Here is a 62,436-nt window from a genome sequence, read left to right as displayed (position 1 = left end):
GAACTGAACCTGAAGGAACACAGGCTACTAAGTTTTTTTTTATGTCGCACGGACGATAGACGATAGCTAATTCTATATAAATAAAAATAATATTTGCAATGGGTTGAGCTTTTTCATTTAACATTCTAAACAAAACTGTATATTTTCAGTTTACATTTTCTGACAAGAAACTGGAAACGGAGTAAAGGTAAAGGGTAAGGAATAAAACAACAAGGCTATTTATTATCATATAATATCAGACAAAAGGAAATAATGAAGAGAAAAAGAAATTACTTAATTTTAGATAGTAAATTAGCGCGAAATTGTGTATTTTGAAATAGCGCTTTTATAAGACTTCTTAGTTCGTCAGTAGTAAAATGCTTGGCAAGAGGTCCAGCACCATCGTCCCAATGCAGGTCAATATCTCTTAGAGATCCTCCCAGAACGAACACGAGTTCTTGGAGTTTTATCCACGACTTAACGTAAACATTTACGTCTGTTCCATCCTGGAATAAAATCTAGTTATATAAAGAAATAACGACTAAAAGAACCTTCTTAATATATTTTACTTTTTAAAACTATTTAAAAATTTTATAATTTTTTTACACTGAGACTTACTGGAAACAATTGTGGTACTTTCTGCACAACAAGGGTGTACATTTCATTTAGCTGCGCCGCCATTTCCATAGAGATGTCCTCGACAGTACACACACGGTGGATCAACTCGTCAATAAACATATTTATCAGTGTTGCCATCAACCTAAAACATTAAAGAAATTAATTAAAACTATTATGTTCTTGTGAAACTATAACATCTCAAGAAAATTACTTATATTGCTATGACTGTTACCTGATGAAGACATTACTAGGAAAAACTCCAATCCATACATTTTTAAGGAGATGCAATTGCCTCAGACATTGTCTGATGGCCGCTTCGGCGTTATCATCGAGCACATCTTTCACTACAATGCAGTTCAAATCTGTAAATATATAATGATCATTAAAAGATAAATTTACTAATTAATTAATGCACATTAGATGCAGTGGTGACAGATTATAAAAGAGTCAATTATTATGTAGATCTCAAGATTCACAACATAATATGTAATTAAATCAAAAACATCTAACAATAAATATGATCATAAATAAATTAATACAGTAATTTTTAATTAAATTTTTGCGTAATTCTTCGTATCCAATCTTACCGGAAGTGCGTATATTATCGAGTATCTGTTTCCTTTGCTGCTGCATGTGCACGGCGAGGTGCCGGAAACCGAGCTCGCGCAACTTGGGCACCAGGTCCACAAACCCTATAGCATAGCCCACCTCACGACCCTCCATCAAGGTCAGCCACTTGTCACCAAATGTCTGCAGATTGTGCGCCAAGTACATACAGTTGTTGTGGAACAATGCTAAAAGAAAAAAAGTACACTTTTTGGTAATTCTCTAATTCATTCTTAACTAATTTCAAATTTAACAATTTTATGAAATCTTTTATTATTTTTAAGCTTTTACAGTTAAAGTAATTTCAGTAGATACTTACCAACATACTGTGGGATATTCTGTAGGAAATTTTCATGGTGGTACGGAACAACTGCATCATAAAGTTCAAATATTAACCGCGCAGTGTTGTACAACTTCTTGCTGACAACATCTGAGCATTGCACCGCCTGCTCCATCACAACATACACCAGATCCAGTAACTCCTGAGCTGATTTCGATATCATGCACCTTGGGAAGTAGAAAAGACTTTTCGGAATAGTCTGATGAAGTACATCTAATCCTTGCTCAATCATCTCATCTTCACTATTTTCAACATCTTTTGAATTCACTGGAATATTCTCAACTCCTATAGACATTGATGCACTTAAATCTTTAATCATAATAGATCTAGCTTTCTCTAAGAAGTGTTGGCTCGACTTAGCAGCAAATAAAACATCAATATTATTAATATAGTTCAGTATTGTGAAATCTTCATCATGGGAAAATTTCACCATATATAAAAAACGTTGGAAATCTTCTATTTCACCAGTAATCTTACCGTATATTTGTAGATCATTTATATTATTTGGTATAGTATCAATTAAACAATCTTTGACTAGAATATCTCTGAATTCTTCGCTTATTAACCTGCCTACCATAGTAATAATAGGTTCACCTACGCTATTAATAACAATATTCAATCTGTTGCTTAGATAATGAAACAGCAATCGTAAGTTTGTGATAACATCGTAATACGGTGGTTTGTAGTTGTCTCTGTAGGTTATTGTAACCGTCATCAGTTGATCTGGTTCAGCAAACACAGTACAATCATAATGAATTATAGGTATTAATATTTCAGACAGAATAAACTGTGCAAGTTGTGTGACTTTGTCTAGCAGTTTACCACATCTATCTAATCCTTTTAAAACATCCAAAGTAGATAGTGTTTTATCTAATGTAAGATTAAGTTTAATTATAGTTGATTCAGGACCTGGTTCACTAGAATATACAATCATTCTGTCCCACTCCTCAAACATGTCATGAATTAAATTGTCTAGAATCAAATGGGCTGTATTTTTTGTACTTTCAAACAGAAGTAGGTCTTGCACACCTTCTGCTGGCTCTTCAATGTACTTTAAGAGATCCGACACGGCCTCTACAGCCTTGACAAAACTCTGGAATTCTCTACCAACATCAAACTCTTTGACAAAATTTCCTATTTGCAGTACATCATTCAGTATATTCAAAGAAAAGTTGACGCATTCCAATTCTTTACCAATGATGTCATGGTTTTCCATTGAATTCTTAATCTCTTTTAGAGTTTCTTCTTCTATCTGGTTTTTACATCCTTCCATTTCCAACATAAGGGACTTGCTTTCAATTATGAGTTCTTTACCTTCACGTAAAATTGATGCAACATCAAAATCACTGTTTTGTAGGAATGTTTTCATTTCAGCTTTGACTTGTTCTATTTCTTTATTTATCAGAGGTATCTTATCAGATGGTTTCCATTTAGATTCGTCAACATCAATTATGCGTGTATGTAAAATGCTATTTATGTCATAATCTGCCATTTTAATATTTTTTTCTATATTTATCTTTTTTAATTGATGTATCTGATCTGTGATCTCTTTTTGGTGACTTACTATAAGATCTATAAGAACTTCTGTGACTGCTTCGTGAGCTGTAGTATTTATTTGAGCTGACAGTATGCCTCAGGGTATTAACAAGGAAACGTTTATTGGACTTTTGTGGTGCGCTCTTTACCCATCCAGAAGGTCCCACTATTTCTGCTCGAGCTGCTCCTTGTACTGCCTCTCGAAGTAATTCTTCTACGGCTAATCTGAAACACAAAAGGAACTACTCACACAATTGCCTTAAGTATTAAGTAATCAAGAACAGTCAGGACTAATCAATTTCAAACATTAAAAACTATAAATAAGAGTAATTTAAGTAGGATCGTGGAAAGAACTAATATCTTTTGTTTACGTAGATCTTACGGTAACTGATAGTATTTTATTGTATTTTTACGGAAAGTATTTAACAGTTTAAAATTGTTTAGTAATAAAAAAGACATACTTTTCAAGAGCTTCGTCATCTAGTGGTTGGTTTTCGGGTTGTTTGGTAGCATCTTCTTTATCTGTCATAGTTTGCGTAATGTAAAATTATGTTTTATTTTTCTGAACTCTTATTTCTCTCAATGCAATCATTTGCTATTTCACAATTTCTTTGTATCCATATTCGACATATTTAATTATCAAATCAAAATTCCAATTCAATAAATGTCAAACAATGTCGATCGAAGTCGTGATAAATACGTTCCGATATCTTCTCTTGCATCTTACAACAATTACTGGCAGTTAATGGTTATGTTGAGGAATTAATATAATTACAGATATTAAACTGAAATACTTATTGTCTTAGGATACTCAAAAGTCGACTGATACAAACGATATTTATCTTTTCTAGCATTTATCGACGTAACAAAAATACAATAAAAACCAGTCACGTATTTTAATGTTTTTTGGAGTAATGTCTGGCAACTGGCAACCCAAAGTCGCACAATTTGACGCGTGGAGTGAAACGTCAGCCACGTCCGAATTCCTTTCAACGTAACATTTCACTTTTTGACGACAAATTACTTTTTATTTCTCGGAGTAAATAAGAAACTCGAAGGTAAGATGCTAATATTTGCCTCAAATTTATTTCATAATTTATCTAACAAGCTTTACGCACAGTTATTAATAGAATTGTTTTATATTTTCATTCAATAAACTGCAATTACTATAGTACACTATTTACCTGGGATATTTTTATTTTTCAGAAATTATGGCTGCGAAATTACTATCACTGATTCTGGTAATTGCTGCGGCTGTGACAGCCGACGAAGAAGCAGCAGTAGCAAGATTACTTGTCTCCAAACAAGTGTTAAATAAATATTTAGTAGAAAATATGGATATTCTCGTGAAGTACACATTATACAACGTAGGCACAGCACCCGCAGTGGATGTGAAGCTGGTTGACAATGGTTTCCATCCTGAGGTGTTCGAGGTTGTTGGTGGGCAGCTCACCGCCGAAATCGACAGGATACCTCCACAGACCAATGTATCACACGTTGTTACAGTCAGATCAAACAGATTTGGTTACTTCAACTTCACTGCCGCAGAAGTTACATACAGAGCTAGTGAAGATTCCACTGATGTAAGTACAGATAGTTTAAATGTGATTAAAAGATACTTATCACTTTTTTATTCACTAATGTTATTGTAATGGTTGTATTAATAAGTTGGTTAAATCTAAAAACATTTGCAGTTAATCTAGTTTAATAAAAACTCACTCAGAATCTAGTTTATCATAATATTGTGCTCTACATTCTTAACCTAAACTCCTTTAATTCAACTTATTTCTAATTTTGTGATGCTGATGAACTGACCACTAAAATAATGTTTTTACACAATAATTGGTATGGAACCAAAACCATTGAAAGACAAAACTAATATTTTTAGTGTATATAACTCTTTAATCTTACTATTATTATAAATGCGAAAGATGTTTGGATGGATTTTTGTTTGATGGTGTTGTGGGCGACAGCTATTATTTATAAATCTAGTAAAATTAACAGAAGAAAATAAATTGCTATAAAAAATTATGTATTAATTTTCAGGTGCAATACTCCATCAGCAGCTCCCCGGGAGAGGGTGCTATTGTTGCATTCAAAGATTATGACCGCAAGTTCTCCTCGCACATTCTGGACTGGGCGGCATTCGCTGTAATGACTCTGCCATCTCTGGCCATCCCGTTCGGTCTGTGGTTCTCCTCAAAGAGCAAATACGAAAAACTCGCCAAACCTAAGAAAACACATTAAATATTATTATTGTAAGAATAGTCTAGGTAATGATTGCTAATGTTGTGGATCAAGTGGAATGGTCTTTGTCAAAAAAAAAACTAATTTATTTTTTTAAGTGTGTGTTACACAAAATACTCTTTTACAGCCAGCTAAGATGTTTATGGATTTTATTTTAAATTGAATGGCTAAGTTTGCATAACATTAGTAGTGATTAATAAATTCAGTTGTTGTACTGTGTCTTTGTTGTAAAATAATTTAATGAACAATAAAAGAATTAAGTGATTTGTAAAAAGTTTATTCCTTTAACTCCTAGTCTGTTGAAGTCACAGTTATGCAATAGCTAAAGAGGTAATAGCAAAGAGTGAGATCAAGCTGAATTTGTTGTATTCTACTTGAGTCTACTGCTGGCTTCAATACCATTGGTCTCCCATTCGAAATTCGACCTTAATTCATATTCAAAAAAAATCATTTTTAAATAAAAAACTTTATATACTCCTTCTCCACATTAAATTTAAACTGTTTCAAATTTCACGTTCATGCGCCATTTCCTTAAAAAGGGGGTATAAAGTTTTCGCTTCACGCATTAATATATGTTCGTAAAACGCCATCTAGCGATGATGAGCGAACATTAAGACTATTATTTATTCACAGGCGCTTCTAACTTTTAACATATTCTTGGTAAGTTTAACACTGTGTAGTCGTTTCGCCAAAAGATTGTATGACAAAGGTTACAATTTTTAATGTCACAAGTACTAAGTACTTCATATATATATTTATAAACGTGATTAAAACATTGTATGTAGACCCTACATATAGTTTATCTTTAATTGGAAAACATGATACGTGTCTTGCATGAAGTTTGTTTAGCGTCTATATTTATGTGTATGTTCATTATTACACTACATATCGACGCTGGAAAGCATAAACGCTGTAACCTTTGAAATCGCGAATATGTTTTTCACACGTTAATAATTTCAACCATAATCAAAAGATAATGATTTTATTATAGGTTAGCACAAACTACACAACATTGCTAAATACAGCATGCTTGTAGGCGTATCAGCTCACGAGTTATCATTTTTTGGCTCTCCTGTAAAGTTCATACTTTCGGGGTTACAGCGTTTACGCTTTCTAGCGTCGATATCATCTTATATCTTTCTTATAAAAACAAAATTTCAATTGATATATCAAAGAAATCAATGACAACTTTTTAAACTTACGTAAGTTTTTTCATGCAGTGTACCACTCGCCACGGACAATGTAGCAATAGCACCAAGACCGTAGTTACTTCTGTCATTCCTCTTACTGCATTTGTTTTAAAAGCATAAGTAAACTCACGTATAAAAGTGTATCCAAGGTATATTTAACACCTGAGAATAATACTTATACCGTGTATTGTGCGTGGTAACAACTGCTCCATTTAAATACAGTCGCAATCTCCATGTTTATATTAATTTGCACTCCGTTTCACGTTCCGTTCAGTTCTCGCTGGTGTAAACGTCACGCGATATATTATTTATTGATACAGACTGTTGTATATGTATATTGTTTTACATATTACACAGTCAACCAGGACAACGACAAAATAATTTATTGTTGTTGATTTTGATATAAATAATTTTAACAAATCACGTTAATCACACAGAAATAACAGTTGTGTCATTTTCTTTATTAAATTATTTAATCATCCTTAAAATATAGTCGCTTACTTGTTTTCAATTCGTTCATTTGAATATGATAATAAAACGGGTTCGAAGTCATAAACATCGTTGCCTTGTATATAAAATTACTTCGCTGTTTCGTCTTATCTCTGTGTAGCATAATCGAATTTAAATCCAAGATTTAGCCAAAACGATAACAATCGTTAAACAAAATTAATATTGATCATGTGAATATTCAATGTGTAAAATAATATTCAACGAAACGGAAACAGGTTAAAGCTGTCCGTTAGGCGACTAGAGTATCAAATTGGTTTTCTATCCTAATTCCAAGAGGCCTCTAAAGTTTCAATAGTTAATAAAATTAAGCTGACAGTACATTTTAGCTTAACTACCGATTCTTAGATGAGTAGGTATTTCTAAAATAGCGCGTAGGTAAAGCGCTGGTTATACTGAATAGTATAAATAATCGTGACTAAATTTTATGACCAACATTAACATTGACAAGAAATTATTATCTCAGTTTTTTTGAAGGGAATTATGATATGTTTGTGTAACCCTAACCATCCCCATAGATTTTCGTCTATCGAAACATCTTGTAAATCTATGCTTAGGGTTAGAACTCATAATGACGAGGATGCGGAAACGATGGTCTGTAATCTGTATCGATCTTAATGGTTGCTTGTTTAACAATAGTTGGAAGTTTTTATTCATTTACTAAAGATGAAAGATCTGAGTTATCATTCCTACATTTAAGTGTCTTGTTCGGTGTGTCTCGGCCTTTAGAAAATGACTCATAGGCATTGAACAAAAATAATATATGACTCAAGTTCCATAAATTACAAAATGTCTGATTTTTGTTCAAATATAAAGCCATTCACTTTTATTTTTTAAAATATAAGAAAACTCATTTTGATGTAAAAGAATGAGCAAATACTATAAGTAATATCGAGACATAACCGATACAAAAACTTTGAAGTCTCTATGAACAGAAGCTTAAATATGGCTGTTTAATTAAATGCTGCTATATATAAAATAAAGATTCTAAAGAGATTAGACGTAGTTGCATCGACCCGATGCGACATTGAACGGCTATGTAAGGTCGTAGATGACGCTAACCTGATGTGCGTAAATACATTGCCTGTCTCAGTATTGTTCAAAATGGAAGTCATTAATTATCACCTATTAGGAGTGTTTTTTGCCTGAAATACATGTTGCTAATATACTTAGTAAATAGAAAAAATATATATTCAGTATATTTTTTATTTCAATAGCGATACCGATGGCGATCAGCCCAAATATGGACGAGTAATAAATTACAATCTCATTTTATAATGTCTTAATTTAGTTTAATTCTACACATGTTTTCCACGATAACATGGGACTTCGTCACTGAACATTCTGTTTGATTCGCCACAAGTGATTTTGAGTAAAAATTTAACAGGAATCAGAGTATATTCATAATCATAAGAACATAATCAAAATGCTTTAAAATATCGCTATTTATTTAAGTGCTTATTTTATACATTGTTATCGATAAATATTTAGTTTTCGTGTCTGTATTATTTAGTCATTGCCCGTTTTATCTAATACGATAAGCATTTTGCAGTGAAAGGTAGAGGCGGCAAACACTCCGCATATATTTCATTGCATCACTTAGCCCAGACAAAGCGTTACATGATTCATAACAAATGCAAAGCGTGAAAATTCTCTACTGCTTTACACCAGTATGAAGAAATTATTATAGAAATCAATAATGAATTAAATAAAATGAGAACATTATCCAAAATTTTTGCCAATCCCTTTGCGAAGGTCAAGAAATAAAAATAAACAAGGATTTTAAATTTATTGCCACAGAGTAAAATAATTTGTAATTTCTCTTAAAAATAAATGTTAGTTGGTTGTTGTGAAATTAAAACTTCTTTAGTCGGTCATGGTCACTTCACTCCGACTAGCATTGACTACGATACTGTTGGAATTCGTTATGGAAACCATTTTGTTTTAGGTTTGGGTTATTGTTGCAAAAGTAAATCTAATAAAGTATTTACCTAAGTTTTCATTAAAAACAGATTAAATTAAGAAACATGGAAACGCACAAGTTTAGCCGCATAAAAGCCCTTTTGCCCGTTGCGTTTTAAAGTAATGGGCAAGAGGGCTTGCATGCGTAATTTTGATGTCTATATCTTGCTCACATTAATAAAATTAGTGTCGCTATGTAACATCGAAAAGAGAATTAGAAATAAGAAATTTAAGACACACAATCAAAAAATGCGGCTTTATCCGGACGCCTGGCAACGCTAGCTATAACTAATTTAGTTTAATTATTTAGTTAAATGTAAGTCATGTATAATGTTATTTAACTTTAATCGACAAATAGTCATGATCGATTAGCACCATTACAAGAAATCGTTAGTATAACACGCAATGAAGTTAATATTACTAATTACATTTTGCAATTACATTGTTCGATTTCTTCTTCATTAAAGATAAGGTTGTTTTTGTTTATTATCTTACCTTATAATTTCGCTAATGCAAAAATATATGCTTAATTTTTCCTATATAATATTGTAGGATTTTATGCGATAATTAAAATAATATTATTTAGTAAGCAGATTCAAACTACAGTCGAACCCGGATAAGCGAGAGTAATTGTCATGTTCCGACGGACGACCTCCATGCTGCTGGATGCTGTTAAACTTTCATTCTCGATGGTTATGTTAGGTTAGACATGAAAATAAAAGGCAATGTGCAAATTCGTACGTCATATAATTGATAAAAATTATCGCAGAATTAAAACGTACATCGAGTCAGTGATAACAAAGTAATTGGACCGTAAATATATACACAGGCGAAAGGACAAATGTTGATTCAATACAATATCTATACACAAAAAATACATTACAACAATTCATAATATAATTAAAAAGGTACATAAGTTATATAAAAATAAAAATTAAGCAACAAATCACAGACAAACGGCAAACGTACTTGTGAAAAGAAAGTGCATATTATATTGCGTAACAATTCTATAAAGTTATTGCATGTTTTTACTTGCATTTATCCATAATAATTGCAAAAAAGATACCTTAAGATACCTAAAACCTGCAGAATTTTCAAATATATCAAATCTAATGAATAAAATCCATAGACAAAATTTATATTGTCTTTATCTAAAATTTGTATTCTAAAATAAAGTAATTTTTTATAAGGAAACGCAATGACGTCATCAAAACGTGATTTTTAACTGTTGTTCAATTTTAAATTGTTGCTAAAAATATACCAATTTTAATGAAATTACAGCGACCAAAAAACTTGTACAAAAACATATTGTAATTTCTCTCATTTTTCTTGGATAAACTGTGATAATGATATATTTTCATACAGTTTTTTTTTTTGCATATTATAAGGTGGTAAACGGCCACCTCAGAATACAGAAAAATATTCCCCCTTCATGTGTCCTTACATAAATCCCTTTTCATTTCCTATCCTTTCCTATAAGAAAAGGGTGGGTAGGGGAACTAATATTAGGCCTCCAGTAAACACACCCATCAGATGAAACACAATAATGAAACAGGTATGGAAATTCACAGGAAATAAGATACTTTGTGTACACTACATTAAGGTACTATTTGTTCAAGCAAAATCAATGTCATATCAAACATAAAGCAAGTTTGTAATAAGCTATAGTAGCTATATTACTCACATGTAAAAAGGGCAAATAAGTAATAATAAATTAAAACATAAGTTTCTATATTAAGTAAAATCTAGAAACATAACAATTGTGTTGTAAACTTTAGATTTTAATTTGTAAATAAAATTAAATTTCAATTAAATTTAAACTAGGTATTGCTGACTTTTGTTTTAATTAATTATTCACTGTAAAATTTTTTTTTTTGCACTTTTTTAATTTGTTTTTAAGAAAACATAATTTAAGTACCTTGTGTTATGATTTATTTTTAATAAACTAACTTGATCTCTGGTCATATTCTTTGTTCCACTCCATATTTAAACAGGTGCTTACAAGATATAGTGAAAGAACATGTATTGAAAATTTTGGTTGTATTAATAATGTTGAAATTGATATGATAATATAGAACTAATTTAAAGAATAGATGTGTTTTAAGAGATGATTTTTAATGCACAGTTAAATGGCTAAATTACATCTAATATAAAAATATTACATTTTTTATTTACATAGTACACATCACAATAATACTCATTTTCAATCAATATCAAGGTGTTAATAATAATCTGATTGTGTCAATATTATTATTTTGTTGTGATAAATGATATCTTTGTTATTATTAATTTTGCTAAACTAAAAAATTATATGTTTATAGGGTTGGGGTTATAAGTAGGATTAATAACAGGTGAATTAGCGCCGTAATCAGGGGTAGAGGGCGTCGATACCGGGGTAGAGTCGACCGGTTTCAATAGAACGGGAGCCACGTACTCCTGGAATCGCACACTTGTCTCAGCCTGCAGCGGCGCCGGCGGCGTGCAACTCGGAAATGGACTGAGCAGCAGGAAAGTACCGAACGCGACAATCGATGCCATAATTAGAATTATAGTGCGCGCCTCGAAGCCCGAACGCAGGCCCGCCCACGCCGCCATGTTCACGAGTAACAGTAACACGGATACTCGCACCATCCTCACGGCCGCAGCGTGGATTCGCCCGCCCCCGACCCCGCTCATGTCGCTTGGCCCGTAAGCAAAGTACAAGTTGTGCTTGTCGCCTATGTGCTTCAACAGCAGGTATATCAGGCCAAAGGGGGAAATCAGTGGACAAGCGAGACTGTACACTATTGTGATAGATATAATAGCCAAACTCCATGCATAATGTACACCGAATGGAAACTCGTAAAGGATAGCTTTTTTAACATAACTCTTTTCAGCTTTCGACTTTGACTGCAAGAGATACCAAACATATAAGAACAATTCAGGGAAGCGAATCAATTCAAGTGCAGTACCAATAAAGCCAGACGTAATGACGTAATTAACGAAAAAGGCGCCTTTGTCGGGTAGAAATACGCAATCCCATCGCATTGTATCGTTCTCGTGGTGTAATGTCCACGCAACAAAAGCTTCAGCACTGGCCAATCCTAGAGATGGCAATATCAAAGTCATGAGTAACAAGAATGATACGGTTTTTGTCATTATCGAGTAGTTCTGTTGAGATTTGGTCCAGTGCGAGAGGAATTTATCGGTAAAGCCTACAATCGCTGGCATCACTGCAGCCATGGTCCACAGCAACAGGGTCGGAAGAAATTCAAATATAATACTGCTAATTCTATTCAAAGAGTCAGGTTTAACAACCAATGTGTTAAATAGATTGACTATAATAGCTGGTGTTGTTAGGAAAAATAGAACAATGAAGAGGGCAAAATTGACAATTATAGCTTTAACATACCAAACACTGGGTTGTACGCTCAGGTTCTCCCACACAATGTCAGAAGGGTTTGTAGCATGTGTGAGCACCCAGCCACGGTGCAAATTAAAGTTGTTAATAACATGTTCAGCCAGCTGGTATGATGGTAGCGTCAGGAATGCAATGCCAAGTGGATCATTAAGAACCATAGCACGGCACCTTTTAGCTTCATCCTTGAGACGCTTTTCTTCATTTGTGTAATACTCCAATGCATCAACCTCGGGACCGCATAGTTCCTTCCGCACAGTTATTCTTTTCCCAGTCTTTTTGTAATATGTATCAGTGTAAATGAGAGCTTCTGTAACCATTTCCTTCTTCTCTTGAACTTCATTAAGCTTATTGATGTTGTATGCCAGACGTAAGTCAACTATTTGAATATGTGGAAAGTTGTGCGTGAAATATGCTCTGATAGTCGCCTCATTTCTATCACCTTTGGATATATTAGTTATCATAACAGTTCCAGTCATAGAGGTAGGTACGGGTTTGCGTCCAGTGCATCTTCTCATAATTAGCACTGAAATTGGCAGAAAACAAATACTAATCAATGTATGTGCCCAAAGCCATAAGGACCTTCCATTTAAATTAGTCAAAGTTGTTCTACTGAATGTATTTGCATCAACTTGTAAGTTTGTTCCCTGAAAGTTAATGGGCAATATGATCCCAATAGACACAATTGTAACAATAAACATTAGTGTTATTGCATGTCGCTGGAATGAAAGGTAGTGAACCGCGTCCGGGCCGCATTTCGCAAGAACCTGCTCGCGCGTGAGGCGGAAGACGGCCGGTAGCCACGCAAAGAATCCTTCGTCGATGGTTGAAGCCTCGTCCTGACTTCGCCGCCTTTCGACGAGCGAATCGCCGTCGGCGCCACGGTAGAATAAATTAGTCCAACGATTTCTTGAACGCTGGACTAGTGCCATACGGCCATAGTTCCAAGCCGTACGTCGCAGTATTGTGAACAAAGCGATGAGACACGTCCAAGATATCACGTTAAGGATTAACGTTTGTGGTATCCCGTTGTAAGCCCCGGTAATAATAACATTCTGGGACGTATTTACTAACATACAACCCTCGTCCGCCGGAGTTGAGGAGTTGCTGGACGAAAATGTGTAAATTATTCCGTTAACAGTATTCATTGTTGATCTTGCAAATAGACGTATATCACGAAAATATAAAGCATTCACATGTTTAATAGGTCACTGATAATCAATTGTTTTAATTTTCAATAAAACATTTATTTCTACACTTTTTCACCACAGTAAACGGTTAACTTTACAATTGATACAATTTTTTTCCAATTACAGCTATGTTTTAAGAAGCAATAAGTCAAAATGTAAATTTCTAGTGACTTTTCGTTCCATTCACCCATTCACGTCACGTCACACGTCACCTGTCAAACATCGGCTAGTGTTGTGCGCGCACTATTCACTGCGAATATTCGTAATCAAAAGTGACTCACTTGCAATAACTCTTCATTAATTTCAGTCAGATGGACCTATGACCTGACATGCACTGCATGCATGCGGCGCAGCAAAGTTAACAATGGCCTAATCACCCCTAACATGGGGTAGTTTCTTTGGCCCTCAGTGGGGCGTATACGCCCTCACTATAGTGGTAGTAGTATCGCTACAGTGAGCGGATGTTAGTGATGATGATGAATTTCAGTCAAAAGAAAAGAAATTTACTCAATTTTTATATAGTTTTAGATAGTTATAGATTTCCAGTAATTGTAAGAATTCGATTACTAAACAAGTCAAAATCACTAATACTAAAACAACAATCCCTAACCCAGAGTGCAGCTTGGCAGAGTTCATGGACCAATTTTTACTGAAACATCTTTAGTAAATAAAATAAAAAGGGGTCTACTGATACAACATTTCAACGATGTTCGATATGTAATCGAAATAATAATGTAATCGAAATTTGACAAAAGTTTTTAAGGGTACGTTGTTGAGTTATGGTGTTGTGTCAAATGTGTTCTATAAATTTTTACATTAAATTGCCCTACATCAGTTTGGTCAATAAGATGTTAAAGAAGTTTCACGTCGAAAAAGATTTGTAGAACTAGAATTTAGTACAAATAAATGAAATCGACATCTTCTTCGAATCGATGAAAAAAGAATAAGGTACATCGTTGTATATTGATGAGTATTTCATTCTTAGTTCAATCCACATTTCATTCATTTCTTGAGATGACAACACAAAATATTTTTCGTTTAACGCAAAAAAAATTGTCATTTTTAAGTAATTTTTTCAGTTAAAGTAAGTTTTATTGTTACTTTTTAGAATTAGGTTTATGTACGCTAAGATAATAATAAAAGATTTATACAGGTATTTTAAACTAATTTAGGAATTTTTATTCTTCTCATTTACCATAAAACATCAAAAATAAGATAACTATATACATTTAATATGAGGTGGAGAGAGACAGATGTAATTTGTTATGTTACACTCGTTCTGGCGAGAAGAGAGATAGGAAACTGCAGGTCGGTGAATTTCAATTTCATTCAATGAACTGAAATTTGAAGAAGCAAGTTCGACTTGGTTCGACCTTTCTTTATTATTTGTTATTTTAATTATTATATGTAGTTATTTTATTAAATGTCAAAATTATGAATTTAATTTGAATGAGACATGGAGTTTGATTGGAATAATTATTTAGAGACGAATAAAAGCATTGCTGTTCCCGAAGAGCTATTTTCCCATGTAAGTGCGAGTTTAACAATTTTATAACTTTATTAATTACTTTTATTAACTTAACTTGAAGATAACCGTTTAGAACAAGTTAAATGGAGAATGTTGGAATATATAAATGTTAAAAATATGTTTAAACTAGTAATGTAATGATATCTTTTGTTAGTCTAAAAAATATTCTTAACATAACGATATGGATGCTCTATTTTTAGATTGCGACAAAATTTTCAAGGTTTTAAGTAATTGAAATATGATTGCGCTTCTTATTGTTAATATGTTTTATGTCTACCATATGGTGTCATATTTTGATTTCTTTTGCCACATAATCATCAGTTAATGAGTAATTCGTTCTGATTTCTCCCATCTTTAATTTTTAAAGGTAAACATTAAAACCTAATAAATGCAGAAGTACTAATTTTATATTTTAGTAAAGTTTATTTTCATCATAACTTTTTAAAGTTGCATAACTTTACCAATCAAATTTAGCCTAGATTTTTTTTTAATTTTTCTCAACATGAAATATTTATTTTAAATTATTTTAGCTTTTGCTTAAGTCAGGATAACAATATTTTTATTTTAACTTAGGTTAATACTTCAAAAATAAAGAAACCCTTTAAAAAAATCTCTAAATTAATAACATTTAATTAATAACCCTTTAGAAAAAAATCTCTAAATTAATAATAATTAATTAATAAAATGGTGTAAGTAAAATTATACCTGTACACATATATTTAAAAATCAATGTATAACAATTTTTTTCAACCTACATACATAGATTAATTATTACCCTGTACCTTTAAAATTTATTTTTAACATAAATTATGTATTCACAAAGACTTTTACATTGATATTGAAATCTCAATCAAATTACAATTGTTAGAAAGTTAATTTTCTTCTGAAAGAAATATTTTGGACCTATAATTAAAAACCTATTTTAGTTATCACCAATTAAAGTGATTAATTTTCCTGATTTTAATTTAATTGTTTAATATTTCCTAAGGTAATTTAACAAGCTAAAATAATCCACACAATACAAAACAACTTTATGACATGACTGTTTTAAGTTCAGAGATACAATAGCTTTTTTGCAAATAAAACAATTAAAAATGCTTATATTGTGATAGCAAATAACAAGATAGGTTATTGTAGTAGCCTGTACTAGTTGCCAGTAACTTTGTGTGGATTAAAAAAAAATCTAGTAATAGCCTATGTCTGTATAAGAATTTTTTCTTTCAAATCAATTCAGTTGTTTCGGTGCCTATTTAGTGCAAGCAATTTTTCCTCTAACATAAAAAACTAACATTAAAAATAACCCTGTCACATAACCCACATTCACATTTAATAATAATAAAGTATTAACATATTTAGAAATTTTATTTAATAATAATGTAGAAACTTTAACATGTGGCATAAATTACTTGTTTGTTTAAATTTTAAAATTCAAGGTTTTTAAAAAAATGTGTGGATCCAAGTTCATACCGAATGAGAATGACTCTTTTTTTTTATTATATTGTTTAAAATTCAATGTAGATTACTTAATTGAGAATCTTATATAATGTTAAATCTACTATTGTGTATATGAATTGTGCAGAATTTTGTTTTGATGTTAAATATTTAGTAAAATACCTCAATGACACCAAAATATAATAATATAACAGTTTGACCAACATTTTAACATATATAATTTTTATCCTTTTATATATTTTTAATTTATATTCTACGACCTGTTGCCCTCAACTCCGGCTGCATGTTATTAGAAAAAATAGTAGCCTATATGTTCTTCCAGACTGTGTTCTTACATCTATACCAAATTTAATTGAGATCCATGCAATTATTCCAGCGATTCCTAGTAATAAACATCCATCCATCCATCTAAACATTTGAATTTATAGTACTAGTAAGATAATAAGATATGAGTGAATTTTAAATGCTAGATCACGTTTTTATATTCATAATTATAAAGGTTTTTATGGTTTTTAATTTATAATTTAATTAATAGATATAATTGAAAAGCATAAAATGTGTCTTGAGTATTATATTTTTGTATTGCTTTATAGAAAACATTATAATTGCCCTGGTTTCTAGCAGAAAAAGCAAGGGCAAGTTTTTATTAGTAGTTAATTTTTTTAAGGATCTAGAAAAAAAGTAATTATTCGGTTAATTAATTAAAATAAAGTTAATAAGATACTGTTTGTCTAAACAACAGTTTTATTTCTAAAATTAATTAGAAGTAATGAAAAAGTTTTTCCATTCCATGTGCATATGAAAATGATTTCCTTGTTATGTAACTGATCTTCAACTCAAAGTAAAAAATGCTCGAAATCTTTAAAATAACAAAAAATAAACGATTAATTATCGACAGACATCTTATTTTACTTAATATTATAAATGCGAATCTTTGGATGTATGTATGGATGGATGGATGTCTCTTAGAATTATCTGTAGAACGGCTCAACAGATCTTAATTAAATTTGGCATAGATGTAGAATGTAGTCTGGAAGAAAGACACAGGCTACTTATTAAGTTTTTTTTTAACTCCGCACGGACGGAATCGCGGATCACAGCTAGTTAGCATATAAAATCAATGTATAGTACCTACACATAGTTAATATATATTATAGGATAGTTATAGCAGTTATTTACTCGTATAAATAATTTAAATGCTGTAAACCAAAGGCGAAAGTCTATGAAAGTTAAATCGACAAGGTCGAGCTTTTCCTAACCACTTTAATTAATAAATTATTTAAGCTTGTTTAAAAAAGTATTAACAGTAACTAATGTCGGAATACATCCTTTATTTCCGCAAAATAAAGACTTATTAAGATCGTGATATCCCAACTAGATGACAAAATTTAGTATTCAAGCAAATATATTCTCGTAATACGTGGAGCGAAAACTTGTATACCCCTTTTTAATCATATTCCGCGACGTGCAATTTGACACAGTTAACTGTAACTAAGAAGTGCATAAAGCTATTTTTAATAAAAAAAATCTTTGAATTATTATTACTTTAATTTCATATTTCATAACTCGACCAATGATCGACCACTGGTACTTATATATTTATATTATACAACAGTTGTTCGTGACATCGTCCTCGCGGATTAAAAAAAATAGCAATAAATATAGCCTATGTCACTCTTAGGTGAGTGCAGGTTCCCAACAGTGAAAGAATTTTTTAAATTCGTTCGGTAGTTTTGGAACCTATTCAACGCAAACAATCAAATATTTTTTCTTTATAATATTTGTATTTATTAATTATTATTAGCCAGTATCAGTTTAGTTTTTTAAGGACATCGTTAATGTCTAATTCTAATGTTGTACTTTCTTGTCTATGGTAATATCCGTCCCTGTTTTATTATTGATCGTTTAAAGCAGCTAAATTAAAAATATAGTTTACTCGCTTTGCTACGCATGGATAATATCTTCGGAAAATAGGTTATTTGACGAAATAGGTCGAATAATGTTTTCGTTCAAATTGTTTTTCTTTATTATGTCTGCTGTTTGATCTTGTTATTGTATACAATTCTGAGTACTGCTATATTGATGATAAAGTAAATGTTTACTCATCGTAAGTAAATAAAGAAAAACTACTAAAAATATAAACTCTTGTATAGCTATCTTATTCTTATTTTCTTACTAATATTATAAATCCGAATGTTTGTTGGTTGTATGAGGGATGTAAGAAGGTGTCTCCAGAAAGGCAGCATTAATCTCTGATAAATGTAGAAGAAAAACTCCATACCATCTGGGTGGTTGGCATTCCACAACAGTGCGGTTGTCGCGAAATCTTTTGCCTGGTCATTTTAAATGGTCTGTCCTCGGCAGTATTCCCAAACCAGTACGACTTAGGGTCCTTCAAGAAGCGAGCATATATATTTCTTAAAGGCCGGCAACGCATCTCCAGTTCCTTTAGTGTTGCGGATGTCCAGAGGAGTCGATGATCACCTTGGTGTTCCCGCCGCTCGTTTACCCCCTTCTATAAAACAGCTCTGTATAGCTATGAAGAATTTTTTGACTGAAAAAAAAATGTTAATTTGTGTGTTCACTTTTAATCAAATTATTTTGTGTAAACAATTTATTACTTTATATTGAGATTATGTTATCATAAGATAGATTTATTAACTTTTACTTTTATGACCTGTAATTTATATATTACCAATAAAATTTTAATTGTAAGTGAACATAGCTAGAAAGAACACAAATGCTACTTTTTTTTTTTAATTTCGCGCGGACAGACTGTTAGCTGTTCATATTTTGTTAATGGCTAAAAAAATGGTTATTCCAATAGACATCAAAATATTCAACTCTGCCTTTAAAATAATTTTAGTCAGGATACAATAAAATATCAAAATTGTCCTTTGTTCTGGAATAAAGCGGAATGAGTTTAAAATTGTATGTATCTACGAGGTTTACATTTCAATTAATAATGCTGGCAAATTTTCCTCTACTTCTCTATATAAGGGTAAATTGTGGCTACACGTTATAACTTCCAATTAAAGTAAGAACAATATTAGGCAATTTAATTTGAAGTATTTTTTTTTCGTATTTGTTTGATATATTTGTTTTAATATAATACATTCAAATGTAATCGAGTCACGTAGAGTACAGTAAAGTTAGATCTTGTTTCCTAATAGATATGCGTTTTCATATTTATTGGATAACTTCTCCATGTATAGATGTAGGTACTAGCTATCGCCGCACAGAATTTAAAAAGAATAGTAGTAGCCTATCTTTTCTTCCAGGCTATGTTCTACATGCAACCTTTCTGGAGATACCTTCAAACAAACATTCATCCTTTTATACGTTCTCATTTACTATTTTCTTACTAATTATGTATTTATGCGGATTGCAGACCGAAAGCTAAGTTAGTTTAGTTCGTATAGCTGACGCAGTATTTTATAATTGTGTGCAGACTGTAAACTAAGCTATTTGAGCTAACTAAAATTTGCGAAGCTAAGTTAGTTTTGTATGCCGATGCGCAAGCTAAGCTAAGTCTCCCGTCTACCCTGCACTCCTTTCGTTCATTCTTTGCCAGTGCTAAACAACGTCCGTCAAGTTGAACTTTGTAACATTGCGCTTACAGTTAGTTCTTGGTATGTATAGGACATATTTTTAGATTAGCTTAGCTTAGCTAAACTGGCTTAGTTTAGGTTTGGAATAGCTTAGCTTTTAGTCTGCAACCATGTGTGTTTGTAGTATTATACTCTATTATTATAAGTGCTTCGATCAAAAATAACAATTTGTTGCCATTGTTGATAAAAATAACAGAGTAAAATTGTAACCAGCATGCCTAATTAGGTAAGTTGCGGTAAACTGCGGTCAATAAATGATAACATACGGAATGTATACCTAACAGTATTGTCCAATTTAAGGTTTATATATATACTCTTTGACGCCCCTGACTCCGTCCGCGCGGAATAAAAAAAAAAGATAAGTAGTCTATGTGTTCTCCCTGACAATGTTACACATCTGTGCCAAATTGCATCAAGATCTTTTGCGCCGTTCCGGAGATACCTTCAAACATCCATCCATCCATCTAAACATTCGCATTTATAATATTAGTAAGATGTCAATAAGCTAAGCGAAATCATATTTGGTAAACTTAATATGAACTTATCAAAGCTTATTTACGTTAAAAATTCTTTGTTTTATTCTGATATGATTTTGCAATAAAGCGAGCTTACTGGTAGATTATATTTCAACGCTTGGCGCTTCAACAAGTGGGCGGCAGGGGCGGTGGGTGCTGTAGACGGTTGGGGAAGAGTAGTGGGATGGGGTGTGCTGATGTAAGCTCGAAATGCAGATAGCCTTGTCTCTTATTCCGCGATAAACTACGCTCGATACTATGATTGAATGCAATTATTATTTCTGACTAAAGTTTTCTTTTTTTATGTCTTCATAAAAAAAGATAACTTGACAAATGTTCTATTCATTCAAAAACTTTCAACACTGTTCAAATTGTGAAGTCATAACTGACTATTGGAATATTAATTAATTAATTAATCCTTTTAAAAATTTATTTATGTAACACAAATAATTTACTAGCTTTTATGACGGAATTGGAATATTCCCTGATATAAATATAAATAGTAAGTCAAGTAATATAGATAAGTGAAAGAATATTTAGATTTTGAATCGAACCCTGGACGCGCATTAAAAACCGTCATGACTTTACCCATGTAGTCGTTTAAATCTTATAAAACATATACACATTTCTAACAAAATAGTTAACATTGAACTTGAGTCGTAATGCGCAATAATTTTGTTGTAACGGTCACCTGTACGGCCTTACGTCGGTCGGACTTCAATCAAATCAATATCGCAATAACATGCGCCCTGCAGCTGTACTGCTCCCAGCTACCACCCCACCCCCCTACATCCCCTCACAGGATATCTAGATATTTTATACAGTGTCTAGATTCAATCAACGCTCGATACTGATGGCCACTATGTACAAATTATCAAGTTTATATTGATACGAAATAAATTTCATTTGTAACCGTTCTTTTTTTAAAGCTTTATTTTTATATCTTCACTAGCTAAATCGGGTATTTGTAATTAAGTATGCTTTCGTTATATTATTTACGTCTCTAGTTCGCTTCCATTACATTTGTAGCGTGCACGAGCTGGAGAGAATGCCGCCCCCTTTCCTCCTAGTTGAATGCCGTTACTGGAAATAAACATTGAATACATGGTTCATGTTTCAGCTTTATTAATTTTGGTTTGAAAATATTTTCACATGTTTACATATCTATGAGATATTAACTTTAATATGAGGAAATTTCTACTTTATAAATGCGTGGACAGTGGACAGATTTCTAAACCTTATTTCGACATCTGTATTGTTGCAGGTCGAAGCCAGCCTCAACAATGGTATTAAACAGGGTATGCTTCTCGAAGTCTGCCACAAGAACAATCCTGACATCTACTGGATAGCGGAGATCACCATGGTCTGTGGTCATCTCCTTAGGATCAAATTCATTGGAGCCGATACTGACTTCTGGTGTGACATTTCAAATACTAAAGTCCATCCGCTAGGCTGGTGCGGGAAATATGACGAATTGGTGGAGCCACCTGATGAAATAAATGAGAAATGCGGTGATACTATCATTGATATAATGAAGAAAGCCCTACTAGTAGGGCAATCAGTCTCTATAGAAGCCCTCAATAATAAGGGCATGTCTCCAATCGACAGGATAAAAGTGGGCATGAAAGTCGAAATACAGAACGTCAATGATCCTTACCGATATTGGATAGCTACGGTGAGTGTTTTATATGCTTTTTTTTCTCAAAACCATCGGCTTTGTCTAATTAGAGATGTATAAATTATTATTAGGTATGCGAGAACGTAGGCGGTCGCCTCCTGCTGCGGTATGATGGCGCTGATGAAGACCTGCAACAGTTCTGGATATTCTTCTCCAATCCTCGACTCAGTAGCTTCGGCTATGTAACCAACAAGGTATGTATAGCTCTTTTCAAATATCTTTGCTGCCCAAGGTCATTGGCTCACTGTGTAGTGCCTTCCCCGCAGACCGCTACGCCTCAATATACCTAACATTGAATTCTGCGCAAAGTCAAGCTCTGAAATCAAATCAAGATATGAATACATTAATACAATTCCCAATCTACAGGATGTTCTACGATTATTAGAAGAACGGAAGACCATCCTAAACATTTTGTGCCTTATTTTACCCAAATAACGCGGTTTTTCAAAGAGATAAACAATGCAAAGTTGTATTTCGCAACAACTGTATAATGATAATAAAAAATTTAAATAACTGGAACACGATTAAAAATAAAATCGACACAGTTTAGCATCGTTTATTTCAAAGACTCGTTTCTCAAGTCAACATTACTTTGTTTACATATATATTTATAATTTATCGCCATTGTTAATGGTATCGCTCGATTGTTATATTTTACATTTATGTATTGTTTATAACTGTAAGCAGCAAGTTTCTGTAATCGATGGGTCCTATGTATAAAGGTCAAAGTTACTTTTTTGTGTTAAAAGTTACCTCTTAGTTTAGTTAACAACATGTACTAATATAATGTTCGTAAGAAACGGGATTCTTACCACGATTAGGCTGTTTGAGTTCCCGATATTTCGGCACAGTTGCATGCGCCATGTTCACGGGTTGACTGGTACATGTACATACTGGAACATGTACTAAACAAAATACACATTTACAAGTGTAAATGTGTATCTTTTGCTGAAGTAAAAGTGCCTATGCGGCGTCTTTTCATATATGGTAGAAACTTTGAGAGCGTCTTCTGTAAAGTTGTCAATTTGCACATTGTCCCTTGTTCGTAGGAGACATCGTAATGTTCGATCGATTAATCTTTTACCTTTCTAATGCTTTTATTACGTGTGTACATACATTTTTTTCTCGGACTACCAACCAGAATATATATAAATGGAATCAACTCTTTTTGTACTCTTATTGATTGGTCCGAGCACAATATGTCATAAAAGTGCCTCTCATAAAAGTTCAATGTAATAACAAAATCTGTGCGCCTAGCACGTATATTTGTCTATATGATACCATGGCGATTGTAACAAATATTCGTTCCAGACCCACTGTAATTAACACATTTACGAAACGTTAACCTTCACAGAGCAATTTCTATAAACATTACACGAAGACATACGACACAATCTTGTACAAACTGTATAGTTTTGTAAAGAAATTAAATACGCACTATCGTGACTATCTGTTGTTATTTAAGTTAACTTCTCGTATCAAGGTATTGTCACGTACTGTCAGAAATACTTGCCAATTGACATGTTTTATCTTACTAGATGTTTTAATATTTAACCATTATTGATATCGATGGATGTACGAAGGACATTTTTTTATAGAAGTTTACAAACAAGGAAACGGTTAACAGATTTAAAGTAACACCTACACATTGGCATCTACGAGAATATGAGCTACAGGTGTGAGCTTCGTTTTAATTGATTAGGAAGAGCTTTTTCCTTTTTCTATTCGTATCGTATTCTGCCAAATTATTTATTTATAAAACACGAATTAGTTAATTTTATGTTGCAGCTATTATCTTAAATATAAAATCGGGTTTAAAGTAGCTCCAATTACGATTGCAGGGTTCGCCTTGGCAGTTCAAGTACCCTGGCAAAGTGAACCGGTTCTCGTGCAAGAATAAGCTGAGCGCGCAGCTGCGACAGAGCGCCGAGGAATCCATCAAGGAGCCCACGCCACCAGATCTTTTCCAGGTGAAAATGAAAGAAGTTAGACGAAGTTAATCGATGGTTCCTCATCATGATGTAGTAGTCCATATCGTTTTCCAGGAGGTAATAATGATGTTTATATTTTCAGCCCGCGCCCACCCAAGAGGCCCACAGCTTCGTGACCGGCATGAAGCTGGAGATGTTGAGCCCCGACGACATGCGCACCGTCCGCCCCGCCACCGTCACCACGGTCTTCAACAACCTGCACTTCCTGGTGACGGCCGACGAGGCGGGTGACGACGCCGCCCCCGCCCTCGCCTGGCTCTGCGACAACATGCACCCCTACATCTTCCCCATCGGATGGGCGCAAAAACACAACTTTACCCTCAAACCCCCTAAAACCTGGAAAGAGGGACCCTTCAACTGGGATGAGTATCTAACTATGACGTCATCCGTCCCCGCGCCCGAGTACTGCTTCGGAAAGAAGGAGCCGATGAAAGGTATCGAGGTGGACATGAAACTGGAAGCGGTGAACCCCATGAGCCAGGAGGAGATCCACGTGGCGACCATAGCCGCCATAGAGGAGCACCTCGTGTGCGTCGACCTGATTCCCATCGCGCAGAAGTTCTGGTACGCGCAGGACAGCGACCTGCTGTTCCCCGTGGGCTGGTGCGACAGCAACAACTACGAGCTGCACATCCCCGACACCTCCAACAGACAGCCGCAGAAGGCCGAGGAGCCGAAGGTCGCCGTCAAGGAAGATATAAAGACCTCGAGCGAGTGGTGCGATAGAATATATTTCAATTACAAATGCTACGCGGGGCCCTCCATCAGCAGGAACAAGCTGTCGCAGCTGCCGAAGCACGTGGGGCCCGGGCCCCTGTCGCTGGTGCTGAAGGAGGTCCTCAACAAGATCATTTCCGCCTCCTACAAACCCGCCAAGCTGCTCAAAGACTGGGAGCACGAGGGACCGCCCGAGGAAGGAATGAGATTGGAATTATTACGTGCTAAGTAAGCGCATCACTATTGTTTTAAAGAAATAGACAGTAATACTTTATTGTGAGGTGAAATATAAAAATGTTTGTGTTTGTGTTGCGCAGGCTGAAGACGAGTACGTACCACGCGTACGTGTGCGTGGCTCGCGAGCGCGCGCGCGTCCCCGAGTTCTGCGGCGCGGTGTGCGCGCGTCTGCAGGCCTGCCCCGCGCTCTTCGGACCCGCGGAGTACCCCGCCGGCTGTCCGCATCGCTGTCACCTCGTCGACAAGTCCACATTCCGTCAGTCTTTACATTCACCATACAGATATACTTTTATCTTTATCTTTTACGATTCAAATAACAGATATCTGGTTACAGATAACGGCACAGAACGTCGCGGCAGACCGAAAGGCAGCGTAAACGGAAAGAGAAAAAAGAAGAAAACCACCGCCCCGGAGAAACGGGAGAAAGAGATGCAACCGTCGCAGGAGAGCGAGGGGAACAGGGACGGCGAGTCGGTGGAGAGCGAGCACAGCGCCGCCTCCACGCCGCCCTCCGAGTCGGGCACGCGGCCCAACTCGCCCGACTGTCTCGCCGACTGCCGCCGCCCCCCCGGCCGGAGGAAGCGTGAGCCGCGCGGCGTCTACCCCAAGCTGGAGATGAAGACGCGCGGCGCCAAGCTGCCCAACTTCGCGCTGCAGATGAAGGAGGCGCACTGGGACAAGAAGGACGTGGAGACGATGTACGGCAGCTCGTGCGCCAAGAAGACCGGCCCCGACAGCGACACCGAGCACGACACCAACGAGAGCAGCTGCCACTCGCGCGGCAAGCGCATCTCCGACGTGTCCGACGCCGAGGAGCCCGAGCTCAAGAAACTGCGCTGCGCCTCCTACGACCCCCCGCCCTCCGACGCCGCGCTCGAGCGCCGCGCCGCCCTCTCCTGGATCCGGGGCCGCGCCAAGCTCGCCCCCAACCCCCTCCACTGGAGCGTCGACGACGTCTACGCCTACCTCAGCAGCACCGATGACTGCAAGCTCATCGCAGACAAGATGAAGCAGGAGGAGATCGACGGCCAGGCCTTCATCATGCTCGACCTGCCCATCATCAGGGAGTTCCTGCACATGAAGAAGGAGTTCGCGCTGCAGCTCTGCAAACACATCTCCCTCGTCCGCTGGTACTACATTGACAACTTCGAGGAGACCGCGCCCTGACTTTTCACCGGCGTATTGTTACTTTTGTCTAGTCCATAAATAAATTAATTCCAAACGAAAACAACTTTTATTGGTACAATAAAATCAACAAGCCCTCCGTAATTTCTTGCAAAAGTAGTTGCATATTTTATAAATTAATGAACGTTTCGATTCATCATCCACGTCATTAGTGAAATCTTGATCGAGATGTATATTTTTCTTTGGATTTGCGATTCTCACCGGAATGTCCTTTTCGTCGCCCTGGTCCACGTTCCGATCTCTCAAACACATCGCTTCCATTTCTTTCGCTTTTAATTTCTTAATGTTATCTGCTGAGACGGCTTCGTCAATTTTTTCATCTTTCACAATTTGATCGCGGATGTTTATTTCGGAGACCATGTCGCGATTGTTCAGTTTGATCTGAACGCAGCGGTGACTGTTCAGAAGGTTAATATAGAACACTCCTTTTTTGGATTTGTGGCTGTAACTGACTTCGTCTGTGTTGGAGTCGGACTTGTAATTGTCGTTCCTGTACGCTTCGATAGTTGTTTTACATCCTTCCGATAACAAATTACTTCCGAAACGTTTGTAATCTTCGTTTGCTTCATAATTCACCTCCACCGTCGCGTCTTTACTGCACAAAGCTCTCGGTATTTTAGAAACGGGGAAAGACGCGGACGAATCCAACGAAATAATGTCTTGAAGCATATCTTTTATAAAGTTTTCCATATCCGTAACCGGATCATCTTTTATCTTTGTTAATATTTTATTGAATCGTAGTTTATATTGTTCTATATCACTCATACAATGGTAGAATTTATCAAAGATTTCTTGTACCGTTGTCTTGAAGAGTTTTATATTCGATTCAAGGCTGGGCGCGAAACTGCTATCCGGATGAAGATTATAAGAGAGAGTGTTATTTAGGTTCATTTCTATTTGTTCCAAATCGAGTGTGGTTCCGGACTTAAGTTTTCTGTCACCTTTCCCAGTTTCCCCAGTCTTATTTAAAATAGTGAAGCCAGTGTTATCTTGAACGGGAATCTCATCATGTTCATACTTTTTATAATATTGCTTAGACATAACGCTGTGGCGATCATCGTTGCGATTATTTACTGAGGTTGTAGATAATAATACAGCGGTGTCAGATCTGTAAGCTTTAGTTTGAGTTGGTCCTTTATAAGATTGTGTTGCTGAACTACATAGCCTTTTTATAGACAAACTTTCGTCACCTGAAAAATAAATTGCTTAGTATGGTTGTACATAACTAGATTGTAATTGGAAAACGGGCATCACGGAGGTATCCCATTAAACGTAGGCACAGTGCTTGTCTAGTTTTATATACTCACTCATTGCTGATGATGACGATAAACAGGATATTTGAAACTAGCAAAAAATTAAACCAATTTAATAAAATTAAAAAGTATTGCTTAGTAAATTATTATAATTTGAATGAAATCGGAATAAAATAAATTTATGTGCTTTAAAATTGTTTGATTTCAATAATTAAATAATATAAAAAGACATAGAAAAAGCACAAATTAAAGTTAAAAAATTATACCTATTTAAATTTGGGATCCAAAAAATTATGTGACATATACTTCTTGCTATTTCTTACAAAAACTGTTAAAAAATTGACATTATTTTTTTCTTAATCACACCTACATACACAGCTTTATCTAGATACACAGCTTTTTATCAAGAAAAATCAAGGTATTTATTAGAAAATTTCTTAAGACACATCTGCGGTCCTTCTGGATAGATGTCCATTAGTGTCGTTGAACACCTCGGTGGTCCCGGTGCTCGCTTGTCATCTTATCCTATAAAAAAACTTATGTTTAAGTTTTACTCAAATATAGTGAGTCGATAACAAAGTAGTAAGCAGTTGTGAAAAAGAAACCTGAAGCACGACTAATACTACCCCCAATACTTATAACGCCGAAGCATTATACGCTTTGGTAGGACGAGTAACTGCTTTGTCTAGCTCAGGTTTTTCAAAATATCCCTCGAGACTCATAGGGGTGTTAGATCGCGAAGGGAGTTTGAAAAATTAGTCTATTTAGTTTTTTTTTAAATTAATTTAGCGAATATTGCGTCACAACGCTTCTCACGACATAACAAAGTATAGTCGGACCAAATCAAATTATTAGTAATGATGGCGCCACAATCTCTATTGCTATTGCAACATTCTACTTCTACATAAATCGTCCAACGAACTAATCGCATTTAAAAATAAAATGTAGTATTTTTTATTTATTCTATAAACATTTTTAACACAAAATTATTCGAAACTCAAAAATTATACCGCGATTATAATAAAATACAAAAATACTTTGAGAACTCGACAATAATCAATAAACTCAATGCGATGTAACGATTATATTCAATGAAATTGTTTTTGCCATTACAAAAAAATAGTTCTCTAGGTTTTCCAGAAATTTTCCGGTGTGCTATTATTGTAGGCACTATAGGTGGGCCCCCTATTCAACATTTTAAATGTCAAACATGATTTTCACAATCTGTGGTCGAACACGGTTGATTTGTTTATGGTCTAACCAGCTATAGTCTATGATCGAATTGATCACTGTCGAAAACGAGAATCTCAAAGGCCCCGCCTTTAAATCAGTAAATATAGTTCGTTTGGAATTACCGAAATGATATTTTTATAAGAAACACATTTAGGTAATAAAATTATAAACAAAATACCTATAGTTATTAGCAATATTATTCGGCTTAAGACTAACTGAACCATCGACCTAAGTGTTCTCAACTGAAACTATAAATTTTTGCGTATTTGTTACATTTATTATCTTATGTTTTACTCAAATGTTTTCGTTTCGTGTTAATAGTTTTTAAATTATTTGTGTATACTTAAATGTTATTTACAATTTCCCTACGCGTCTATTTTTAGTGGGTGTTGTCATTTTAAAAGCTTTACTCGGATTAGGTCATCGAGTGTGGTAGACATGTGTGCGGTGTGCCGGGGCCGGAGAAATGTGTTTTAGCCTCTCTTAAATGGTTTGTTTCGTTTCTTACTAGATAAACGAGGCTGCGGAACACGTCAACCATGGATACATATAAGTTGATTTGTTTGTTCGTGATAGTGTCCCAGGCGGCAGCGCTATGTGAGTATTTCACGTCTGCACTATCATACCTTGGCAATTGTTTATTGCGCTTGTTTGTATGCAATAAGTTCATTCAACTTTTACCAATTAGAATCAAAATCGATCTTCATATAATGGAAACATCTACTTTTTTTACCATAATAATCTACCATCTACCATAATACAGTAATTGTTATTATTTTTCCAAATATCAATTTTTAAATTTAACCATAAAGCTTATGAAAACTTTGTATAATAAAAACAATGAAAATTTGTAACTATTCAAATTGATGTGATGATGATAAATGGTAGTTTCACTCAGTCAATATAAAAAAATCTGTATTTCATACATTCTTTAGTAGTAAAACATGTTTTATCAGTTGGATTCCAATGAGAAAATAAAAATGCACATAAAATACTAGCAATAGCAATAAATAGGGATTCATGCTTTATTTATAAAATAAAATATAAAAACTTCAGCTTCTTGCTGCTTTCATATTCTATATTCCTTAGGCACCACCTTGTTATCAATATTGTTCATTTAATTGCTATATAATTTAATATAAATAATACATTTTACATTGTATATTTTTTTATTTATCTTCAATATCCACACACATTGAAAATGTTATATACAAAGTGAGTACTAAATATTGATTGGAATTGTAAGATACCAATTCCATTCACTATTAGAGTTATGAATGGGATGTATTCATAACAATGAATGAGAGAAGTAATTCAATAAAAACCACATTAGACAATGATCTAGATTAGCAATTGCTCAATTGTTATGTCCTTGTCTTGCTATGATTTCATCTTTGTCATCTGATCCCTTTATATTTGAACACAATATCTTTAAATATAATTATTTTATTTAAATAAAAAAAATAAAAAAATACAAATATAGATTAAATTTATAAATATGTAAGATTAAGATTTAAAAGTTTGACTAGCTCACCTCTTGATCTTATCAAAGGCTAAATTGAGTAAAAGGATACCTTTTTTGTGTCGGAGGCTCTTTTGGAGATAGACATAAGCATATTTTGTCTCTAACTTATATTTCTATATCTAAGATGTGTATAATATTAACACCATTCAGTGCTATTGACTCCCCTTGTAAGTAAATGATCCTTTACTTTGTTGGGCAGTGACGTCACCACCAAGAATTGTAAAGCAGCCTACAGTAGAGGAGTTGCTGTTCCAAGTTGCGCAGCAAGGAGAAGTGGACAAACCGTTCATCATTGAATGTGAAGCAGAAGGAGAACCGGCACCCAAGTATGTATATTAATATAAAGCTTTAAGTATTTTTGTCTGTCAATTTATGTGACAAAAAGAGTTAAATCTCAAGATACATCATAATTAAACTCTTTGTAGAATAGTTTGATATATTATGTTATTAATGTCTGCTTTACTGGGATAATAGTATGAGTGCTTTTAATTTTTTTTTTACTCAATACTGTATGAAATTGTAGGAACATTAGACAGAAGAATTGAGATCCTATCAACTACATTTTATTTGATGGTATATAATATTTTGTTAATATATACAGGCAAAATTAGTCCTTATGATTAATTTCTCCAGATGTAATAATATATTATCTATATATATAAAAGAAAGTCGTGTTAGTTACACTATTTATAACTCAAGAACGGCTGAATCGATTTGACTGAAAATTGGTGGGCAGGTAGCTTAGAACCAGGAAACGGATATAGGATAATTTTTACCCCGTTTTCTATTTTTTATTCCGCGCGGACGGAGTCGCGGGTAAAAGCTAGTATATTATATATGAACATACCACAAGCATTATATGTCCCGCAATCAGTATTGGCGCCTACCGACACCATTAAGCATAGTTAAATGCAGATATATGTATATTTATGCTATTTCAGTAAACTATGTACTGCCATTGTCATATGTATCAATGTTTTATTGTGAAGCAAACAAAATAAATAAGAGATATGTGATATGATGGAACTACATCATACATTTATTGCACATTGTTGTAAAATAATCTAATATATACATTGCTTTTTTAAAAATTCGAATTTTAAAGTTACTTGATATTTGCAGTTTTACGCGATGTTTATTACATAATTAATGTTTTGATTTAAAAAACTTTTGATAATTAAAACATTTAATAGGTACAAGTGCCACTTTTTCTAGTCGTGTATCTTATTTCGCAGTTTCATTTAGCTACATTAAAAATTTATAAAAAATGCTCGTCCGCTCTGAATGCGCGCAAGACCGACTTTCCTTGAGACTCCTTACTCGCTGAAAGGCAGGATTGTAGGTCCATGTTAAGATATTCATTAAGTAGGCTGTTCCTTGGATAGTATACTCAATGCTAAACCTACTACTAAAGAACAATTTAAGGAAACAGTGACCACACTGTTTCCTTAAATTGTTCTTTGGAAATGAAGTTTTTTTTTTAAATTAATTTCCTAAAGCTTTGTCCCGTCTTCGTGTACGTACCATTAGTATATAAGAAAAAAATCTTTCTCGTCTTTTATCAAATATTGTTAAAACATTTTCCAATTTTTTTTTTGTTATTGACCAAATGATAAATTATTTTATTGATAATCCTCGCACTGCGAGACGCGACGCGACCGCGAAGTCCTCGGAATAAACACACGCCCTGAAGATGGACCGATGGGTCCGAAACTAGTCGGTGCCGTCACCGGACGATCAAACGTGAGTTAAGCCGTTTCTTAATTAATTAATTATGATGTCTCACAAACAATTTAAATGCGTTTCATAATTCTGATATTTGTCTTTCTGAAACCGGCGAATTATAAATAATTGTTAATTGAAATCTGTTTGTAATTTAGTTTGTTAATACAAAGGTTAAAATTTAAATAGGTCGGCAATAAACATTGATCAGTGCTGTGAACATATTCTGCGGCGTCGCGCCAGTCCGCGTTAGCTCAATCTTGCCAGATAGTATTAGGTCAGACTATAGTTGTTGACCTAATAACACAGAAATATGATTTATAAAGAAATTAAATTAAATGTGACTGAGTGAAAAATTTGAAACAAGTCTTCACGCTTGGTAGGAAAAGGTTGTTACAGAAATAGAGTTAAATGAACCTCCGACCTTTCGCGTAACAATCGCTCTATTACCCAATTTTCAAATTTTCGGGCCTCCATATCGCAAGCGGTGGCGCTCTCTAATGGAAAGTTTAAGAATTACAGTACTGTTCTTTTTATATAGCAAACAATAATAGTAAATGATTTGTGTGTTTATAAACAACCGTTGGAAGTATATAAGCTACCACCTCAAGTAGCATATAGACGACGTAAAATAACCCATTATTCGAACATTATATACCAAATATTTACATTAACCACGAAAAACACTTCGTGAAAAAAAATTATCGATCGTAGGGGAAAAACTAGCAAGCAATAGGAAAGCCTTCGACAGCGTTCATTTCCTGTGCTCGTGTCCTGCGAACCCTCTTCGCTGTTCCCTCTGAAAAGGGATCCCGTACAAACGAAACTTGATTACTCCCCGAGGACAAATTGACGTATTTCAGCCGGGCGCCGCTTGCACTAGCTGTTTACCTGCAGTATTGGATTGCGTACATGTAAATAAATAACTCTCTTCTTTCTTAATGGAGTAGACAAAGACAAAAATAAGAATTGGAAGTACTTGTCTCCTTAAACATTTTACGATTTCATCTAGTAATGGATAAAATAATGAAGTTAACTTAAGGTTAGTAAGTAGCAGATCGTTCATATCTCTTCTTCATATTCGTCGCCAGGAATTCATGAAATCTGATCTCGATTAATTAATAAAATGTCCATGAACATTACCAAAATGTCGCTAGTAAATAGGCATATGAATTTAAATGTTTGTTTATAATTTTAATTCCATAGTTTATTTAATAGTATACCGGTTAATAAAGCCAGTATATAGTGAAATGTAAACAATATGACGAAGGTTGCTGGCTCGCTGCCATTGTATTACTATGTACGTATGTTTAAACGGCAGAAAGGTCTGTCAGAGGTCTCGCGTTCAACTAGATGTTGTCCATGATACTTATTACTTATAATCGAATGTAATATTACGAAAGAAAGGTTCTTATTAGTGCTGTGAACCTACTATATGACGTAAATGTTTCATAAAAAATATCTTATCTATATATATATAAAAGAAAGTTGTGTTAGTTACACCATTTATAACTCAAGAACGGCTGAATCGATTTGACTGAAAATTGGTGGGCAGGTAGCTTAGGACCAGGAAAAGGACATAGGATAATTTTTACCCCGCTTTCTATTTTTTTTTTCCGCGCGGATGGAGTCGCGGGTAAAAGCTAGTATATATATAAAAGAAAGTCGTGTTAGTTACACTATTTATAACTCAAGATCGGTCGAACTGATTTAGCTGAAAATTGATGGGGAGGTAGCTTAGAACTAGGAGACGGACATAGGAACTTTTGTTATCTTGTGTGCATTTTTTTTGTTCCGCGCGGACGGAGTCGCGGGTAAAAGCTAGTTTGATATGTATTTAGCTAGTATATTGGCAGTTGTAGTGATCAAGGGTCCAGCCAAGTAGTACACAATGTCATCTATTCATATCCTATTGTGAATGTGATGGGCCGTTGAACGGCATTGACTGATTAACCTTTTACTTGTTTTAAATGCAACCTATTTTGATTTTCTACAAAACACATTTTTATTTTGAACAACAGAGTTATACTTACTCTTATTACTTTAAAATTGGAGCAATCTTTCAGTGTTCATAACTTTACAGTAGTCGAGTTACAGTGTTCGATCTTAAAACTGATCAACTTAAAATGCAATTTCAATATAAAGATAGTTTAAACAGGAATACATTTTACCTATGTAACCATTTTCCTGCAATGCTCGAGGAACTATTTTCATTACGGACGCGGCTGCGTTGCGAAATTATGAAGAGTTGAAAGCTCTCCTATACTTTTTCTCGTTTTCGTTCTGAACTTTGCATTCATACGTCAGCCTGTCTGAATAATTGAAATGTTTTAAAACTTTACGTAATTCAATGCTGGGGAAGTTTTGTTTTTAACTTAAATTTTTTGTGTTATCCGAATAAAAGCTAGATATTATTTATATTTCGTAAATTGAAGAAAATATCTGTTTTGTCTTTTATTTTCTTTGTCTAAGAGGTACAAAAAATTGAAGCGTAAAGTGTAAAGCTTAGATCTGTAGGGGTCCACATTTACAAAGGAAGACCTAACATGAAATGAAACTTATGTCAACATAACGTACACATTTCTGACTTGCATATTTAAATGAGAGCTACTTAGCACCTAGGGTTGTTACTGCTTCGCGTAAATTTATAATAAAGTTTACCTACAGTTACAATTGACTCCATTGTCAAATATTCTGATAGGGTTCTCAACTAGGGTTGTGAAAAAAAGAGGTAACCCTTGCTTCCAGCGCTCTATGGTTCTTCCATTGGTCTTTAAAAGTAGTCAGCACTTTGACTGTAAGCAAACTCTTTATATCCTTTTATTTTTAAATAAATATTTATTTATTAAATGTTTATTTAACATTTCTCGATAATAGGACTACGGGGAATGAGTGAATACGAAGTAAATAACATTACTAATGAACCCATTTACGGTCTTACTATGTCTCAAATGTATGTCAAGAGTGTAATAATTAGTGATGCAACGGATGTCTGTTTCCGTTTCCGCAAGTGCGGAAGTTCCGCGTGCTTTTCAACATCCGTTTCTGCTTCTGTTTCCGCAACTTTTATAACGGATATAAAACGGAACTTTACGACGGCTGAGAGATCCAAATGCGCGGCGCGAGACGGGCAGTCCGTGCGCGGCCTTTCGACACTTGTCGCATTTGTTTGTTTACGTACTATTTTGTGAATTTAAGCGCGTAATATTTTCTGCTGCTGTTTGAAACAATCAGTTTCTCTTGCTGGAGTAAACTGTCTAGTTGTTGTCCATATAAAATTTGACAACTGGCAAAATGTGACTATTTCATACTTACAAGTTATTAAATGTACTTTTGAATAAGTGATAACCATGTAATATATCATTATCATTTTATAGTTAGAAATATATTTGTCGTTTGTCAACACGAGTGGTTTGGCGAACTTTAATTTGTAAATAGTGTAATTTTGTTTCCTGAAAATAAATTTAAAAAACGCGTATTTTAACTTATTGCAGCGCAGTAAAAATACATACATTGAAGGCTAAAGGACACCGATATCCAATGCCTTAATAAATTAAAAACGAATACAAACTGTTTTTACCAAAAAAATATTTTTATAAATATGTTTTTTATTATTATTTACACTTCTGCTTCCGCATCCGTTTCCGTTTCCGTTTCTGCTAAAATTTATTTTTGACATCTGTTTCCGTTTCTGGTTCCGGTAAGACACTTCCGTTGCATCACTAGTAATAATAGTCAATAAGTGTGGTATATCTTTACCCCGGTGTTAAGATCACATACAGCCGACCCATTTTCATGGAACTGCGCGTGCTGTTACCAACAACAAGGTGTGTCAAGCGGCAGAAATAGAATCGAACTCGTCGCGTTGATGTCATCACCTCGGACTGGTCTCGTGTGAAGGGCTCAGACTAATGTGCGGCCGAGGTCGGGGCACGTGTTTATATTAAACGTCTTTAAGACACCTACTGGTCATCGTCGTTAAATAATTCGATGAATAATAACGCTATTAATTTTCACCGTTGGTTCAATCATACTAATATTATATTATAATAATTTATATGTATATTTTCTGTTGGTAACCGTTGAGACAGTATTCTAAAGTAGGCATTTCGTCGTCCCAAATCAGTAAAGTTTATAAAATCGTCATTGCCACGGTCTGGGTAATTATTACCCAACCAATCCAAAGAAACATCAGTTATGTCCTTGCCCTATCTCGAAATGACGTCATGCAGATGCACTTGAATAATTTGTTTACATTGTATTGAAGCAAGTAGTCGCAGCACAGCTTATTGTGGGTTCGCACTGTCGTATGTTTTATGTGAATTTGGCAGTGCAAAATCACGGTTAACAGCTTTGTTTGCGTTTACGTAACAATGTCCTTACATCGGGGACGGTGAGGGCGATGCATTCGTTACTTATGCATCCAGTAGTCGTCTGCTCAGACCACGCTCGCTGAATACATTGTTCCGTTTTGTCGTAGACATTAAAAATTACGGTCTATCTTTGAAGCTGTATTATCACAGGCAATTTAAGCTTAGTATATAGATGAGACAACTATAATAAATTGAAAGGAATTAAAGGTTTTTTTTTCTTACTGAAAATTGTTGTCATGTTTTTGGAAATTAATTTTAACTTTAAATAAAAAGTTAACTTGTGACGTCATACATGTTCGCCAATTTAACCGTTGCTCAAACATGCATTCCGAAACGTGGGCCGGAAGATGCCGAGATGCGTCGCTTGCTTGTTGGTACCACTTCTAAATAAAGAGCTCGACAAACTGGTCGGTTGAGGCGCTAGTATGGCCCCTCGATGACTCAAGATAATAAAACTTAAAGCGATTTTAATTGACCGAGATTGAAGTTGCATTTAAACTCTTGAACTATAAAAAAGAATGTAATATTGTTACTAATATTATAAATGCGAGTAAAAGTTAATTTTTAATTCCTTGCGGACTGAGTAGCGGGCGATGGCGACAACTGGTTGAAAAAATATGTTATAATTTTATTTAAAAAATAGGTATTAGAATTAGACAATAAAAATAAAAAAAAAATATTAAATATTAATTTAATTTTTATTTAAAACAAATTATCATTAAAATTCATTGCAATTTCTGGATTTCAAATTTATGGCCTTTGCCCTTGCTTAGTTATTATTTAAAAGTAACAAATTGAAGATATATTTTTAAATTATGAAACATTAAACAAAACGTTGTTTATTAAAAACAGTGATATCATGAGCTGTAAATGTTCACGCAAAAGGTCAGTGAATATCTGCAAAGCGTATGATTTCATTTCAACTTCAAAGCTTTGTTATTCATCATCAAGTTTGTATTTTATTGAGATAATTTCATATGAATAAAATAAGTTTTAAACATTGATTTATTTATGTTTGATGTCTACAAAATGCTTTAAATAACCATTTTCCATTCCATCTGTATTTATTATAATGTATGAGGGTCTTAATACAGATGAACAAGATTCTTTATTCACCAACTAGCTTTTACCCGCGACTTCGTCCGCGCGGAATAAAAAAAATGCACACAAGATAAAAAAGTTCCTATGTCCGTCTCCTAGTTCTAAGCTACCACCCCATCAATTTTCAGCTAAATCAGTTCGAGCGATCTTGAGTTATAAATATGTAGTGTAACTAACACGACTTTCTTTTATATATATATAAGATAGATAAGTATGTGTGTATACATTCAACTATACAACTTATGTACATTTATAATCTACTTAAAGGTCGTACCGGTGTGCTCATGAACAGAAGAAAATATTAACTATTGCATTTTACTGTGGTCATAAGGTACAGTCGCGGTCGAAAACTTGCCATGACATACTCGTACTAAATTATAGTTACATAGCGGTATCCGATCATAAATGGGAATAGAATTTTGACTTTGACTGTACCATATCATATAATATTTGTAAATGTATAGATGAAGTTAACTCATTAAAGTTGTCATATAATTATAGAAGTGTCTGTGACGCAGTCTGCGTGTAGGGTAGGGAGGGGGGTTTTAGGGGTTGTTTGAGCTAGTCGCAGCGGCTACGCTTCCACATGAAGTAATGTGGTGAAAAGGCTCGAACCTCCCCCGACTCACTCGAGGGCCCTACACGTAAACTGATACTAAGCCTCTTAGACTTGCTCGTTAAACCACTTCCTAGACTTTCACCAGTCGTGGTATATAATAAATGCATATGCCTTTATCCTTATCTATTAGTTGAATTTTATCTGATTTATTTTACTTGTATCTTCACAAAAGGTTCGATGGTTAATAATATTTTTTTTATATTAAACTAGCTTTTACCCGCGACTCCGTCCGCACGGAATAAAAAATAGAAAACGGAGTAAAAATTATCCTATGTCCGTTGCCTGGTTCTAAGCTACTTGCCCACCAATTTTCAGTCAAATCGATTCAGTCGTTCTTGAGTTATAAATAGTGTAACTAACATGACTTTCTTTTATATATATAGATAGATTACATTAACTTATTATTTACATTAAATTTAACATCATTTTATAGTAGTACTTTTATACAAGTTATCGATTTTTTTACTCATGTCAAATTGGGTTGCAAGTTCGTAACGATTTACTTACAGAAACTAGTTCATATGTTCCTTTGTGAATTGATTTTAGTTCTGTTGTAAATTTTATCTTGTTTTATAATCTTTTGTTCTCTCTTTTGTGTTTTATAATTTTGTTTACGACTGCCTTGAAAATGTAATTTAGTAAAATTTCCACGAGGCGAGGCAACGTAATTACTTAGCCCGAAATTATCACATTTCCCCAAAAATATCTACTGTTGTAATTAGTTTTAATAATGATATGGAAACATAAAATTCTATTTTTTTTATTTTATTGTTTTTTATAAGTTAATAGAAGATGTAAAAATAATTTTATAAAATAGCATTTTTATCAAGTGTATCAAGTTTCAATATTATTACGAAACACGTAAGGTTAAATAATTTATATTTTTCAATTAGGATATTTCATATAACAACAGACTCCCCTAATAAAATGGCAATGGGTTTGGAACAATAGTAGTGTGAAAATGTCTATGGTAGCTTGCAGCATTTATTCCATTGCACCAGTTGAAGACAAAAGTGATGGCAATACAATGAGGAGCTTTTATGCTTTATGAAGTTTTCGTCTATTGTCTATGGTCGAACCGAAAAGTTTGAATAATTAAAGTTTTAGTTTTAAAATGTGGATATTTAAATATTTCCTTATTAACTAAGTTTTGAGGCTTAGTTTTGATAAAAAAATTAATGCTTTAATATCCGATTGGTGTTGATATTTAATTTGGTTTGTTCATCAAGCAGTTATTAATAACTAGCTTTTACCCGCGACTCCGTCCGCGCGGAATAAAAAATAGAAAATGGGGTAAAAATTATCCTATGTCCGTTTCCTGGTTCTAAGCTACCTGCCCACCAATTTTCAGTCAAATCGATTCAGCCGTTCTTGAGTTATAAATGGTGTAACTAACACGACTTTCTTTTATATATATAGATAGAAGATCTGAAAAATTGTTTTAGAAATGTTGTGTCGATACAGATTGTAAATTATGAATGTGAATTGTGTTAGTATGTTTTATTTATAAGTTTTATTGATGAGAACACGAGCATGTTATGATCGAGCAGCGTCTGGAAAGTTTTCCACTGATGGTAGTTGAATTGCTTTTATATTTGGAAGGTTATGATTGCTTTTATATGTGCGGATAAATGCTACATGCTAGTTGTTTTATAATTTTTAATAATAGCCATACCTATCGGCACTGAACCTTAAGCTTTCTAATATTTTATGTTGTGCCACTTGTTCATAGATTTGTTCGATAGCGATGCACCTATTGATCCTCCTTGAATAGGCTTTCAAATTAAATCAAATTGTAACACATGCTCGTAGTATATTTCTAAAATTTACATTTTTAAATAACCCCTACTGCTGAAATTGTTCATGCGTATTTTTAAATCCCTCTCCAAATCAAACGCCTAAATAAACAGCGTACAGTAATTGCAGAGATCAAAACTGGTCGGTATTGAGTGAGTACCGTCAGTATAACCGGAGGCGTACTTATTTCACGTTGTGAAGAGCCATAGCGCCCGGTCCCTGCCCCATTGACCCCCTGAGAATTTGTTACAGTGAAAAGCAATGTTTTCATGGAAATCCTTGACAAGTCACTGAACTTTCAAATGAAATGTATTAATGTACCATTAAGGAAGGTACAGGTGTGCAATAAATCTATTTTTTATTATTATAATTATAATAAGAAAGCAAGTAATTATACAATGTAGTTGCTTTGAAGTTTAACTTCCATGCCTTAACATTAACTGACTTACTTGTCTTGTATCGATTTTGTGGCTACACAATTCGTAGAACTTTGTTGAATGTGTTACAACCGTTTTTACGACGATATTATCCCCGGCTTGACTTAAGGTCTACAATGAAATGTTTCATATGTCGCTGTTATTCTGCTTGTGTAAATTTTAACAAAATTGCCACAAAAAAATATAAAGAGTCTAAAAGCTTTGCCAAGCTTAGAATGATACTGGCCATTTTTATAACATAAAATCTTCAAGGATGGCTATTACATTTCTATTTTAAAATAAATTATCGAAGTTATGTTATCCCTGACATAAATTAAACCCTTATCATTATTTTATAGTCAGAGTAATATCAGAGGCGGTCAATGTATTTGCGTATTTGATGTAGCCAGTGGTCATATATCATTCGTGAATCAGCCAGCATCCAATGAGTCAGGGCATTCACAGAGACGTTGCTGAACTCGGAAATGTTAACACATTATGACACAATTGGTGCACAACTAGTGCATGCGGGTAAATACGTCATAGTGCCGTTGTTTTAACTGATCTAAAGTACATACGTATATGTAATAATATAATGTTACAAGTACAATGAATGATTAGGTTTACCAGATTTTAAGAAAATTGAAATCAAGAGGCAATATTAGATGCTTTAGTTCAGTACAAATATTCTACATACATCATAACATCGTATACTACGTACATCTATTTCGCCTAGATATGTAACGACTGTTGACTGTAAATGAGGTTAAGATTAGACAAAGTGAACATAAGGATGATACGAGAGGGATGTGTCCGTTATCTGTTCTCTAACTAGATGCCATCAAACTCTTGTTTCTATCTACTTGACCAATTTTGAGAGATAAAGTAGCGATCAGTTTTCATATACTCGTTCAGTTTATGTATATAGTCTTACATAACTAAAGTTTTTAACCTATATATCTTCTAAGAAGACTATTATGCTTATGTACTATAGTGTAAAAGTAGGAGTTAACACGGAAATGGCGACTGGTCCTTACTTTCCCTAACTTGATCGACCAGCTTTATAAAGTGTTACAGATAAGATTTGTTGCACAGCTTCGATGGAGTTAGAACTTTTATTTCAATTAACACTCGCTAGTGTTAACTATATTTCTAAACATCCGATAAAAAGAGTTGTATCTCTTACGAATATATCTCTATAAAAATGTATTTGTTTTTTCGTAAATCTATCGATTTCTGCACGCTAATGTAATCTCAAGGTTTATTAAATGAACCTGCATACGAAAAGTGCTTTGTAATAGGTAATATATTGTAGTGATGTCCTATTATACTACTTAATTATAAATGTTCGTCATACATGTGACAGCGATACGTTCTTTTTGTCTTTGGAACGGTCCGCGGCCGACATGCCACCAAGCGGAGTATCGATGAGAAACTTGTCCTAACGGTCGTCTGTACTCGCTTCCATCTGACGTCATCTCTCTTAATAAACGCCATAACTACCGCGAATCACTTCCGATCGCTTATACAAACGAGTATACTAGTTCCATAAGTATGAAATATTTTTTAGTATTGTCCAAGTTGGGGTACCTGTATTTAACGCATTCAACATGTCTATAATTGGCTAGTCTAGGTTAGTTGACCTGGGTATAGTCTGCTGACCTTGTCATAATTTTGGTTTGACATGACCTGACCTGAAAATAAAACTAATTATAAAGGTATTAAGGTAAACGTACTACGGTGAAAAATAGTCAATTTCCGCATGTATGATATAGGTGTGTGGTGCAAAATCTTATGCAAGGTCGTTGCTGGCATGCAAAATAGTAATCAAAAACCACTTCAAAAAATCAATACCTTATTAATAGTTTCCTATACTTTTATCTAGGGAACTATAATTAAGACAAAAGCACTTACACTTAATCCAAAGAACATTACAAAAATCACGGATTCAGTTTATTTTTAGTCGTAGAAGTCGGAACACACTAAATTAAGAATTTTATTGTTATCGAAGTATTGACATTAACTAATGTCACTTTTTTGTCTCTAGGTACCGATGGATCAAAAACGGCAAACCTTTCGAATACTCGAGCTACGACACGCGAATCTCTCAGCAGCCGGGGCGAGGCACGCTGGTCGTCAGCAAGCCCCGGGACGAGGACCTCGGCCAGTACCAGTGCTTCGCCTACAACGAGTGGGGCACGGCCACCTCGAACTCCGTCTTCGTGCGGAAAGCCGAACTCAACTCGTTCAAGGAGGCGGATGGCCCTCAGCAGACAATCACCGCACAGGAAGGCTTTCCCTTCAAGCTTACCTGCGAACCCCCCGATGGCCACCCCAGCCCCAACGTCTACTGGATGTTGCAAGGAGACCAGGGACAGCTCAAAACCATAAACAATTCACGAATGACGCTCGATCCCGAGGGTAACCTCTGGTTCTCGAACGTAACTCGATTCGACGCTAGTAACGATTACGCGTACACTTGCGCCGCCAAGTCTGTCTTCCGTAACGAGTACAAGCTAGGCAATAAGGTGTACCTGGAGGTGCAGCAGACGGGCCTGTCGCCGGCACTGAATAAACACGAGCCTGTCCGTCAGTATACTTCTAGAAGGGTCGAGAAGGCGTGGCGCGGGAAGAAGGTGGAACTCTACTGCATTTATGGTGGAACGTGAGTATACATTTTTTTTTTCTCCGTAACACTGTGTTTTTTTATAACAATATTGGTTGTTAGTATTAAAGTTTGCAAAGCTAACTAGCAATTTCAGAGTTGTCCTAATTTCATTGAACCTTGCACTAGTTCTAACAAGAGCATCATGACCTATATTTTCCTGGGAATTTCGATCAATACAGCTTTTGACATAATTTTAGATTAGTGTTAAATTATTGTGCGTTTAGTCTTGAATATTCACTAATTTAAAATCTTTCGTAGTCATCAACTAGAATAAAAATTGTGTAATTTTTCCTTGCAATAGCGGTCTATCGCAACGACTTTCCATGGAGGTCCGACGACGGCAATCAAAAGCCGTTAGTCCTTGTGACGTAATAAACAACAATACCTATGACGTCATTATAATCGCTAAGTGCACGTTAGTATTGATTTTGAAGTGCAGCTGGCCCACACTGGGACAGTCGACCTCGGGTCACTGGGGTAGTGTCCGTAATTGTCAGTTATTACGTAATACTGTCAGTTATATTAATAGATGGATACGATGACACAATTGTTCATGTGTATACGTATTTTTATATTTTACAAATGTATATAATGTTTGTAAGTTTACTAAATATACAGTTGTTAGCATTGTAATTATGTTTCTATGAATTATTTATCATTAAAATCAATTTACATAATTTACTCAACTTATATAAATACGAATGTTTAGATGGATGGATGGGTCTTGATGAAATTTGGCATAGATGTAGATCATAGTCTGGAAGAACACATAGGCTACTTATTCTATAGGAAATTTGTTTTTTTATATTTTATAAGTCTTTCTAATCAGATATGTTCAGAATAAAACTGTTTAAGGATAAGATATTTTTACACTGAACAAAATTTTAAAATAATAACTCTTTACATAACACGGATTAAATCAGCAAATGGTCACAGAATGTCAATAGAAAATTGACTTGTTGTTACCTGCGACATTATTTGCTGGGGTCCTCTCGTGATTACATTTTCATGACATATAATGAAATTTAATTTTGATATACATATGTTATATCTCCACTCATGAAAGCTAAGATTTTATATATCTACGTATTTTGTTGTCATGAATTCTTTTGTGTTTTGGAACATGGCAAGTTATATACGCCCAATTAATAATTCATTAGTTTCCTAATACCTCGAGCGCTTGTCAGAAAATAATCAATGATTCATTTTTAGCCGTCGACCCATTCGTCATGGCCGTCATTTATGTGTATAGATTATAACACCCGTTCTCTATTTTTGTGTAGGCACTCGTCATACTATATTTTGTACTCCTGATATACCTAACTACAAGATAACTCACATGGATCCTAGACTAGTGTTAAAAAATTAAATATTCACTCTTCCAATACGATTCCCCTTGTTAAAACACAAGCTTTATTTACAGGCCACTGCCTCAAATAGTATGGAAGAAGAACGGCAGCCGTATTCTATCATCTCAGCGCATCACACAGGACAACTATGGAAAGACATTGGTGATCAGACGCGCAGGGTACGAAGATCAGGGCACGTATACTTGCGAGGTCAGCAACGGCGTTGGCACCGCGCAGACATACTCCATACAGCTCAATGTTGAGGGTAAGCACAAACTTGTTGATCTCATTGACAAAATTAGCTAATTGGTTACCTTAACTCTACCAAATTTAAAAGTTACCCTTAGTAACTTAGTAACTCATACACAATACACTTGAGAACTGCTTAAGTCATCTTTGAGTCGGCAGATCATCGGCAGAAAGACTCCATCTGGGTCCACCTTATGTTAGGTGACCATTAAGAGGATAGACGTCTTTTTTCTTACGTTCATGAGAAATACACTGTAAAGTAAACCTAAAAACCTATAAAATTCTCGTGTCACAATGTTAGTTACCATATACCTCCGAAACGGCTTGACCGAATTCTATGAAATTTTATATGGATTTGAGAATCGGCTATTATCTATTCTGCACACCTCTATTAAAATTTTTTTACTGTGCGCGGACAGATTCACGGGCGACAGCTAGTAATCTATAGGCAAATGATGACAAACAACATCACAAAGATCTTACGTTCTTATGCTTAGATGCAACATGAATAAAACATAATTTTGAATGCTTTACACCGGAACATCTTTGCCATGTGCAAGAATCTCAGCGACGCCATTACGCGAAATAGCGGAGTAAACGCCGAGAACCAACATCCATTATCATACAAACGCTTAGCGTCTCGTATGTCAGATGAAGCTTACATTACGTATTTCAATAGCAACTCCCAACTTTATTTTCACGATAGACAACTTGGATAGGAATTGACTCACCAATATGGTGGATTTTTTTATACATACATCGTAAAACTTTAGTTTTTTTTATGTAATTCTATTGGCATAGGTCTTCGATTTCCGGATCGATTAACTGTGTTGGAGCCACGTTGGCTACTAAAGGTGCAATGTTAGACGTATAGGTAACATATGGACGTACATTTGTCCGTGCGTACGTGTAGGGTGGTGTGCATTGTGGTATGCGGTCGTAATTCAATTGCCGAGGAAGTGCGCTAACTGCTATACACATGGACTATTTCGGCCAATGTGCCACACGTCATATGTTAATATATAGACACAGAAATAAATTTGCAATCCATTTGATTTCGAATATCGTACAGCAAACTGTCAGAGTTAAAATATATGTTGCTATGGCAGTGTTCGATCTAATGACGTTGTGAGCGTTAAATACTTAACCGAAGTAGGATTTCCAAACCATTACGACTTAGGGTCAAATAGAGGCTTACTTCTTGATCCTAAAAAGGAGAGGGACGCGTCAATAGTTCCTCTGGTGTTGCGAATGTCCATGAGCGTCTTAGCGTTTAACCCTTAGCTTATATCGACGCTGGAAAGCATAAACGCTGTAACCCTTGAAAACTCGAAAATATGTTTTACGAACGAACGATAATGATTTTATTATAGGTTAGCACAAACTACACAACATTGCTAAATACTGCATGCTTGTAGGCGTATCAGCTCACGAGTTATGATTTTTTTTCTAAAATTCCGAAAGTATTTTGGCTCTCCTGTAAAGTTCATACTTTCGGGGTTACAGCGTTTACGCTTTCCAGCGTCGATATATAAAAAAATGGGTAGGGAATAAACTTCCTCGACTTGGGGTTCCGTTGTGAGTAATGTTATTGACCAGTGGTGTATGAAATAGGTAATTAGCACGCTTATATGGTTTCAATGAAATTTGAATTTGAAGCCATTAAAACATTCACACGACGACGTCGATGGTGGACGTTTAAAAAAAACTCGAATTGGCATAACTGTTTTGTTTACCACAATACGGTCTGATTCGATCTGAGAAAATATTAACTATTACTAAAATATTTTTTTATCCATTTAAATAATCATCATAAAATGAAAATAGTTAGAAATTAAAACAATATTTTTTTTAAAGTAATGGTTCAACTTTGACAGTGTATTATCAAAGTTATTCTTTTATAAGCATTTGACACTTTCCTGATTTTTTCTTGAGTACGTAATATACATTAGGAATTGTATCCACGTCCCGACTTATGTCCGAGTCACGTTATTGAAGCGGCAGGATTGTGTAGCGTCGTATATATCGTAGTAATTAGGCCCCTTGGGACGTTAAACGACGTCCGTATAATTCGTATATTTATATACATAAATGTGCGTCGAACATTTGTGGATACAAAGATATCTGTAGATTGTATATTTGGAATATCGAATCGTGTTATAAAATAAAAATAAAATAAAAATATATATATATATATATATATATATTAGGGTGATTCAAAAAAAAATTTTAATTTTTTTTTTTAACCGATACCCTCTCAAATGTTTCTATTTGATATAAAAAAAATTCTCACCAAACCCGAGCCCTATAGCTCAACTCTAAGGGGTCGCTACTGTTTTTTTATTTTCCCATTTAATTAACATGGGAAAAATCGTTTTTTGTTTTAAATTGAATTTACACATAATTAACGCAATTTTTTATAAAAAACGATTTTATATTCTTAAAGTAGAGTCTTCGAGCTTTCCAAAACTCTATTACAAAGTACAATTATCATTTACATAAAGACTAATTACAGCTATTTAAAAATCACTAAATTTCGAAATTTGTAATATATAAAAATTCAATGCTTACTAATAGTTTAAGTAAAAATTTTGAGGATTGTGCAAAAAAAAAAATAATTCCAAGCATTTTTCAAATTTCGAAATTTGTAATATATAAAAATTCAATGCTTACTAATAGATTAAGTAAAAATTTTGAGGATTGTGCAAAAAAAAAAATAATTCCAAGCATTTTTCAAATTTCGAAATTTAGTGATTTTTAAATAGCTGTAATTAGTCTTTATGTAAAGATAATTGTACTTTGTAATAGAGTTTTGGAAAGCTCGAAGACTCTACTTTAAGAATATAAAATCGTTTTTTATAAAAAATTGCGTTAATTATGTGTAAATTCAATTTAAAACAAAAAACGATTTTTCCCATGTTAATTAAATGAGAAAATAAAAAAACAGTAGCGACCCCTTAGAGTTGAGCTATAGGGCTCGGGTTTGGTGAGAATTTTTTTTATATCAAATAGAAACATTTGAGAGGGTATCGGTTAAAAAAAAAAATTAAAAATTTTTTTTGAATCACCCTAATATATATATATATAAAATAAATATAAAAGTATACTCGTATATAAATAAGGTACTTCTGGTAGTTAAATTATTAATTCAATTTATTATTAATCAATCTTTAGTATACTTATATTAAAAACGAGCATTCGTCTGCGACTCCGTGCGCGGAATATGAATAAAAATTATAAATAGCCAATGTGTTCTTTCACACTATGGTCTACTTCTATGCCGAATTTCATCATGATCCGTTGAGCCGGTCCGAAGATACCTTCAAACAAATATCCATCCAAACATTCGCATTTATAATATTAGTAATATTATAAGTAAGGTGAAGCTTTTAAGACATTATAATTTCAGATTTACCAAAAAAAATAGAGAAAAGAAATGAGTTATAAAGATGTGACGTGATGTTTTATAAGAATTATTTTTTAATGTTAATTAGAAACAGATTTACAGTCTGTTCACAGAAAACTGTACACATTTTGAATTGCAATTCGGTAACATTAAGTACTCGTAAGTGATTTAAGAGAGTCCAGTGGGTCAACAGGAATTGCTGTTGTTAATTGTCGCACCGGAGATATTTGGCTGGATTCCACCACACAACCCTCCAACGATTATAATTCAAGAGCTGTATTCTTTTGGCTCTTTCCCTCGCTTTTAAATTTATGATGTCAACTGAAATGCATTATTTATTACTTTCAATGAAATTTTCCTTTACATTTTTCATTTGAAAACTTTTTGGCGTGGTTTTTATTTTTAACTAGGGTAATAATTATAACAAAAGTAGTGGAGATTAATACGTTGTGTTCATTAATTATTTTTTTATTTTCTATTTGTTTTACTTTTTTTTCGTATAATCACTTTGAATGGCCAGTAAATCGAAATGTGTTGACTTAATCCAATAAAGTAAAAAATTTAATTTCCACTGGAAGATGTGCTTAATGATTTTATATTTTTGATTAGCTGTCTACCGCGACTTCGTCTGCGCGCAATTTAAAAAAAAACACGGATAAGTAGCCTATGTGTTCTAATTGCTTCTTTCATATTAATCAATTGAAAATTAAATACATTATTAGGTATGTATGTACTTCACACCTCTTGATAAATACTGATTAGTATAAAATCTTACTCTTCTTAGACAGTGTCTATTGTAAGTGCTTACTACAGATTGCGACGTAAGACTAAATCGTAGCAGATTAAATATTTTTAAAGTACATAATATACTTGCATACAATTTTCATGCAACATGTACCACGTCCTTAGTACATTGACGTCATGCAATTTAGATGTCCCGTTTGTATTGAGACACGCGACGCGTCCTTATTCCCGTTCGCACAAGCATTAGTCTGCAAATCCATCTTTTCTTTCTTATAATTCAGTATAATGATGTGCATTTTTACATTTGAATAGTACAAAATTAACAGTGTAAAATGATGACAATATATTTGTGTAAAGTTGTAAAGAGGTTTGCTATGAACACAGCGTTGTTCCAGTAATATCTGTGCGACTGGTAATTGCGGTGGACACGCGACCCAATGTCACGTGTCCGTTTTGTTAATTGTTCGCACGCTACTGAACGCACGCATAAATCTCATACATACATTCTTTTCAAAAATGCTCACGTAAATGTATTTAATACATTTTTAGTCAGCCTTTCTACGAATTTTATTTTTTACAAGAGAATTAATTATTCATAACTAATCATCACATTGTATTCCAGCTGCACCATTCTTCACGGAGGAGCCGCAGTTCCAGAACCTGGCTGAAGGGGAGACGGCGGTGATCAACTGCCGTGCGGGGGGCACGCCCGAGCCCCAGATCTCGTGGGTACACAACGGCAAGCCCATTGAGCAGGCGGAACCTAACGCACGTCGCCAAGTCACAGCCAACTCTATCATCATCACCGACCTCGTGAAGAAGGACACAGGAAACTACGGCTGTAACGCAACCAACTCTAATGGTTATGTCTACAAGGACGTCTATATAAATGTGCAATGTGAGTATACTATATTATTTTTAGGTCTTTACGTTTGAGTGTAAGTTACGTCTAAGCGCTAGTCTAGTGCACTACCGCGCCCCTTTGTGGGCAATAATGACTCTAGCAAAAAGATGCTATAGATTCTTACAAAATCTACTAGTCTTCTAGTTATTTAAAAAAAAAAAAGAATGGGACCCATCTGCAAGCACTTCCTTTCGATTAAAATAATTTTTATCAAAATCGGACCACCAGGGGCGGAGATTCGCAGTAACACACATAAAAAAAAAATTCAGTCGAATTGATAACCTACTTCTTTTTGAAGTCGGCTAAAAAATATGTCACTTTAATGTTCTTTTCTTTTAATTTTCACCAATATTATTATTATAGTAACGTTAGTAAGTAAAGTTATGCCGTTAAAATAGCTTAGGAAATGAAAATCCTGACGCTGTTCACAATATCAAGTGTGTCGTTACACTTTAAGTTTCAAACTTCATACAGTTCAAATTAAGTGTGCGATGTGTTCACTTCCTTAGTAATTACGTGAGCTCTTGTAATGTCAACAAAGCACTCTTCAGCAGCGGAGAGAAGCGGATGAAAAGATACGCACAAATTCTCATACCATTCATTTCACGTTACAAAATGTCACATTTGCATACCATGTTGACTTTGCTATTCATACAGATTTGTATGGAGCTCTATTTGACACTAATTTGAAATATAAATAACTAGTGAAAAGGTGAATTGCATTTAATTTTAATATAAATTTAAATAACTCTTAACAATGTTATGCCAGTGAGAGGAATGTAAGTATATAGGTAGTTGGTATTTAGTGAGTGTTAGTTTGTTTCTAGTTCTTTGTCTTGCTTCTTACTAATATTATAAATGCGAATGTTTAGATGGACGTATGGATGGATGGATGGATGTTTGTTAGAAGGTATTTCCTGAACGACTGCATGGATCTCGCTGAAATTTGGCATAGATGTAAAACACAGTCTGAAAGGAACGTATAGGCTACAAATTAAGTTTTTTTTAAATCCCGCTCAGACACAGTCGCGGGCGACAGTTAGTGAGTCTATATTTAGAATAGCGATTTTTAATTCTAAATCATAAAGAAACGCCTCAATTGTCAAGGACTGCATCAAAGACGATGTGTTCGTGCAATTCGGTTGTGTGTTGAGATTGTTTGAAAGCCTTAAATATGTCACGCAACGAATACACACGCAATAACCTCGTACAATATCGTCCTAAATAAAAATTAATTGGTCATATCCTTACTGGACTGAACTAAAATGGTTATTCCTGTATCCTAACAGCCACTTCGTACTGCTGGCACGGTAAACTATAACAATATCTGTCAGTTACAATTAATCATACCAAAAGTTTGTACAATGATCAGATTTGAACGTTAAAATCAAGATGTTAAAGTTGATTTTGCTATGCCCTGATTTGACATCTGCTTTACTGCTTTTTCAAAAAAAAAAAATAGATGCGTTTACAAAAGCACAATGTAGTTCATTGATCCTATACAAATTGTTGCAATGCAGAAGTTTTTTTGTTTGGCTTTTTTAATGTTATATGTTTGGGTATAGAAAGATTTGTGCAGGGTACGGTTGTAGGATTTATGTTTCGTTTTTATGTGCAAGGGGACGTATTTTATACTTCGGAAATGCTACTCCAATTCAACCCTAGTATTGTCAAAAAATACCAGGATGTTTTTTTAATATTACTAAAGAGACTAAAATCCCCGAACCAAAACAAAATGTTGTCTATGTTTTGTCAAAGATAATTACAGGGATATTGTCAGGGAAACTAACGGTTCATAAGGTTGTCTTATTTTAGATAACATGTATAATAAAGAAAGGTTTTCTTTTTTTGCGAAATAAATATCTTTAAATCGAATTCAGTTTTTGAGCAAACGCTAGAGACAAAAGTAAAGAAGGGACAATTTACAAAGTAGGCAAAATATTTGTAGTACACTCGAGCAAGATAATACACCCTCTTCACATATAGCTGGCTGTACAATTTTCTTGAAAATTGGTATTATGAAGTGGAATGACCCGTACTTCGTCGGTCAACACCCCTTGACATTACCCCAGCAAGGGGATCCAAGACGATAACATTTTTTCCTAGGGGTTGGCTCACGTTAGGGTAGCCGCAATATATATGAATAATTTTATCACAAAGGATCACTACGTGAAATCGTGCCGTTAGCTAATAAAACTTACGTTAATATAAATTTTCACTCACTCACTCACTCACGTATATTCAGACAGCGTTTTCACATTTAAAAATTTTATACTTGGTTCCACGATTACAGATGAGGAAGTCAAATCCCCTTCTTTACCTACTCATGATTAAAATGCTGTCGGTTGAAGCACAAAGGCCGGGTACGAACCGCGTCACTGCGCGTCGCCACCTATACCTGAATGCCATTGTGCTCTCACCCCAACATCCCCTCACTATGACGCATTTGTGTTGGTTCGATTCCCACGAACAATCGAGTGCTCTCGCATTATTAAATATCACAGATTATCTGTTAAGTAGTTCATATCACAGTAAATATTATGTGATTATTATTTTCGTCTAGGATTATATTTCACGCTGTTTTAACTATTAACATTTAAGACATGCTGGAGCCAGGATAAACGTGTTCAGCGAAAATAATCTTACGAATCTGTTTGCGCGTACTAATGGAGCGAGAAAAATAACGTTTTACGTATTTAGGACAATACGAACTGAAGATAAGATTGATATATTGGTTGTCTTGCATTTCTAAACTGTAATACGTAACAGTTGCAAATGGTAGGATACGTCAATTGTATCTGGGACATCCTTATGAGTTGTGGAGCTCTTCGCACGCCCACGATGCAATCTGCTCTCAGCGGAACTGTCACTTCCGTATGCATCTTACGTCAACCAGACAGTAACAACAGTAAGGTTACTCACCTGGACGTTTACAGTTAATATGCAGTTAGTTTCTCAGGTCTTGCGATTACTTCTTCATTTTCATGTTGAAAGTAACTTGGGAGTTCATCGTTATTAGGGAAAATTATACGTAGTTGTGTATTGCAGCGATTCCGCCCGAGATTAAGGAGGGTCCGGAGAACCTGACCAAGGTGGACGGCTCCGAAGCGGTGCTCAAGTGCCGCGTGTTCGGTGCACCTCGCCCCATCGTAAAATGGATGCGCGACGACGTCGACGTCACCGGAGGAAAGTCAGTACATCAAGTAGCTTAACACATTCATATTTTAGTTTAATTCATTAGTTCCACAGGAATGTATTAATGTGTTCTTCTAAAATGTTGGAAAACATTTGTGGTTTAGGTACAACATAACGGCGGAAGGCGATCTTGTAATCCGAGATGTGTCCTACACCGACGTCGGAACCTACGAGTGCTACGCCAAGAACAAGTTCGGCGAGAAGTCTGCCTACGGCTCGCTCACTGTCAAAAGTCAGTATAACACTGTTGAATTAGTCCTTAGAGACATATAATATGTGATGACAGCAATTTCACAGTACATAATGTGTTCCAGAGCGCACTGTCATAACGGACAAGCCGGATAACTACGAGGTGGCTGCGGGCTCGTCGGCGACGTTCCGCTGCAACGCGCACGCGGACGACTCGCTGCGGCTCGACATCGTGTGGCTGAACGACGGCCAGCCCATTGACTTCGAGGCCCAGCCGCGCTTCCGCGTCACCAACGACCACTCCCTGCTCATCTCCGACACCAGCGAGCTCGACTCCGGCGAGTACACCTGCATCGCGCGCACCAGCGTAGACGAGGCGCGCGCGCAGGCCACGCTCACAGTGCAGGGTCAGTAGACCTCCCCCTCACCTCCCCTCCCTCACGTTCCTCATCTACACACACACACGAACTGACGCAACCAATGATCTCTTACAGATAAACCCAACCCACCGGCACTGGACGGCGTCGAATGTCACGAGAAAGTGGCCACCCTTCGCTGGCACTCGATGGGCGACAACCGCGCTCCCATCCTGCGCTTCTCCATCCAGTACAATACGACGTTCACACCGGACACGTGGGACGTGGCCAGCGACAACGTGCCCGCCATCGACACCTCGTGGACCGTCGAGCTCAGCCCCTGGGCCAACTACACCTTCCGCGTCATGGCCTGGAACAAGATCGGGCCCTCGGCGCCCTCCGCGCACTCCGACGTCTGCACCACGCAGCCCGATGTGCCCTACAAGAACCCAGACAACGTCGAGGGCAAAGGACGCGATCCCACCAACATGGTCATCTCCTGGACGGTCAGTATATCTGTTGAGTATTTAAGTTATTATATCTACTTTTGTGTACTAAATTCTGTGTTGATTTTTTCAGAAAATGCCTCAAATCGAACACAACGGTCCCGGTTTCTACTACCTGGTTTCGTGGCGGCGCAACATCACGGGGCAGCCGTGGAGCGACCAGCAAGTCACCGACTGGCAGGACACCGAGCTCATCGTGCCCAACACGCCCACCTTCCAACCCTACAGGATCAAGGTCATCGCCGTCAACTCTAAAGGAACATCCAATGTAGCCCCCGTCGAAGTCATCGGGTGGTCAGGAGAAGACACCCCGTTACAGGCGCCCTCCAACTTTACCCTAGTACAAGTGACCACCGGCACTACGGCCCTGCTCAGCTGGAACCCCGTGTCTCCCGACTCCGTACGCGGACACTTCAAGGGCTACAAGATCCAGACCTGGACCGACGGGGAGGAGGACAGAGTCAAGGAGATCCTAGTTAAAGCCGACGCATCAAGTGCTCTCGTCTCCAAGTTCAGGCCCTTCAAGAAAAACAATGCAAGGATCTTAGTTTACAACGGACGTTTCAACGGACCTCCAAGTGAAGTTCTAAGCTTCCTCACTCCTGAAGGAAAACCCGGCACCGTCAAGTCATTCGAAGTATACCCCATCGGATCATCGGCTATGCTACTCAAATGGGACAAACCGATCGAAGAGAACGGAGTCCTGACAGGTTACAAGATTTACTATCAAAAAGTAACTGGAACCGCTCTGGGACCATTACAAGAGAGGAAGAAGGAAATCGATCCCAAATTTGACCGCGCAAAGTTAGCAGGTCTGGAGCCTAACACTAAGTACAGGATCGAAATACGAGCTAAGACGAAGGCTGGTGAAGGAGAAAAGTATTACGTGGAACAAACCACTAAAGCCATGGTTAACGCGAAGCCGGACATTCCAGTCTTTGAGACTATGACGGTGCCCGCTAAGGAGGGGACAGCTCATATCCTGGTACGGTGGATACCTTCAATGGATGGTCATCCTGGCACTCACTTCGTGGCGTGGTACAAGTTGAAGGGGCATCCAGACTGGCTGAAGACCAATGAGATAACGGAGGATGACTATGTGATAGTGACAGGCCTGGAGCCAGGGCAGGTGTATGAGGTGAAGGTGACGGCCCACGATGGAGAGTACTTCAGTACCAGTGAGATCAAGGATGTTGATACAACTATTGGTGAGTATTTATTAGAGTAGATAGATAACATTAAAAAAACTTGTGAGCCGTCATGGGACGCCTGGCAGATGTGAAACATCGTGTGTGTACAAGTAATATGCATAAAATATTATAAGTATAATATAATATAAGCAGAGCTGGGCATTAACTCGTTAATCCGTTAATCGTTAATTAACGAAGTTAACATTTTGCTTAACGGATTAACTTTTAAGTTAACTTCAAAAAGTGTTAACGCTTTTGTTAACTTCCGTTAAATTCAACTTCCGTTAAAAAAAGTCCGTTAATCGTTAAATTAGAAACTTGGAGACGTGCTGTCATTTTGTTTAAATTACGTGCCACGCCACGCTCGTAAGTTCAACTATGTTGGGCGACTGTCGGCGACTCGAATGGTGAACGAACGAGTTGATAATTGATATATGTGAAGTTCGCGTGCAAATGTGATGCATCAGAGCGTCCGGGAAAGACGTGACCAACAGGACAAAATCAAAAGAAGGTTCGAAATAGTATATTTCATTACGAGTATATAAAACAAGAGTATGTAATAGCCCACATTCCGAACGCTCTTCGTCCCTGCAATACCCTCCAATCCCTTTTTGAGCAACTGTATTAAAACAATTTTTTACTCGTACTTTTTCTTTAGCTTTTCCAAACTCGTGCGTTCTCTTTCCCAACTGTCAAAATAATGTCTATTAAAAAGAAAAAAACCAACCACGAAGTTTTTACAAAAAAAATCATTGATGTTTTTATGATTCATGCAAATATTTCTAAAAAGAAGTTCCTAATTTGTTAGAATATCAGATTTAATGATTTGATTCAATGAATTAGGTTAGGTTTCATTTTATTTCATCTCATTAAATTTCATTTTCATTTAATATCAATAAAAATAATCTACTGAAGACTTTGCCGTTTGGGCATAGTTCCCTTTGCTTACCCAGAATGGGTGAAGAAAACAAAAAAAATCTCTGTTTGTATTCTTTTACAGTTGGCGCCATTTTTCAAACATTTTAGTTAGTTGAGTTTATTGTGTTTTTATTATTCTATTAAATTGCTTCATTTTTTCGCAACTGTATTTAAATAGTTGTTTAGTACACGTGCGGAACTGTCATTACAACATGTTCCAACTGTCAACCCTCACCTTCGGCTGCGCCTCGGTTTGGGTAGACATTTGTCGGAACTCTGCAATGACAGGCTTTCCGCAATCGTAATGAAATATACTATAATGCATTCATACTTGTCTCCAATACTAATTTGTTATAGAATGTATAGTCAAATTACTATTTTAAACAAGTGTCGCCACAATAACTGTGAAATTAGTATGTATAATTTTGGTATGGTTAACTGTTAACGATTAACTTTAACTTGCGTTAAATTTTCGAGAATTTAACGCTTTAACGATTAACGAAGTTAATTTTTTAATTAACGAATTAACGATTAACGAAGTTAACTTTTCGATTAACTGTGCCCACCTGTGAATATAAGTATAATATATTTATAAGTATAATAATATAAATATATTACGGCTCACAAGTTTTTTTTAATATTGTTTTAGTTTGTATTAAGAAAAATATATAAAATTAGACAATAAATAAATATGTGGAATAATAATAAAAAATAATATTCAATATAATATAAACTAAATACTATATATATAATAAACTAAACACAAAAAAATACATATATGTATACCTTAGTATAGCGTGGCGACCCGTCGCCACGGCAAGCGTCGCCACGCAAACAATTCGGTTTACAAGTGATCCTATAGATGTTTCACATCAAAAAATTAAAGGCAGTCGTCGTGTAATTTGAGTTTTGTTATTGATAAATTTGTGTATATTTTCCAGACGGTCCTATGATATTGCGCGATGACAAGATGGCGACAGCTGGGTGGTTCATCGGCGTGATGCTGGCGCTGGCGTTCCTGCTGCTGGTGCTGGTGCTGGTGTGTGTGGTGCGGCGCAACCGCGGCGGCAAGTACGACGTGCACGACCGCGAGCTCGCACATGGCCGCCGTGACTATCCTGACGGTGGCTTCCATGAGTACACACACCCGTATGTACTACTATCATAAAACTACATATCGAGGGGTGAAAGGCTATTTCTTTTAAGCGACATTTTTTGCGATATATATTCAGAATCAGAAGAATTCCCTGATTCTGAACCACCACCCCTCGATATATATTTATACTAGCTGTCGCTCGCGATTTCGTTCTCGCGTGATTTAAAAAAAAATTAATAAGTAGCCTATGTATTCTTCTACACTATCTGTGCTAAATTTCATCAAGATCCGTTGAGCCGTTATGGAGATACCTTCTAACAAATATTCATCCAACCATTTCAAGTTTTGCGTTTATAATATTAGTAAGATATAGTAGATTTTAGTAAAAAAAAAAATTGTGTTATATTTGCCTACTAATAAGTCGGGCAAAATTCAAACATTGATATGCTATGTTGTTGCCATATCACTATATATTAAAAAAAATGGGACCCATATGCAAGCACTTCCTTTCGATTAAAATATTTTTGAATTGACGAATTGATAACCTCCTTCTTTTTGAAGTCGGTTAAAAAATAAAAATTAATACATTTATTGCACTGAATCATCTCCATGTTTGTGACGTCAGACTGGACAACAAGTCGCGGCACTCTATGAGCAGCGGCACAAAGCCCGGCCCCGAGAGCGACACTGACTCCATGGCGGAGTACGGCGAGGGAGAGACTGGTAACTAAACGTTGCTTACAGCATTCCATCTGCGTCCTTTATCTACATCTACAACTATCATTGATCTAGGTCTATCCTAATCCAAAGATGTCTAATTGAGAATTTCAAGTCCTAGCAATTAATTAGCTAAAATTGTTAACCTTAAATACAGAGCTCAATGTCTATGGATCTATAAAAGGCAATTTAGAGCGATTAAACATTAGGAAAATAAGTAATTTTTTTTTGATGTGAAACATCTATAGGCTCACTTGTAAACCGAATTGTTGGCGTGGCGACGCTTGTCGTGGCGACGGGTCGCCAAGCGATACTGAGGTTATATATATATGTATACCTCATATTTTTTTTTATTAATAATATTTAATATTTTATGCATATTATTTGTACACACACGATGTTTCATATCTGCCTGGCGTCCCATGACGGCTCACATTTTTTTTTGTTTTTTTTTGTTATGCATTGTTGCATGGTATCTATGTGTTGTGCGTTGGCTGTATGCATGATGTTTGCAGCTGGTATGAACGAGGACGGCTCATTCATTGGCCAGTATGGCCGCAAGCGCCGCCCCCCGCCCCAAGGACAGCCGGACTCCGCCTCGCAGGCCTTCGCCACCCTCGTCTGAACTCTACCCAATACCCACTATCCACTACCCAAACACCAATACCCAATACCTTTCGATTTCCTTGTGTTGTCTTGAAACTTATCACTCCATAGAGCATAACAGCTATTTTTGAATCTCCATAATAAAATGTGCATGAAAATGGCGTCATTAATAATTCATAAATTTCTTAAATTGAAACATTAATAATTTGATAACTTCAAATATAAATTCCAAATAATGTTAAATGTTTTAACTTTAATAATCTCAAATTTAGATTATAAAATGTTCGAATTGGTTGTTTAAATTTTACCTTAAGTGTTTGTATGCTTAAGTATTTCCTTGGTTTTTATTCTACTATTTCAGAAATAGTATTTATAAAGATCGACGTTCGCTGACTATGCAAATATTGCACGAATCTCTTCTTATAGGTTATATCTTAAGTACAGAATAAGTTAAGCCTTATTAGGTTGTAAAAATATATGATGAATAACTTAGAGAGTTGCAATGAATGTTTTACTACTTTAAGATTTTATATGCACGAGCTTTGTTATGTTATTGGTTTGCATTTATTTTTAGAATAGATTAGACGTGTCCTTGTTTCCGTCCTTGTCTATTCCTCCTTCGATTTTTGTCTATGCACGAGCAGCCAGTTTGTTTTATTTTTTTTCATGAGGTATGATTTTTGTTTTTTTATTTTTTATTTTGACTTATTTCTTTGCTTGTTTTAACCTAAATACTAAGACCTATTTTTTTTTACTTTCTATAAATAAATATAACTGCATTGGCTCCTTGCGAGGTCTGATCCGTAGACCTTACGAGGTAGCAGTATGAATATATGTAATAATTGTATGTATATCCAGGTCGTTTCACTGAGGACGGGTCGTTCATTGGTCAGTATGTGCCGGGTGCGAGAGTGCTGCCCCCACCGCCCGCGCCCGCCGCCCCGCCCCCGCCCCCGGCTGGAACACACCCGCCCACATATGTCTAAGCCACGCCCACATATGTCTAAGCCACGCCCACAGTCAACAACATCTATTATTATGCCTTCTAGGATATATTCCGATATATAAAACAAGGCAGAGAGATAAATAACAGAGGATTTAGTGTTTGTGGTTTTGGTTAATGTGTTAGGTACAGCGCCATCTATAGTTAAAGAAGTTATGTATGTCTCAGTTGTTGTTATTTAAGATCTTCATGTTGTACTCGCGGATAGAATTTGAATGCTTCAAGATGTCAATGTTCTCATTGTTTAAGAATGTAAGTTAATATCGTACACGGCCTTTTATGAACGAGAATCGATTTGTCACAAGCGAAATCATTAACTGCCAATATGGCTTTTTTTATTTAGGATCGAAAAAACTGATATTTAGTTAAAATTTATTAGTTTGATGGCCAAAAGCCTTGTATCGGTAGACGAAACTTGATCCAATAATTTTTTTTCAGTACCTCATTCAAACTTTGGCAGCATATTTGAATAGATTCAATATGAAAATCTGAAAATAGATTGTGTTTTTTTCATGAGACTGATTTTAAGTAATGAAGTGAATTAGTCGTCATAATTTCTTCGCTCACTCGAATATCAAGCTTCTGTAGTTTTTGCCATTTGACAGCTTTATTGTTTTTTTTTTTTATGTAGTTGATATTACAAGACTGCATTTACATAAAATATCAAGATATAAACTGAAATTAACCTAAATCTTAACAAAAAAAAAATTGCAAAAACTATTTAAAGCGCCCAGTAAACGAAAAAATTTTTTTTTCAAACATTAAAACTGCATTCTGTCAAATATAAAATTTGATAAAAAAAATAATCGTTTACTTGGCATTTTATTCGATGTAATTGAAAAATGGCCGCTTTAGATTGTAGAAATGATGTTTGATGTATATCAATTATTTGTAAACTAAGGTAACGGTAAAGTGGTGAACATTTGAAAATTAAGGAAAAGATATTTTTGTCACAGAAAATGGGGGGAGGGGGAATTTAGCTCTGGAAGCCGGTGGTCAGACTCGTCTTACAGATTAAAAAATATTTCTATATTAAATAAAACAGTAATTAACTTGGAGTAATATTTTCGCTAATCAATAAAACGGTGATTTGCAAATTAATATTTTTTTATATCAAATGCATATCTGTACGAAATTAAGCTTTGCTATGGACCACAAAAAAAACTATTTTATATGAATTTAAAAAGCTCTCTTGTCAATTTCAATATAAATTTTCGATAAATATTTCATCACGCTTAAATTTCATTATTTTCGTACATAGATTTGACAGTGACATTTTCAAAATGGCTGCCAATTTGAATTTAAATATATTGTCATCCCTTTCACACTGTTAGAAGTAACAGACAGCTATATGTTGTAAAACAAGTGTTACGGCAGTGAAATTGCTTGTAACGACATAAAACAAGGTGACTGGTGAAATACTAACAATATTGAAGGAGTGCATTCGGGACTTGATTTTGGTGAAGTTTACGTAGTAAAATTTATATTTTATATACTTCATATATTTCCAAAATTTCCCTATAAATAAATGAAGTGTGGATATTATATTGCTGACGAAGTTGATTTTGGCAAAGTAACGTCATTACACGCGAACTGTGACCACGACTTGCTTATTATTTAAATTTCGTTTAAATTTACTCAGCAGTAAATTAATATTTATTTTTGATGTTTATTTTTTTCTTATATGATCGTCAAATAGCCCATACTCAAGTAATATTAATGTCTCACCAAACATCCTGTATATATCGATCTAGTTAACAATATGCATTAAACACAATTACACATTTAAAGATGTAAACGTGTTTTTGCTAAATTAAAAGGATCTATGCGGCATCTTTTCAAATATGATTGATACTTTGAGGGCGTCTCCTTTAAAAATGTCAATTTGCACATTGGCCCTTATTCGTAGGAGTAGAGTTGCCAGGCGTCCGGATAAAGCCAGACATAGGTAGGCTTTTTGTTTGCTTGTCCGGCCAAAATAAATGGTTTTCCGGCTTTTGTTAGGCTTTTTACATTTCCCAAACGAGAGTGTACCTATTAATACTGAGATAAAATCCTAATTATTATAGGGTGTCCGATCTTTCTACCCAAATGTCCGGCCTAACTGGCTGGTCTGTCCGGCTAGTAGGTTTGGCGACCTGGCAACCCTACGTAGGAGCCATCGAAATATAGATGTTTATGAATAATGGTATATTTTTGTAAAGCAGACAGTTTGACCACCGCGCTGTGTTGGTGCTTTGCGGTGTTTGACGGAGTTTGTATTCGATGTTGTGATCGTATTTATATTGTAGGCGCGTTGGAGAGCACGGCTTTTGTTATTTAAACACACAATACTATTAATAAAATTGACATTTAAAAAAATGTCATATTGATACTGAGTTGGTGAAATACTTTTTCGGAATCTCAATTTCTCTTTATATCGTTAGATAACTTATAAAAATTAGTGCTTATTAATTGTGTGCCCTCATTTTAGCATCAGTTAGCATCATCATCAGCCATACGTCCCCACTGAGGGGCTCTAAGCCTACCCTAAGTTAAGGGTGAATAGGTCATTGTCAACCACACTGACTCAGTGTGGTTTATTTGACTTTAACATCAGATCTGTTATATATTATCTTTCTAAATCCATTCATTTATACAAATTGTGTTTTTTTTTAATTCTTACACCCCTGCGATAAAATGTCTTGATCGTATCTCTCATTAGAATTAAGTCTAGATTTTCGTGTTAACTATTCTATAGCTAACGTTCGCTTTGGCATTCTATTAAATAATATATTCTTTGCTTTATAAATATTACCTATACATCGCTAACAGA

General features: G+C 35.1%; 6 protein-coding genes across 7 annotated transcripts; 3 read left to right on the top strand and 3 right to left on the bottom strand.

The window, feature by feature from the left end:
* Window positions 1-269: 269 nt before the first annotated feature.
* On the bottom strand, window positions 270-3,608 carry LOC106707266 (centromere/kinetochore protein zw10 homolog). Its single transcript, XM_045680968.1, has 7 exons — window positions 3,541-3,608; window positions 3,222-3,304; window positions 1,523-3,175; window positions 1,185-1,391; window positions 830-959; window positions 598-739; window positions 270-485 (listed from the first exon to the last, which is right to left on the bottom strand). The coding sequence occupies exons 1-7, from the start codon at window positions 3,606-3,608 to the stop codon at window positions 270-272; spliced, it is 2,499 nt and encodes an 832-aa protein (XP_045536924.1).
* A 410-nt stretch (window positions 3,609-4,018) lies between these two features.
* Window positions 4,019-5,600, top strand: LOC106716048 (translocon-associated protein subunit beta). The gene is made up of 3 exons (XM_014509476.2): window positions 4,019-4,137; window positions 4,286-4,662; window positions 5,126-5,600. Exons 2-3 carry the CDS (start codon window positions 4,291-4,293, stop codon window positions 5,324-5,326), a joined length of 573 nt encoding a protein of 190 aa, XP_014364962.1. The 5' UTR covers window positions 4,019-4,137; window positions 4,286-4,290; the 3' UTR covers window positions 5,327-5,600.
* A 5,648-nt stretch (window positions 5,601-11,248) lies between these two features.
* LOC106716033 (CSC1-like protein 2) lies at window positions 11,249-13,692 on the bottom strand. The gene has a single exon (XM_014509458.2). It carries the CDS (start codon window positions 13,528-13,530, stop codon window positions 11,293-11,295), a length of 2,238 nt encoding a protein of 745 aa, XP_014364944.2. The 5' UTR covers window positions 13,531-13,692; the 3' UTR covers window positions 11,249-11,292.
* A 1,223-nt stretch (window positions 13,693-14,915) lies between these two features.
* On the top strand, window positions 14,916-26,500 carry LOC106716079 (scm-like with four MBT domains protein 1). The gene is made up of 7 exons (XM_045680982.1): window positions 14,916-15,100; window positions 21,943-22,353; window positions 22,428-22,550; window positions 24,198-24,326; window positions 24,430-25,292; window positions 25,382-25,557; window positions 25,636-26,500. Exons 1-7 carry the CDS (start codon window positions 15,029-15,031, stop codon window positions 26,466-26,468), a joined length of 2,607 nt encoding a protein of 868 aa, XP_045536938.1. The 5' UTR covers window positions 14,916-15,028; the 3' UTR covers window positions 26,469-26,500.
* A 52-nt stretch (window positions 26,501-26,552) lies between these two features.
* On the bottom strand, window positions 26,553-27,690 carry LOC106716080. The gene has a single exon (XM_014509515.2). It carries the CDS (start codon window positions 27,525-27,527, stop codon window positions 26,553-26,555), a length of 975 nt encoding a protein of 324 aa, XP_014365001.2. The 5' UTR covers window positions 27,528-27,690.
* Window positions 27,691-29,016: 1,326 nt separating this feature from the next.
* On the top strand, window positions 29,017-60,247 carry LOC106716072 (neuroglian). Of its 2 annotated transcripts, none has more exons than XM_045681001.1 (14): window positions 29,017-29,126; window positions 29,484-29,569; window positions 30,697-30,823; window positions 42,573-43,190; window positions 44,617-44,807; window positions 49,564-49,839; window positions 52,894-53,035; window positions 53,145-53,272; window positions 53,355-53,636; window positions 53,724-54,091; window positions 54,165-55,299; window positions 57,141-57,348; window positions 57,921-58,018; window positions 58,528-58,831. In XM_045681001.1, the coding sequence occupies exons 2-14, from the start codon at window positions 29,512-29,514 to the stop codon at window positions 58,635-58,637; spliced, it is 3,741 nt and encodes a 1,246-aa protein (XP_045536957.1). In that variant the 5' UTR covers window positions 29,017-29,126; window positions 29,484-29,511; the 3' UTR covers window positions 58,638-58,831. The 2 variants fall into 2 exon arrangements, with proteins under 2 accessions (XP_045536957.1, XP_045536959.1); XM_045681003.1 differs by lacking the exon at window positions 29,017-29,126 and adding an exon at window positions 59,472-60,247 and having other exon boundaries at window positions 29,489-29,569; window positions 58,528-58,585.
* The last annotated feature ends 2,189 nt before the right edge of the window (window positions 60,248-62,436 follow it).

The sequence above is a fragment of the Papilio machaon genome, chromosome 2 (genome assembly GCF_912999745.1).
Source record: "Papilio machaon chromosome 2, ilPapMach1.1, whole genome shotgun sequence".
Taxonomy (NCBI): Eukaryota; Metazoa; Arthropoda; class Insecta; order Lepidoptera; family Papilionidae; genus Papilio; species Papilio machaon.
This window is presented reverse-complemented; position numbering and strand designations above follow the sequence as displayed.

Coding starts and splice junctions, on each gene's coding strand:
- LOC106707266 (XM_045680968.1), bottom strand. CDS start 3,608: ATGACAGATAAAGAAGATGCTACCAAACAACCCGAAAACCAACCACTA. Junction 960..1,184: donor CGATAATATACGCACTTCCG/GTAAGATTGGAT, acceptor ATATATTTACAG/ATTTGAACTGCATTGTAGTG. Junction 486..597: donor AAGTACCACAATTGTTTCCA/GTAAGTCTCAGT, acceptor ATTTTATTCCAG/GATGGAACAGACGTAAATGT.
- LOC106716048 (XM_014509476.2), top strand. CDS start 4,291: ATGGCTGCGAAATTACTATCACTGATTCTGGTAATTGCTGCGGCTGTG. Junction 4,663..5,125: donor CTAGTGAAGATTCCACTGAT/GTAAGTACAGAT, acceptor ATTAATTTTCAG/GTGCAATACTCCATCAGCAG.
- LOC106716033 (XM_014509458.2), bottom strand. CDS start 13,530: ATGAATACTGTTAACGGAATAATTTACACATTTTCGTCCAGCAACTCC.
- LOC106716079 (XM_045680982.1), top strand. CDS start 15,029: ATGGAGTTTGATTGGAATAATTATTTAGAGACGAATAAAAGCATTGCT. Junction 15,101..21,942: donor CCGAAGAGCTATTTTCCCAT/GTAAGTGCGAGT, acceptor GTATTGTTGCAG/GTCGAAGCCAGCCTCAACAA. Junction 25,293..25,381: donor TTGGAATTATTACGTGCTAA/GTAAGCGCATCA, acceptor TGTGTTGCGCAG/GCTGAAGACGAGTACGTACC.
- LOC106716080 (XM_014509515.2), bottom strand. CDS start 27,527: ATGTCTAAGCAATATTATAAAAAGTATGAACATGATGAGATTCCCGTT.
- LOC106716072 (XM_045681003.1), top strand. CDS start 29,512: ATGGATACATATAAGTTGATTTGTTTGTTCGTGATAGTGTCCCAGGCG. Junction 44,808..49,563: donor CATACAGCTCAATGTTGAGG/GTAAGCACAAAC, acceptor ATTGTATTCCAG/CTGCACCATTCTTCACGGAG. Junction 55,300..57,140: donor GGATGTTGATACAACTATTG/GTGAGTATTTAT, acceptor TATATTTTCCAG/ACGGTCCTATGATATTGCGC.